At 40.1% G+C, this 71,871-nt stretch overlaps 3 protein-coding genes across 10 annotated transcripts in view; 2 read left to right on the top strand and 1 right to left on the bottom strand.

Annotated features, from left to right (window-relative positions):
- The window catches only part of LOC105053595 (ATP-dependent helicase BRM), a 31,673-nt gene extending 12,492 nt beyond the window's left edge, over positions 1–19,181 (top strand). Inside the window, exons 9-14 of the mRNA XM_010934828.4 lie at positions 1,217–1,420; positions 2,492–2,737; positions 2,817–4,397; positions 4,536–5,060; positions 7,585–7,824; positions 18,250–19,181. Of these exons, the coding sequence (XP_010933130.1) occupies positions 1,217–1,420; positions 2,492–2,737; positions 2,817–4,397; positions 4,536–5,060; positions 7,585–7,824; positions 18,250–18,960 (3,507 nt within the window). The 3' untranslated portion in view covers positions 18,961–19,181. The remainder of the gene's footprint in view (positions 1–1,216; positions 1,421–2,491; positions 2,738–2,816; positions 4,398–4,535; positions 5,061–7,584; positions 7,825–18,249) is intronic.
- Positions 19,182–26,765: 7,584 nt separating this feature from the next.
- Positions 26,766–35,525, top strand: LOC105053593 (uncharacterized). 7 transcript variants are annotated; one of them, XM_073246099.1, is made up of 3 exons: positions 26,766–26,978; positions 28,270–31,346; positions 33,905–34,952. In XM_073246099.1, the coding sequence occupies exons 2-3, from the start codon at positions 28,341–28,343 to the stop codon at positions 33,965–33,967; spliced, it is 3,069 nt and encodes a 1,022-aa protein (XP_073102200.1). In that variant the 5' UTR covers positions 26,766–26,978; positions 28,270–28,340; the 3' UTR covers positions 33,968–34,952. The 7 variants fall into 7 exon arrangements, with proteins under 7 accessions (XP_073102200.1, XP_073102206.1, XP_073102204.1 ...); XM_073246105.1 differs by lacking the exon at positions 33,905–34,952 and adding an exon at positions 35,387–35,525 and having other exon boundaries at positions 26,767–26,978; positions 28,270–31,272; XM_073246103.1 differs by lacking the exon at positions 33,905–34,952 and adding an exon at positions 35,387–35,523 and having other exon boundaries at positions 26,767–26,978.
- On the bottom strand, positions 35,513–46,551 carry LOC105053594 (ubiquitin-conjugating enzyme E2 4). 2 transcript variants are annotated; one of them, XM_010934826.2, is made up of 6 exons: positions 46,336–46,548; positions 46,129–46,208; positions 45,420–45,534; positions 45,220–45,272; positions 44,950–45,078; positions 35,513–35,792 (listed from the first exon to the last, which is right to left on the bottom strand). In XM_010934826.2, the coding sequence occupies exons 1-6, from the start codon at positions 46,377–46,379 to the stop codon at positions 35,662–35,664; spliced, it is 552 nt and encodes a 183-aa protein (XP_010933128.1). In that variant the 5' UTR covers positions 46,380–46,548; the 3' UTR covers positions 35,513–35,661. The 2 variants fall into 2 exon arrangements, with proteins under 2 accessions (XP_010933128.1, XP_073102207.1); XM_073246106.1 differs by lacking the exon at positions 35,513–35,792 and adding an exon at positions 44,634–44,796 and having other exon boundaries at positions 46,336–46,551.
- Between the last annotated feature and the right edge of the window lie 25,320 nt (positions 46,552–71,871).

Here is a 71,871-nt window from a genome sequence, read left to right as displayed (position 1 = left end):
TGTAAATTGAAATTGATATTTGGATATGGATCGGATCTTGGTGTATCTGTATCTGTACCCGCTTTTCTATGATGGATACAGTGTTGTTAAAAGTGTTCACCTAGGTTTAATTTGGCCAGGCTGCCTAGGCCAAGCTTGCTTGAACTCTACCTCTTTAAGGGTTTCTGTTCTTTTTTTTTTTGGTTATTGCATGTGGGTTGATTGATGGCTGCCGACATGTCAACCAACAGTGACAAGTGGGAGCAATGGCTGCAATGACCAGCATTTCATCTGGCCATTCTTCCACTTTTCCCCCTAAATTTTCCTGTTTGTTATTCTACTTTCTATATTCTATTTAGATTGCCTATCCTCTCACTTCTTGCTAGGTGCTGGCTACTTGGCTTGTTTTGTAGCTTGTTGTGTGCTGCAGTGGCAGCAATTCTGTTCCTGTTCTCTTTGTGGATTTTGATCTTTGGATGTTATAAGCATGAAAAATAGATTTACGAATCATTATCCCACATATCATGACAAAAGGGCGTATATAGAATATGTGGACATGCTTATTTGTATATATGATTAAAATATGAATAATAAAATCTTAAGGAGCTTTCCTCCCCAAGTGGCCGCCTAAGCACTAGATGCTTGCCTAGGCCATACAAGGGGTACACCACTTAGCCTTGCTAGGCAATTTGACAACTGTGGATGAATACGAATGCATATACAGATATTAGTCAGATGCCATAATTTGCATCTCTATCTAAATAGATTTGGATACAAAAACGGATTTGGACAGATAGTATTTTACCCATTCCCTACGCCCTATCTACTTCTGTTTCATCATTTGGTCTATAGATGATAAAATGTTAGTGGATAATATTATTTTGATGCATCTAAGATTGAATTTATTGACTAAATGAGGTAGGTAAATGTGTGATATATGATTGGGCTGCTTCTATGGCCCATAACCTTGATATATTCTGGAGGTTATATATTACACATCCCAATTAACATATTTACACATACAGTTAAGAGAACCTACTCACTAGCTCTTGAAAATGCTAGCGTTTCTCTGGTTTATCCTCATGGTATCTTCAAGTACATAACTCAGTGTGTCAAATACCTACTTTAGTTGCCATTTTTAATTACAATTTTTTTTAAAAAAAAAATCTTAGAACATGTTCTAGTTCAATCTATGCTTAATGAGGTTGACATCTAAAAGTTTAGATCTGTTGTCCAGGAGGTTTGTGCCATGAAATTTAATGTGCTGGTTACAACATATGAATTTATCATGTATGACCGCTCAAGGCTGTCAAAAATTGATTGGAAGTATATAATCATTGATGAAGCCCAAAGAATGAAAGACAGGGAGTCAGTTCTAGCTCGTGATCTTGACAGATACCGTTGCCAAAGACGGCTGCTTCTTACCGGGACACCTCTGCAGGTCTGCTTATTTTCTAGAGCATGAAATTTTTCATTTTAATTTCTGGTTACCACAAGCACACATTAACATGGATACCTAGATAAGAATCACAATAATTTGAATTGCATGGTTCTAAGATACTGCCGTAATAATATGCACACAATTTCTCTCCTGATTTCTTTAATTATTCGAATTTTATCAGTAAAGGTAGAAAGCTTGGGCAGGCTAGTAGTGCGAACAATTTTGATCAGTTTTGGTTGAACCTGTAAAGCTTGGATCTAATATTATTAGTGATAACTAATAATATAGAATTGGATATGACTAAATAGAATTAATAGAATTCTATTTTTCTAATAGATATTTCTGATAGGAATATATGACTAATTAGTAGAATTTTCATTCTATCATATTAATTACATTAATGATTATTTATCAAGATTATAATCTTCTTCCAGTCACCAGTTCATCATGATTGCTCAGCTATGCATTTTTAGTCTTCTTATCCTACCAAGGTATCCTCCTATTTGTTTTAGTTAAATAGGTTATGTTAGTAGATAAAACATGTAGGTCCCCACTGTACTTGCAATACCTAAAGAAGTAAATTGAGTTAAAATGACTAAAATGCCGACATCAGTAGGTCCAACAATAGAGCAAAATTTGTAATAGCCTGATGTAGAACTTGATAAATGAGACTTCCTTTTTTTTCCCCCCGATGTGGAGATAAATGGGACTTATAGCAAGGAAGCAAAAGAGAGCTGTTCTTTATGGGCTAATTTTGTCATTTCTGGTGAAACATCCTCTGTTTTCTCTTGATACATTATGCTCGCGAGTTTTTGCTTAACTGATTTAATTGGTTAAAAGTTGTAGGTGAGGTGTCTGATGCAAAGTTCAATGATAGTAAACGAATATATGGCTATCCTAGGTTAGGGGCAATAGCCAGTTTTCTCCCTTTAATATTAACCTTATTTTATAGTTGTTTGTGATTCTGGTGTTATATAATATGTTTCTTGCCATTTAAACCTTAGAATAATATCTAGCTTGCATTGTTATATACCGTATTTACTATTAGATGGTTCATGTTGTTCGCTACAGAATGATTTGAAGGAACTTTGGTCCCTCCTGAATTTGCTTCTACCAGAAGTATTTGATAATCGGAAGGCATTTCATGATTGGTTCTCGAAACCCTTCCAAAGGGATGGTCCTTCACATAGTTCAGAGGAGGATGACTGGCTTGAGACTGAAAAAAAGGTTATTATAATCCACCGGCTTCATCAGATATTGGAGCCCTTTATGCTAAGGCGTCGTGTTGAAGATGTGGAAGGGGCACTTCCTCGGAAGGTGAGTATTTCACCAAGATTTTCTTTAATCTGTTTTCCTGAATCATTAGAAGAAATATTGAGTTAATTCATGATTACAGGACTCCATTGTTTTGAGGTGTAGAATGTCAGCTATCCAGGGTGCCATATATGATTGGATTAAATCCACTGGTACCATTAGGGTTGACCCTGAGGATGAGTTGCGCAGGGCTAAGAAGAATCCATTGTACCAGGTTAAGGTCTATAAGAATCTTAACAATAAATGTATGGAGTTGCGGAAGGCATGCAATCATCCTTTACTAAATTACCCTTATTTTAATGACTACTCCAAAGAATTCATTGTCAGATCTTGTGGTAAACTTTGGATTCTTGATAGGATTCTCATAAAACTCCAGAGAGCAGGCCATCGTGTGCTTCTTTTTAGCACTATGACAAAACTTCTTGATATATTAGAGGAATACTTGCAATGGCGACGGCTTGTCTACAGACGGATTGATGGCACAACCAGTCTAGAAGACCGTGAAGCAGCTATAGTGGATTTCAACAGCCCTGGATCTGATTGTTTCATTTTCTTGCTTAGTATTCGTGCTGCTGGAAGAGGTCTAAATCTCCAGAGTGCAGACACAGTGGTGATATATGATCCAGATCCAAATCCTCAAAATGAGGAGCAAGCAGTGGCCAGGGCTTATCGCATTGGACAGCAGAGAGAGGTGAAAGTCATATATATGGAGGCAGTTGTTGACAAAATCTCAAGCTATCAGAAAGAAGATGATTTGAGAAATGGAGGTACAGGAGATCTGGAGGATGATCTTGCTGGTAAAGATCGGTACATCGGGTCAATAGAGAGCCTCATACGTAACAATATCCAACAATATAAGATTGATATGGCAGACGAAGTTATAAATGCTGGACGGTTTGATCAAATAACAACGCATGAAGAAAGGCGGATGACTTTAGAAACACTATTGCATGATGAAGAGAGATATCAAGAAACTGTTCATGATGTTCCATCCATGCAAGAGGTAAATCGCATGATTGGTCGTAGTGAAGAAGAAATTGAGCTGTTTGATCAAATGGATGAAGATTTTGAGTGGACTGGTGATATGATGAAGCACAATCAGGTTCCCAAGTGGCTTCGTGCTGGTTCTAGAGAAGTAACAGCTATTATTGCTAATTTAACTAAGAAACCGTCAAAGAACATTTTAGCTGAAAATATTGACTTGGAATCAGGTGAAATATATTCTGGTACATCCCCTGGTAAAACTGAGAGACGAAGAGGTCGGCCAAGGGGTCCAACAACTAACAAAAACCATTCTGTTTACATGGAATTGGATGATGAAGATGGTGAGGATTCTGATGCTAGCTCAGAAGAGAGGAATATATACTCATTCCACGAAGAAGAGGGAGAAATAGGAGAATTTGAAGAGGAAGAATCTAATGGTGCTGTTGATGTGCAGCATACTAATAGAAATGAATCGGAGGAACAGGGTTTAGCTTATGATGATATCCCTCAAACAATGGAAGACCGAAGAAATGTTCTTATGTTTGAAGAAGCTGGTTCATCAGGATCTTCTTCTGGAAGCCGAAGATTGCCTCAACCTGCTACTCCTTCTGTATCTTCACAGAAATTTGGATCTCTATCTGCTTTGGATGCCAGGCCGCATCGTCCTTCAGAAAGGATGGTGGGTAGCTAATTCTCCTTCAAATGGTTATGTTATTATATACTTTTAGCTGGTTTTGTTATTTTATACTTTCAGCTGGTTATTTTATATGATATTTTCATGTAATTTTCAACTGTAAAATTGGTTTAAATGGTCCAGCAAGATGAGCTTGAGGAAGGAGAAATTGCGGTATCAGGTGATTCTCAGATGGATCTCCAACAATCAGGAAGTTGGATTAATGAGCGTGAGGATGGTGAGGATGAACAAGTTCTCCAACCAACAATAAAGCGTAAGCGCAGTCTTCGGGTTCGTCCAAGACACACTGTTGATATCCTTGAAGAAAAATCCAGCAATGAGAGAATCTTCTCCCAGTGTAGGTCCCAGCTTCCCTTGCAGGTGGACCATGACTATGATATGCAATTTAAGACCAATTCAGAACTGGAGACATTTAGTGAGCCTGTTTCAGATAGGCATGATGTTAACACTACTATTAAGCAGAGGCGCAATTTACCATCAAGAAAGCCATCAAATATCAGTATGCCAAAATTCAGCACATCAAGATACATGTCTGGATCTGCAGAGGATGCCAATGAACATTCCAGGGAAAGTAGGAATAGCAAGGCCACAAATACTGGTGACCCTAGCTTCATTGGCACAAAAATGTCAGATAGCATGCAGAGGAAGGTAGCTGTCCTTGTCTTGTTTTTCTCTTTATGTTAGTAGCATGCATATATATGCATCTGTGTGTGTGTGTGTGTGTGTGTGTGTGTAAGGACTAGATTTTTCTGACCTGCTTGTACTTAAAAAGAAACTGAGGCTTTATATTTCTAACCTTGTAACTAAGAAAGGATTATATTGTATGAGTTATTAAAATTATTCGTTCTTTGATAATTTGTACCATGGCTTAACTAATAAGCCTTAGCCAAGCTATTTGCATTTGGCTAGTTTCCACATCTTTCAGTTTGCAAGAACTAGCATTTTCTATGATGTAAGTAATGCAGCTGATGTATTTAAGTTACATGTATGAAAGAAACAAAATATGAAGTATGGCTGTTGAGTTCCACATACATTTTGCAAAACAATAAAATCATTTTTCTTCAGAACAATATTTTCCAATTTATGTCATTGTGATACTGAGACGGGTGTGTGAGGCAATAGATATTTCCTGTCATTTATCTTCTCTGACACAATTTAGAACTTGCAAATGATGTTGAAAATAGTTTAGACAGCATTCAAGTTTGAATTGTTATTAAGTTCTAGGGTGCACTGCCTACAATAATTTTCTTTTGTTCTTTCCTTCTCTAATAATTTAATCAGCTGTATCCTACTTATATCATAAGGTTATCATAAATGTTAGCCGTTCATGCATAAAATGATGCAACAACCTCACATTTGCATACATGTCTCCCAAGGTGCATTGCAGGCAAGAAGCAGTTTGAATACAAACTCTTAAGTCTGAGCTTATAGGATGATAAGTGGCACTAGCTGTATGGTGTTAAAATGAGACTCCTTAGTATATGCTTAGACATCAGGTATAATTCTATGTATTTAGTGGTCTGAGTGTTACCTTTTGTTCAAGTTTGTGCATCCCCCTCCCTCCCCACCCACAAAAAGCGGGGTGAAAGGAAAACACGGTAACAATTGATTAGTAGAATACGATACCAAATTTAGGTGTGCATGTTTTTTGCATTAATCTGGGATGCTATTTTATTTTCTTGTATTTTTTTTTCTCAATAGTTCAGCTCCCTCTAAATTCTATTTTGAGTTATAAATATGAATTGTAACTGTTGGGTCCTAGTTATGGTCTTGATTATACACTACCATGACCAAGGTTCAAATCTCATAGTAACTTATATTTGATCAAATTAGATCTTTTTTATGAGTTGGGGGTTGGGCGCGGGGGGGGGGGGGGGGGGGGGTTGTGTGGTGGGGTTTCCAATTGAGTCCAGAATTGACTATGCTGGCAACTCCTCATGCCTAGAAAGCTAAAGCATGGAACAACCATGCATGAAAAAAGAAGGGAATAAACAAGAAGATATGCTGAAGTCTGTTAATCTGATGTAACATCTTTTAATGAGATAGATTCTGAAAACCAATCTTAGTTTTGAATCTCGTGAATCTAATCAATCCGGTTTTAACTGTTAAAACAAGCATGTGGCTAACCTGAATCTCATCGTAGAGGTTTCAACTTTGAATGGACCTAGTGTTTGCCGTATCTGATGCACGGGTGGAGATGAATGGACTTCCTAGCAGAGATTCGCACACCAATTAGTTTGCTTTTAGTATTAGAAAGATGATGTCATCATTAAAATGAGTCCTTTTGGTGCATTTAGCACATCCTAAAGACGTGTCTCATCTAGATGCCTGAAAATCATAGATCATGTAGCTGAAACAGATATCTTAGTTTCAAGTTATGACCCTGGAAAGCAGGGGCAGTAATTGAATACACAAATAGGAAAGGAAATAGGAGAATTTAACTTACAACTGTTTTCAGTTCAAAAGAGGCATAAGCAACGTAAGATTAATTATGTTAATGGAGAATTGGAGATTGTTGCTTGATTGGAAAGTTCTCTTTGAGGTTCAGCTGTAAAATTTCCTTGGAGATTATCTTGTGACATGTCAGCATGTCATAGGAATCTTGGTTGTGGAAGTCAAGAGTCAAAGGCTTCCAAGTTGAACATCTTGTTTGTCGTACTGGGATTGGGTTTCTGATAGCTTTGCTTTTTGAAAATCTTGGGTCGAGGTTTCAAGTATCAATTTCTAACATACTATGTAATTAATATTTTATATTTGTGATGATAATAAATTTGTGCAATCTGATTATTATCATGATGATAACTTGCCCCCACCCCTTTTTTATCTTTATATTTACTTGAAGAAATAGATTGATTTATAGATGAAGTTCTATTTACACTTTATGGAAAAAAAGCAGCTATTTCATTTAGAAAATAAATTCTCACATTGTTAGTCTATATCTGTCAATTAATGAACAGTCAGTTTCCTGATTATAGATAGCAATGAATATGAACATGAATTATGTATTTCCTTCAAACTCTCTTGCAAAATCACTATCTTAATTTATGATATGCATTAATGATCTCAAGCCATTGAATGCACAGTGTTACTGCATCATCATTCCCATGCGTAACAAAAAGGGTAAATTAGTGTATGGGCAACTATCATCATATTTTATTGTTTTATTTTGTAGTGCAAGAATGTTATTAGCAAGCTTCAAAGAAGAATTGATAAAGATGGCTATCAAGTTGTTCCCCTGATTTCTGATTTATGGAAGAAGAATCAGAATGCTACTGTTACAAGTAATGTTCTAGATCTACGAAGAATTGATCAGCGTGTGGACAATTTAGAGTACAATGGGGTGTTGGACTTCATAGCAGATGTGCAGTCGATGTTGCAGAATGTTGTTCACATTTGCAGTTACTCATATGAGGTATGCTCATTTCATTCTCATCTTAATACTTTTTCATAGAAACTAAATTACTGAAATCATGCAAATTATTGGCATGTGTTTATCTAATTATGAAATGTTGGTGAATGATTGAGTATAAGTGTTGTTAATTGAATGTTGCCTGTATAAAGTGAAAGCCTTCATTATGTCTATAATTATTTGAAATTACATATTTATAGTAGTTTTACTAAATCTCTGATAAGAGCTTTTGTATCTCATTTTCCAAAGTCATCATTTTGTTTTAGTTGGTTGGCACGATAACCAGAGTGGGTAGCCCTCATATTGAGGTATCTAGATGTGTTGGAAATAGATTAAAAGAAATTAAGCAAAATATAAGGTAACTAAGAAAAAGTAATTTTACATATAGTTCTGTTTAGAGGTCTCAAACAGGCAAACTATTTTGTAAGTAGCTTGTTTTCTGGGTTCTAGCTTGAAAAGGGCTCACTCAATTAGCATATCAGCTGAGCTTGATATTTGCCCTGCTTGCTGGATGTTAAGGTTCGACTTGATTAAGCTTGAAATGCATATAATATTCAATAAATATACCATACATTATTGTTTCTTGTTATTATTTATAATGTTTAATTGAATTTTATCCATGAAATTTTTGCATAAATAGGAATTCCATATTTGTATATTTACCTGTCAAGAAGTGGATTGTGCATGTATGGCCCATCTAACACTTTAAAATTTGCACCTATTGCCTTTCTGCCATCTTGCTTTTGTTTGTGTCATCTGGGCTCTGCTTAATTGGCTATTTTTCCTAAATAAGGCATATTCCTTTTAAGGTGAGTACCTAATTTTTTTGTGCTAGATGTGTATATGTAGTTTATACTTTTTGATGGTAAATCAAATAATTAAGCACCTTTTGGAGATTATATGTGAAAGAATCCTTGAAAAGATTAAATGATAACAATACTTCTAATTTGAAGGATGTCATTTAACAATGCCAGCATATGTGCAATATTTAGATTTTGGAGTGGCACATGTGCAAGTTTCATGTTTTTGGAGGGATATACATGCACAATTAGGCACTTTTGGAAGTGCATATGTGCAAAAATCCCAATATCTTATATATAAGAAAAGAATTGATTTTTACTTTTAAATCGTAATCTAATGATTGTGATGTTTACTTTCTAGTGACATTCGAAAAAGTTAGTTTGATGTCTAACAGTGGAGAATGGAGATTAGTCCAGCCTATGTATGTGAAAGCCTTGATAGATCTTAAGGTCTTGCCAGCCCCTTGAACAAGCTGATTGCAAATCAGCTTTAGATTGCGCTTAAGTCTGAGTTTGAGATCTGCTTGATCACTAAACAAGTCATGCTTAAGGATGCCTTGACGTTCTTGAGCTTTGTTATAGGTTATACCCCTATGTGATGACCTTATGCAGTTTATAGTACATTAACCAATAAAAATGCCAATTGTTATTATAAATAATGTGGTAGTACTAATAAATCATGAAAAAAATACTTTCCCGTAGTTGAAATTAATGTAACAAGAAAATTGACCAGATAATGCATAAGTAGGGTTTGCTGTACAGGTCCGAATCGGCTGGTACAGGGTGAACCGAGCCAGATCGGCAGCTAGCCAATCCGGTTCGGACTTTTTTTTGGGAAAGTAAGGGGTGTCAGACCGAACCGGTTTGTTTGGTCCAGTACGCTGCCGGAACCGCCCGAACTAGGTGGTTCAGGTTGGTACGGCTCGGATCCGAGCCGTATCGATCGTGGCATGTGGGGGGGTGTGGGGGTGGGGCCATTATGTCGGGAGGGAAGCTTTAGCTTCCCCTTCCTACCTCCTGAGACCTCTGGCTTTCGAGTCAGAGGTTCAGTTCATTGCGGAAATGAAAGAGAAAAAATTTGCGGAACCCATGGACGCGAGAAATTTTGTCATAATCCTGTTGAAAAGGTGACAAAAGTCAACCAAGAGCAAGGTAATCTACCATTCTCTTAATTTTTTTTTTAATTGTTTGATCGAAAAATGACAAAGTACAAAATTAAGAAGAAATCATATCAAAATTTGTGATTTGGATATGATTTCATTATATATTGTAGATCTTTAGATGATCTACATGATGACGTGAAAATCATTAATTTTTTTAATTATTTTTAAAAAAAATTTTAATATATTTTTGAAAAAAAATTAAAAAAATTTTAAAAAATAATTGTAAAATCATATTATTAAATTGTTGTGCTTTGTTAATCTTGTAAAGATGAGTAAAAAGAAAGATATAGAGCGTGGTATTGATTGGGAGCATGGCGAGATGTTCTCGGTTTGGCACCATTGGAGATGCAAATGGTACAACACAGAATTCAAGGGAGGAGGGGTGATTAGATTGAAGCAGTATTTGGCTGGTGGTTACGACGATGTGTTCATGTGTCAGAAATATCCACAGGAGGTATGCCAGTTGATGAAAAAGCACTTTATTGATTTTAAAGCATCAAAGGAAAGGGCAAAGCAGAAAAGGGTAGAGATGGATCGTCGAGCCACAGAGCCACCTTTCTATACTCTAGAGAGTCAGAGGAGATTTTCGCTCCAGATGATGAGGAGGTACAGATTGAGGTTGCCATGCAGGTGAGTCTGGATGATCAGTATCGGTTGGAGATGGTCAGATATAGGGAGCGATTTGGACCATCATGCTATAAATTGGAGTCCGATTTTGCGACTGCTGGGGAATTAGAGTCCAGGAGGACCACCTTAGTTAGAGAGACCGACAGTAAAGGCAGGCACGGTATTTCATCTATGTTGGGGGCTTTTGGTAGTAGATCTTATAGAGACATGTCAGCAGGAGCCACTATTCATGATTTGGATCCACAGATTTTTACCAGCAAGGATTCAAAGCAGCAGAGGATTGACAGCATGTTGAAGAATGATAAGAAGGTTATGTGGCGAGCTATTGGATCATGATTTCATTTCAGTCATATTTCAGCACATGCAGCAGACAATACTTACTATCGGTCTGTCATTTCAGCTATATAGGTTGTCGGTCCGAGTGTGGATCCTCCAACGCCTAAGGACATCTATGGTCAGTTTCTTAACAGTAACAAGGAGGAGCTACAGAGATGGATTGCTTATAAGAATAAGTGGTCCACATACGGATTGACGGTGATGTGTGATGGTGGATCGGTCCTATCAGATGGAGCATCATCAATTGCTTGACATATTATGATGAAAAAATATTTTTTCACAAGTCAATTGATGCTTCATATAAGGTGCACGATGCCGCATATATCTTTGGACTGATGGAGGAGGTGATTGACTCAATGGGAGAGCAGAATGTCGTGTAGGTCATCACAGATAATGGGTTGCGATATAAGGCTGCTGGAGAGTTACTGATGGAGCGACAATCACATATTTATTGGATCTCATGTGCTGCACATTGTATTAATCTTATGTTGATGGATATTCGGAAGCTTCGTAGAGTGCAGCAGACAGTAGACACGGCCCAGACTATTACTAGATTCATTCTGACAAAGGATTGATAAGATAATGAAGGTTATCAAGCCATTATATGAGGTGCTTTGCATCGTGGACAGTGAGAAATACTCTCAGATGGGCTTTTTATATATGATGGAGAGGGTAAAGAAACTGATCAATGAGATAGATCCAAAACATGCTCAGGAATATATCAATATCATCGAGCATTGTTGGGACTACCATATAGGGAGGGATTTGCATCTAGTCAGTAAGCATGAATGAAAAATTTCACTAAAAATTCTTTAGCTTTTGTACTTATGTAAGTGTACTTAGTTATTTGTGGATTTATCTGCAGCTTACTATTTGAATCCGAAGTTTCAGTATGCCACACTTGAGATAGATATGGATAGCGAGCTTCTCACTGCTCTCCGTAATGTGATATATAAGATGGTGTCCGATTCAGAAATCGCATCTATATGCCTGCAAGAGGTATGTTAGGTTACCTAATGTGTGAGCATTTAGCTGAATTCGATCCGTAATCAATAACATATTTATTCATTTAAGAAATATATTTTTCACAAACGAAATAATTTAGAGAGGGGACGAACAGGTTTGGAGTCGCATTGACTGTCGTAAGCAAAAAGAAGATGAATCTAGATAAATTATATATTAATAAAGAGAAGACTTTGTTGGTGTTATATGCCTATTATAAAATATGATATGTAATTTTGCGTAATATTTTTGCACCTGAATGGTGGCTTCATTTTGGACAGTCCGCAGATAATTTGAAAGCTATGGCGATCCGCATTCTTTTTCAGACGGTCTCTTCTAATGGCTGTAAGTGCAATTGGTCGACTTTCGTCCTTATTCACAGCAAACAGAGAAACCGTCTAATACAGAAGTGCCTCAATGATTTTGTATGTGTTCACTATAATTTGAGATTGAGGCTAAAATGTATCCAGAAGGAGATGCACCTGAAGTATGCAGATCCGACATTAGGTGATTATGATGATGAGGGTGACGATCCGATGATTGGATGGCTTGTAGGGTAGCAGCAAGTGCCAGAGCTTGATGAGCCGGAATCTCCTCTACGACCGGCCAGTATGGTAGCTAGGAAGATCAGGGGGATCCAGGGCAATGGGCAGAAAGAAATATTTCACATAAGGTTCCAATTGATCAGCCACAGTTTGAGGGGTCACAGGAGGGACATTTATCACATGACTCGATGTCCGAGACATCCTCGCAGATGTTTGAGCGAAAAATGTTTAGATGAAGTCGGTCAGCAACAAGACATCCATCCTTCCAAGCATAGGAAACTCAGTCACAGAGGGGCACAAGGGGAGGAAAAGGAAAGACAGTTGCACGTGCACCACTCTCGAGAGTGCAGGAGCTATCTGGCTTAGATTTGAAGATCAAAGAGAGTGATGATAGTACTAATAGTTATGAATCTGATGATCAGGGAGGGACTGGAGGACATGAGATTACTATTTATGAGACACAACCGCTGTGGTATTCGATTCACCGGTGAGTCTCAGTTTACACATGCCACACAAGATAGGGATCATGGTGGATGAGTCGGTAGAGACCGTGGAGAGCCGATTTCATATAGACGACAGGTTCCTAGAGGTCGTTCAGCACACGATGCAGCTGTAGACGATCTTGCACGTGGAGTAGGATCCATGGATGTATCTGGATCATTCTCGCATTATGGTTCCTATTACCCGCAGTCACTTTATGATCCATATGGATATGGTGCATCCGAGACATTGTCTTCCAGTGGTTACTACCCTATGCAGTTCGGAGCATCTTACGGATCAGATTGTGCTACCGGTATATTTGGATGGGCTCCTCTACAGTCATACCATCATCCCGAGGATACTCTAAGAGTCAGAGTTTGAGTGAGAGATCTAAGATGTCTTATAATCTAGAGAGGATGCTTTATCAGATAAATATTCAGGAGTACAGTGCTACTTGGTTAGAGGGATGGACTGATGTTCCTTCAGACTATACCGGTGATCCAGATATCTACGAGCGTCACAGACACTCGATGAGATATTAGATAGATGTAGAGTAGACTCGAGGTTAGTATGTCATTCTTTGTGCTTTTTACTTTAAAAGTTTAAATATATTTTAATGCATATTTATACATTTATTTTATTAATTTTAGGATGATAGAGTTGTAATATAATGTAAATATGTATTTGAATCAAGGTTTCCTGTATGGCTGTACTGGTACCGAACTCAAAAATTGAACTCAAATATATAAATAAATATGTAATATAATGTAAATTTGGGAGGATAATCATGATATTAACTTGGAAACGCGTCCCCCTCCCCAAAAAAAAAAGGGAAACAAAATCAAAAAAAAATTATACCGGTACCGAACCGATATGCCGGAGCATATCGTGTGTCGGTACGGTATGGTACCGTACCACACCGGTCTGGTGCCGGTACGGGTACCGGTACTGGTACAGCAATCTTTGTGCATAACAAATATGCAACTGGCAAGAGGTTACTAAAAATTGTGACCGAAGAGTTTGGGAACTAGTTAGTTACTTTTTTGCATGGAAACTCTCTCATTTTTCAATTAGTTGTGGTCATACCACTGCTGATATCCATTGTTATCTTGACAACAGGTAGATCAAAATATAACTCTCAATGCATTTGCTCTTTAGCTTCTATTCTTCTCAGTCTGGATGAGCCCGAAGTCCTTTACTGGCTTCAAACATTTCCAATCATCCTCTCCCATTTTCCTCCACCTTTCCCTCTCCCTCCCTGTCCCTCATCACCTTTTACACTACAAAGCCAGCTCCCTGATTCTCTGGCCTCAATCTGCCTGCTCTTGAATAGGCTTGATATATCAGTAATGTTAGCTCTAGTGTGTTGTAGAATCTCAGCAAACTCTTCTTTTCCTATTCTTCCTCCATTGTTGCTGTGGCAGCCTCACTCTGAATTGGCAATGAGAAGGTAGAAGAGGAAGGAGTTTGATTAGGCTTTCACACCATCAATCCCAAGGACCCAATTCTGACCATTCATGTAGAGCAGACCTGCAGATTTACTATTACGGCAGCGACCTCACCCCTTTCCTTGAAGGGGTGATGAGGCAAAAGAGAGAGTAGGATTTTGAGACTTCCAGCCCATGGCATGTAATGTGGTAGGATTTAAATGATACCAAGTTTTGACTAAGATGATACAATTATGTAATCATATTGCCTCCTTTTTGATTATGTGATTTAAAATAACAGACATCCTTATATGATTAATGAAGATTAATTAAAATCCACATGCAAGAAAGAATAATATGATGGAAGTCGAGGATGTCTTGTTACCTACAGGTTCATGAGGGTCCCGTATTGACGAGGAATGGTGTTGGAATTGGGCCAGGACTGGTCAGGTTTCCATGCAGCTGAGGATTTGCTTGGAGAATTCTTTTAGGCTTCTCAGCCCAAAAGTTTTTAACAAGGTCAGGTCCGAGCCTGACCCAAAATTAAGTTTGGCTCAAAACCCAAACAGACCCGACCAAAACCACAGTACCTTGGAAGTGATATAAGAGGTGGTTGTAGACGTAGTGAGCTTGTTGTGGTTGTCGTAGACCCTGACAAAGGAGCCGATGGGTTTGGACTCGAATCTCCTCTGGTTCTCAAGCACTTGGTTGGCATATGCATGATGCATGGAGAAGTCCCCTCTGCCCCCTGGCGGGGGCTCACCGGCCCGGGTCCTGGTGTGATCGCTGCCCCTCTCAGTGCCTCCACGATCATCACTGTTGCCACCAAGAGGCCTCCAGCATGCAAATAGCAACATCAACAATGGTCTTAGCATCCCATATACCTCATTTAAGCTCGAGCCCCAGCCCTAACCCTAGAAAGAGGGTAGCAGGAAATGCTAACCCTTGATAGAGGGTTTCAATTTCTTGGCATCACGCCAGGGGGGTGGGGGAGTGGGGATGGTGGGGTTCTCGGAGATAGGGATGGCAACAGGTAGTGTACCTGCAAAATTTCTCCTACCCGTATCCGAATCCGTTTAAAATCTTATGACCCGAATTTGTCCCAAACCTGATTACGAAATTAACCAAAAATCCCAAACCCGTCCCATTTAAAATTGGTACCCAAACCCACCTGATTAACCCCCATTCATATTCATATTATCATGTGAATAGAACTATAAATTGAAAATTTTGTAACCAAAGAAGTATCCTTTTGATCAAAAATTCCCAAACCCGACAAAATATCATGCTTCTACCAAGATTAAGGTCTCAAAACCTTGATGGACCAACTCACACCACCACAACTCGCACAAAATCCCATATGCTTGAGAAAAAAGCCCCAACCGAAACCTAAGAAACCCCCCCAATCTCCCTCAGGTGCTGTCCTTCCCCACAGATCTATGAACAAGAGAATGAAATGAAAAGAAAACAAAGCAAAAAGGAAAAAAAATGATCAATGGTCTTACCTTTTAATTTTTCGGTCTTTCTTTTTTTTTTTGTTGATATAATGGAATATCAACCTAATAAACCAAATCGAATTTTTTGGTTCGGTTTCAAGCAATTTTTATAGATGGCTGGTTAAATTCAGTTTGGTTTCAAGTGGTTTTTGTAGATGGTTGGTTCGGTTTCGGTTTTAGAAACCGGTTTAAATTGGTTCGGTTTTGAATTTAGCTTTAAATCGACCCAACCTGACCGTGTGCTCCCCTATCCTTTATCTTGTGTTTGGTTGGGGTTATGAGAGGGTGGATGGATGTGGTTGGAAGGATGGATGGCCTATATCCATTGTTTGGTTCAAAAAACTATAGGAAAGATGGATGAAAAAGAATGGGATATCCATCCACCTTGACCCACCAATTTGCATCCTCTCAATTTGGGAGAATACAAGGAAGAATGGATAGGTATTGATTGATGGATTTTTGTATTGGCAAAATAATCCTTCATTAATTTTTTTGATAAAACTATAATATTTCTTCACTTTTCATTCATATTATTTATATATTTTTATATATACTATTAATCATATATTATTAAATCTTATTACTAATTATTTTAATTTTAGTATGTAATTATGATAATTATAATTAAATAATTAGAATTATCTTCCATTTCTCTATTTTTATTTACTTTTTTTAATTAATATTTGTGTAATATTAATTAACTATTAAATTAAATTATTATTTATTTATTTATTTATATAATTAATTTATAAATTATTTATTAAATTAAATTAAAATTAAAATTAAATATTTATATAATTTTTCATATAATTATAGATTATAATGATTATAAGTTTATATATTGTTTATTTTTAGTATAAATAAGTATTATAAATTGGATAATAGTAATATTTTTTTATTAAAGGGTAGTTTAGTAAAAATATCATATAAATGTCATCTATCTTTCCTTTCATTCCTCGTATATCAAACAAAGGAGAAAATCATTTCTATCCATCCTTCTATGTTTCACCAAACATATAAAAGGATGGATGGATATTCCATCCATCCTCCATCCATCCATCCTTCGTACCAAATAGAGGGTTACTATCTCAGAGTTGAATTTGAAGCTCCTTATAAGAAATGCCAAATGTCCCTATAGACCAAACATCCGAATATAGAAAATAGGGTTCATGTGAAGTTTTCTCAATTACTTTCTTTATTTGGTTCATGTTCATTTCCTTTAAAAGATGGTAATCTCCTTTCTTCCATGCAAATTTTTGGGTTCCTTCATGTTCTTTTTTCTTATTGATGAAGAGGATCTGCCAATAGAGCAGTCTGTCTTCTGATACGAAAGGGCAGAAATGTCCTTTCTCAAAATGGTCTAAGATCTTGCGGTTGTCTCTGCCAGTGGACAACCCAAAAAAAATGTACCAATATTTGCTGTCCATCCACAGATCTGTAGGCTTCTCTATAGGTATGTAGCAAGATAATCCGGTCTAGTAGTTTCGAGGATTCCCAATAGACCTCTACAAATGTTTGTTTCAAACAGAGAAATAGCACCCCACCATTTAGTTTAGTGACCAGGGAGATCCGGTCATTGTTGATATGGTTGGGGCTCACGAACTCTTTTACATGGGCTGTGTTTTATTTCTGATAGTCAGGGCACTAAACTAGGTTCAATACATATCCTATTATCAGCAATGGACAGTGCTGGGGGTTAAGGATATATGTTGATATGCTAATCATAATTTTTTTAGGGATTTTATAGTGATTGGCTGGTGCCTTGGTAAAGCAGTAAAAATGTTTAACCTTGGCTTTTTATCTCCAAGTATGCACCATCATCTTTGAGACCCCACTCACGAATATTTTTTCAATACTTGATCATTTTTCCTATCTATGATATGGGTGGGCTTAAGGTACGACTTACGAGTGTAATAAGCCCTCACCAAAGCATGGGCCTCAGAGAAAATCTGACCCAAAGATCTTAAGATGAAAGAGTTTAGGGAAACTATTCTACTGATATCAAGACTGATTGGAGGTTGAAAATGATTAGACCTAATGTTGGGAGATGTATTGGCAGTGGTGCTCAGTGAGATAGCCAGTGCATGATTCTCTGCACCTTGATGCAACATCTTATTATTGATGTCACTCCTTTGTTGCACTACTCTCAGACTCTATTTGTGCAGCTGAAGATGTGGCAACTTCTATCTCAATTTTGATGAGGCGGCAACTTCAACCCAATTTTATGTAGTTAAACTAGTTATTGTCAAACGGAGTTGTGATAATTATTTCTTTTTGTTCCTGTCAAAAAATTCTCAAATCTACACAGGGAGACTAATGCTTCATTCAGTTTTTTTTTTTTTTTTTTTTGGTATTTGCATACCTCCTCTACTAGCAATGCCAATGGTAAAAAGCCTTAATTTTGCATAAACAAACATGCAGTTGTGATATTAAGGGCAATATTGCTATCTTGAGGATTTTTTTTTTTTTTTTTTGGCCCTTTTTACTTGCTAGAGAGTTTGATATATGATCCTTTAGGTATGGTCTTGTTAATCTTTTAATTCTCTATGCAGGTAAAATATGAAGCACGAAAACTTCATGACATGTTCTTTGATATCATGAAGATTGCATTCCCGGATACAGATTTTCGAGAAGCTAGAAATGCATTCACTTTTTCCTCTCCTGGAGTAACTGGGACTTCCTTGTCTCCGAAACTGGCTGCCTCAAGCCAAAGCAAGCCACATAAGACCGTCACAGAGGTGAAACCAGAGCCAGGTCCTGTCAAGCTTGCTCCTCGTGGCCCTGTGCCTCCGGATGAAGATGGGAGGACCCGAGGCCGCCCTTCCAAGTCCCAGAAGGAATCCAGGCCTGCTGGTGGGAGCGGTGGAGAGCATCCAGCACCTGAGCTCTCGCCTTTGCTGACTCACCCGGGGGATCTGGTCATCTGCAAGAAGAAGAGGAAGGACAGGGACAAGCCTGCTGTGAAGAGAATGGCCCCCATGTCTTTGCCTGGCCCAGGGCCAGTAGGTCCCTTATCTGCGACTAACCCACGTCAGGTGGGTCCCAAGTCCCCGCCCAGTAATACTCGTAGTCCCAGAATCCCGGTCCAGAAGGATTCATACCCAACTCAACAGGCATTGCATCCCAATCAGTGGGCTTATCAGCCAGAACAGCAGGCTGTTGGTGGGATAGGTGGGCCTCCACGCATGGACCAAGTCCAGTGGGCCAAGCCTGTGAAGAAAATGAGGACAGATACTGGCAAAAGGAGGCCAAGCCATCTGTGAGTTATGATGTGTATGTATGTCTTACTTTGTATGCTCTAGCAATCAAGAGGTGATGCATCCCCACCAGCCTTTCTCTGTATGCTGCTTTTTTACATCCCCCGAAACATCATCTCTCATTTGATGGTAGTGGCTGTGATGATAGTGTTTTACAAATTTAAGGAAAGACGAAGGGAAAGAAACAGTTTCTTAGCAATTAATTTGCTTATGTTTCTGTTCTTAAAGTGTCTGTGAGGTATCTTGAATTTCTTGGCATCTTCCAGAATTAATGGTACTTTCTGTTTGACTCCCTGTCATTAGGGGCAGAGCCAGTGAAAGGACCTTGTGTTTTCTTCATCATTAATGTTCTCCCATCATTACTACTGTAGGAACTGGCAGTCCTTGGCTGCTTTGCACTGACAACGCCGGTTATAATGTCTCCTGAGAAATGGGAAGGGAACAGAGCTGACATGTCATCTGGTCTGACACATGGTCTCCACCTGGATGATCACCCAACAGCTGGCATGTCCCATCTTTCTCCTTACAAGGAAAATGTATCAGCTTTGTTTTCAGCACAAAAAAGTAGGTCTTTTTTTTTTTGGGGGATTATGTTTTTTTTATTATTATTTATTCAACCTAGCCAGATGGGAATGACTAGATCGCAATTGGACAGTGTAAACGGTGCTTTTCTCAAGCTGATTGTTTTTGGCAATTTACCATATTAGTGCTATTTAGGCTTTGGAAAAAAACACTAGCATTGCTTGTCCTGAAGTTGAGAAATAAAATAAATAGGGGATATGCAAACCTAGATCCTAAACTTGAATATTGTGGTGTGCGTTATCTTTGTTAATAGGAGATGCAAATTAGTCAGATGCAGAGTTGAAACTTTCATCTGCGGCCTGCTTGCGGTAGAAAGCGGACTTCAAGATCTACGGGTGTTTCATGGTAATATTTAGTGCATCGAAGGGCATGTGATGGTAAGCGCACACATCAAAATCTATTTTGCATTGGAGGTGGTTGCAGTGGATTTTGCCCGTTAGATGTAGCTATTCTTTGTTTATCAGTGCTCGACGGCAGACCCAAGGCTTCAACGGCTGACATGAGTCCGAGGCTTGCGGTCTTGTGAGTGAAGGTGGTCATTAGCTCTTGTGCTGTGGTAAGATCTGAAGTGTCGATGTCTATATACCGTGTTCCGTAGTGCCAGTGCATATGGTTTACTGCATAAAAATATGAAATTAGAAGAATGGAAAATATGTATAAAATTAGATCATGTATTTGGGATATGTTCTAGGTATGCATACTAGCCTGGCACAAATATCATTTTTAGTGATGCTTTGTGATCAAATGATTCTTCTATTCCTCTCAACTAATTACTTGAATGTGTTTAGGCTACCCATACTTCGGCCTCCAAGTAAACTAACTCTTGCATGCTTAAACCTTTTGCGGGTTCAGCAAAATGCAACCAGTGGAAATTACATGGCCAGGGTTGGTTTACAGATAGAGCCATTAATCTCGTTGGATAACTTGTGGTGCTTGCATATGTAATGTGCGTGAATAATTTGGATAATGTTGGAAGGTGCCAAAAGTTGTACTCGAATTTTATGTTTTAAAAAAGTAGAAAAAATATCCATCAAATATTAGTTTATAAATTTTTTAATTATTATTAGAATGAGATTGTTAAGCAATAGCCCACACTACAATGCGTAGCGTTCCCTTGTTGCTCAATATAGAGCAGCCCCTGCCTCCATCCATACCAAGTCCTGTTGACGGTGGGATTTCAACCCAGACCTCTCATACCGACAGACCAAAAGGACAAACTGGTGAATAAGAGACTATAATGATGGATCAATCAAACCTTGAGGCGTATTTTAAAATTTAAAGATCATTGGACCGTTGACCTCCCTCCTTCTCCCTTGCCCCCCTCCTCTCCTTAATGGAGGGATGAGTCGTACGATACCAAACACAATGTTAGGCCGGGAAGGCCTTGGCGTGAATTCAAAAACCATAGAAATAAAATATTGTTGTGGAAAGAAAATCCAAGTTATACGTATGAGGACTCATGCAGACATGTATTTAGTTCTACGTCGGCTATGGATTAAGTAAATCTTGAATATTTATATAAGTCAAAAATTTAAGTAATATATTCTATCTAGTTTTTTAGATGAGATATGCAAATAAAGATTCCTCATCCATGATTTTATATTTCTTGGAGTACACCGGGCTTCAAATTTTTTCAGCTGAAGTTGTCACACAATACGTTCCCTGCGCCAAACCAAAACATTGTCAGATCTCTTACTTTTATCATTAGAACTTCCACCCTCTCTCTTCTCTCAACTCTTAATGAACCAAATAATCTAGCGCAAACCTAAAAAATGGTAGAGTAGACATAAATAAATGGATTTTATCTTTTATTTCTCCTAAGCTTATCGAAAAACAAGAGATTGCTCCATACTCGTTTAGCGGTGCACCACTGACTATCCCATACTACGCCATGCCAAAAGCACGGAGACAACTTCACGTTGAACTATAACAAAGAAAAGACTAACAGACCTTTTCAGTGGGTAGCTAATTATTTGCTTAATTGATTTGATGCTGGCTATGAAAGTATATCCTTGCCTGCAGGCAAAGTTTTAGATAATCCATCGATGTCAAATTATCAATTGTTTTCACAGGAGATGCGTTAAAAGATAGAAGGTTTTTAATAAGAGGTGCCAATAGGTGCTGCTGCTTAAGCTTTGCTCGGATCATTTGAATTTAAAGATAAAGAGGCCGTAATGCTCGTATTCATACAACTAAATCGCTTGGCTACTGCTAATTTGGCCAAGCACAATGAAGATAGTCATGCGCCAAAACAAAACTTTGTTATGGATAAGGCTTACGATCACAGGTGTACACATTAATTGCATCCATCCTGGTTTCCTTCAACTTGCCATAGTCTTCGTCCACAGGTACCATACGATGTGTGAAGCCCAATGACATTTTTTGAACACAATCCAAGTGATGAGATTAAAATATTACAACCCTCACATGCAAGGGTAGCGATGAGGACAAACAGCTTGATAAAATCAAATTTTTACCCTTTATTTGGTATGAAGAAAAGATTGAAGGAAGGATAACAGAGGAAAAAGGATGGATGAGGGAGAAGATGAATGGGTCTTCCATCCATCATTCACTTCTCTATTTGCATCCACCCTTCCTCTATTTGGTACAGCAAAAATGAAAGGAAGGATAGATGAAATTTATATGATATTTTTATTAAACTATATTTGATAAAAAAAAAGAGAGTATGAATATTTTTTTTTGTTAAAAATTAATAAGGATAATTTTGTTAACTTAGAAATCCAATTCATCCTTCCTTCAAATTGATGGGTTAAGGTGGATAGACAATCCTTCTTTTCTCCTCTATTTTTTCTAAGAATTTTTGAATCAAACAGTGGATGAAGATTATCTATCATCCCAACCCCATCCATTCTCTCTCTTATGATAAAATTCCAATATATTTGTTTGCTTAAATAATGATTTTTCTCAATCAAAACTCAATAGACTAATGACTCAACGTATAATCTGATACTGTAAATATAAACACAAATTACCTAAATTCAGATTAAAATTGTTTTCATATCTTTTCTGTCAGTTTCCATATTAAATTTTGTCATGTGCTTGTTATTAGGCTAAAGCATGGATTTGGCTCCCTAATTAATTATATCAATCTCATGTCCAAGTCCATAGAATCTGACCAAATACTTTGACATTTAACTGTATCTTATCACATGGACATGTGCTTTTTGGGTGAGTAGTCCACCTTGGGTCTTTAGGCTCCACCTTTACCGAAAGATGTTCCCTTGTTCTTTTATATTTTCTACTCTGCCAGCAAGCATGCTCCTGAAAAAAACACTTAGGCCTTTTTTTTTTTTTTGGTAGTAAAAAACACTTGGACCTTTGACTCTAACCTAATGCTCTAAACTCAATTAGTTAGCCAAGTTTTGTCAGTAGAAATTGATGTTTCTTAAGAACACCCTGGAAAATTTCTAGAGCTTTGGTTCTCATCATGAGCAGAGGCAGCACAACGTGCTAAGCCCGCCATGGTTGACCACTTTCCACTTCCCAGGCTATCCAGTGTGCTGAGCTCTCCAATATTATAACCTAAACACATTTATTTTGCCTAGTCACCTAGAAACATTACCCATTATGTGACTAAACCTTATTTGCTAACTTTCCCTTTAATGAGGACCTAAAGTTAAGGCATGGGGTCACGAACTTTAAGGTGTTGGCTGGATGGGGATTTTAGAGAAGCATAAGAAGGGATATATTTAATTTACACCATGAGAGGCATATTTGATTTCTAAAGGGCTCATTGGATTCTTTTTCGCCACCTCGGGAAAACTCCTATGGGATTTGTTTATTTAAATATGTTCTGATTATTATTTTATCGAAACTTAACTTGTAATAATTTTTAATGATTCGATTGGTAAATAAATTATAAAAGAAAAAATATATTTTTTTCAAGTGGTCACATGGGAATCTTGTTTAATTGGCCCCAAGTTGAAGACTAGAGAAGCATGTAAAACTTAGGTCGCTTGGGAAGGAACTATTTTTGACCAAGAGAAGGACACTAGCAAGGGCAATAATACTTGTGGTTCCTCATGCACCTCCTACTGTGGTTGGCTGTGATTTTGGTGTCATTAAGCCCAATAAAAAACAGTGACAAATATTTTGTGTGGGGGACTAGTCTCAGGGTGTGGGTTGTCTCCTCACCAAGAGAGAATCTCCCCTCCATCCTTGTGGACAGTGAGACCTACCACTTTTTCCACTTTGGCCCCAAAGCGTTCAAGACAACTAAGCAAACAGAGGGACTGGGCTTAATTTCCACCATAGCCCTTGAACTGTGCCAAGACAACCACCCTCATGTTTCAAAGGCAGCCACATGCAATTTGTACTGGATTAAGATGTCTGTCTTCAGAGAACATACCCTTGTGTGTAGATCTGGTGCAAGGCTCTGTTCATTTAATGTCAACCTTGGTGGTCCAAAGGATGCATCACTTTCCACACATACAAGCATGTTCCCAGACTTCTTGTGGTGACTCCCTCAACTGATTGAGATAGGACTGCTGCCAACTGTCCACTTTCATTAGCAGATCCTGAATCAAAGTTGTGCATGGATAATAGAGAATATACTAAAACCCCTGTATGGTGTCAAAGAGACAAGCTTCTAGTCTTTTTTCCAACAGGTATTGGTTCAGGTTGATGACTTAACATCGCGGTAATCTAAGATCTTTTATCATTTAGAACCTTCTCTTCTTGATGAAGACATGGAGACCTGAATTAATCGCCATTAAGAGGGCATAAACTTAGTAATTTATAGCTAGATTAACCATGTTATTATTGTTAGACTAGTATCTTCTTATAGAACTTAAATTGCTTAGCTTTAAAGATTGGCTAGCTTAGTCATAAGCCCGGTGGGAGGCACAAGCAGCTCTCAAGATTGAATGACAATTTTTATGTTGATTATTATCATATGACAGTTTTGCAGGAATGATTGCTTCAAATAGCTTATAATCTCAGCTTCATGGCATCTCAACTGATAATGTTTTAATATGAAACTGTAGATATCTTAAAGCGTTAATGGGCCACATACCTTTTGGAAACAGCTGCAGGATGAAGTTTTAAACTAGGTGAAACTATGCAACAATCTCATGGATATTTGGGGGTTTGCCCTCGCATCTTTATTGAAAGTATTCAGATCTAAAATTCAAATACTTCTAATTATCTCCATATGGACACGAACCTATAAACCAAGGTTCTATGTGTAGGACTTAAACAGTTAAACAAGATTAAAACTGTAATTTAGAAGGCTACTACCTGGGTAAAGTATACCAAAGATCCCCTGTTTCTCCGACCGGGCAGGATCAAATTGAAAATAGGATGATGGATGACGGATTAAATAGAAATATTCTTTGGAAATATTTTGTTCAATATATCAGGTCATATAGTCTTGCATTTAGTATGAAAATATATCCACTCAAACTTTAGTCTAAAATTAAAACATAAACCAAATCAAATGATCTAGTTTTATGTGTTAAGGCCGGCTAAATGCCGAATAATATTTGAACTGAGCTCATCAATGGATATTTTTGTTTTTAGTCAGTATGTGCCTGATGGTTGTAGCCAACTAGTTGGATTGAATCATTCATCTCTTACACTATCATGAGTCAAGATGACAATGAAACATTGAGAGAATGTACTATTAATCCAACCATTGTTTTCAGTTATCCTTTCCCAAGCAATTATACTTGGCCCTATGGCTATTTAAAAGGGTAGTTTTGCTGCATTTAACATTCTTTGCATCATAAAATTTATGGAAGTAAAAATTGTGATTTCATATTGAAGTATGTCATCCAACTCTTTTCCCAAAGAAAAGTCCTACAATTTCTAGACATTAAAAGTGATTGACATATTCATATGTGTTCTCCATATTTTCTTATAGGTGCTCCAACTAAACAACATATACTGAATATTATACCTACTTCTACAATTAGCGTTAGATGCCTTTGAGTGTTGAAAAAATGTTTTAGACTTTCACAGGTAACTTTAAGAACTTTGAGGGGGTATTTGGTTGAGAGAAGTGGGGGTCTGCAATTGAAATCAGAATGGGTGACTCTCATTTCAATCGTTTGGTTGGGAGGAGTCCCATTCTGATTTCGATTCCGAGGTGGAATAGGAATAGGTCAATCTATATAGAACTCAATTCCTACTCTCCTCTATGGATTCAATTTTTCATTCCAATTTTGATTTCGATTCCGATTCCGGTTACGAACTAAATACTTCGGAGGATTTGACCATTCCGATTTTGATTCTAAATCATTCCGATTTCCATTCTCATTCTGATTCCGACCACGAACCAAACGTCCCCTGATTGTAGTTATTATACTCCTAATGTGAGAAATAGAATGTGCCAAGGAATACATCCATGTTGATAGAGAAGCAACCCAGCCACATTGGCCTACTGTGCTACCTACAAAATTCATTGATGCTTCTTTTTATCCACAATTTGTGCTGAACTCATGCTCTTCATATTTCAAATATGACCTAAATTTAAGTCCCACATTTTTGGAATCTTTTCTTTTTGGTACAAAATGGTGATAAACCCACCTCATATTTCCTTTATTGGAATCTTTCTTTTAAACACAAGTTACATTACAATGACAATTATTAATCATCCACCAAGATATGTTACAATTATATATCATACTTCATGTCATTACAAGATATGAATCATCCCTATCATGAATTGGCATGCCAAAGGCTTAATCTGAAAAAAAAAAAATGAAAATAAAAATAAAGAGATAAATGAAAAGAACTGAGGGTGAAAACTGAGAATGATTCAATACATGGGTATTGCTTACAAAAAAACAAAAAGATATTGACAACACACAGCAGCATCCCACAAGGGACATTCTGCCAAAACTGCTTTTGGATTTGCAAATAACAACTAAATCATAATCAGACAAGTAAAGGGAATGCCATTCCATATATTTGAAGCTATTGAAACTAAATCACAATCAGACAAGAATGATTCAGTTGTCACCTATTAACTTCCAGAACGAAAGACAGCAAAAAAATAACCAACACCATGAAGTGCACTGTAGCTGGTCATTTTTTTTTGCCCTATGGTTACCCACAGATACCTGGTGAAAGAGAAAAGTTATGCTATCTCCACCCTCCAATCATTTCAGCACACTCCTTCTAGCTGGTCTCAGGTCTCTGCCTCTGAGAGTGTTTCTTTATAAACAGAAGGAAAGGAATCGCATGGAATATCATGGCAAAATGGGGTTGGAAGTGGGATCCCAAATAAAGAAGGAAAGAAATGGGAAACCAGTCAAAAGGGGCTTGTCTCACACCCACCTCTATGCTTCTCCTTTGCCCACCATGGAGATATATAAAACTCTTTTACAACAAGTCTGCTTGGCCTGAGAGCAAGTGAAGGGAGGGAAGACTCCTTTGGATTGGGCTGTTTTAAAGAGAAGGAATGGAAGGAAAATAATGTAAGTTCCCCCCATCTTCATCAATCAAACTGTCTTCTTTCTCAATCTATGCGAATATGAGTTGCCTTCAGGTCCCTCTCAAGCCCCTCCTGACCATTTAATCATCAGTTTGTATGCTTCTTTTCTTTTCCCCTGTTTTTAACAAAAAGAACAATCTCACAAAACAGAGCATCTAGACAGGCCCAGTGTTTCTGATAGCCCAATGATAGTTTCCTGCTCCTTTCGAATTCTGAAATCTTTAATCTGTGGTGAGAGGTGTTTAGATCTGGTCGGTGTATAAAGTTCTGATTGTTCTTTCTTTCAAACTCATTCTTTGATTTCTTTTGATATGCCAAAAAAACTGATTTTTGGAATGTTAAAAGTTGTTTTTTTTCAAATGAAATGTTTAAATTTTAGATCTTGAGTCTCTTTTCTGCAGATCTGGACATTAGGAGAGGTTTCTGTATCTTTGCATTGAATACTTAACGGTATAATATTTCCTACATGTGGGATGCGTGAAGAAGCTCCTTTCGTTTTAAGTTATAATAAGTCTTGTTTCTATTGTAGCAACTGGATTCATGGATGTGCATCACGTTTTGTGTACAAATAGAGCGATTTTTTGTAGAGATGTATCATTATGGGCAATTTCTATTTTCCATCATCATGTGTAGGTTGAACTTTTTATCTTTTCTTTTCTTCCAAAACGTTTTATTTTCCCCTCCCTTTTCTTGTTTTAGATGTGCTAGGAGTCATATGTACTATATCCTTTGGAGTTGTTAGATGTTAAAATTTCATATCTAAATTTTAGTTAACTTTTACAGTTTACTGTCTTGATCAAGGTGTGTATCAATGATATTTCAGACGTTTCTTGTTCCATTTAGTAGGTGATGTTACAGGAAACTGGTATTTTCTTCCTCGTGAATTTATAAATTAAGTGTTTTTTTTTTTTTTTCTAAATTTAAGTTTATTTGGATTCTGAAGCTTTTCCCCCTATTTTAGATTCAGGAAACCTTTGATGATGTTTTGCCGAGTGAGACTAGACGATTCTTGTTTATATTCCCTCCCCTGAAACCATGCAGGAAACCTGATGTTTATTTCTCAAAGATTCTTTGACTTTGAAAGTGCAATATTTTTTAACTTCTCTCCAGAGATTCCAGTAAGGTAGTGAAGTATTAATTAAATGCTATATTTTCAATTTTTTTGGCCTTTGTCTTCATCTGAAGTGTTAGTTTTGGTGATTAGAGTTTGTAGAAGTACCTATTCTTCCAACTTAAGATGCCAATTTGTTGAGCTGCTCCATTACTATTTTCAGAGGGGCTTTCATCCTAGAATGATTTGAAGTTCAAACATATAGACAGTGGGATACTGTATGAAGATGGATATATGGAGCTTCAACAAGAAAGGTCCAACCTTGGGGTGTTGTCTGCCACCAACTTGCGGAATCTGTCATCTTCTTCCTCAGCATTTGTCTCTGCATGTCAGTCGCCTTTCTTCTCCCCACGATCACCTGTGCATGGCTGCGAACCAGTTCGACCAGACATCGCAAACGCCTCTAATCGTATTGTTATAAATGATCATCTTGGTTCTAGCACTGTGACTAGGCAACCAGAATCTTTATCTAATGTCAACTTTGTGGCATCTGATGTTTCTCCTGCTCCAAGTTTCTGCACTTCCAGTAATTTTGGAACCCCAGGAAATGTTTACAACAACCCCGGTCTGGTTTCATCCTTCAATGGTATTCGCAATGGCAGTTCATCTAATTATAGTCAAGGAACCAGTAATGGTCACTTCGCTCGCAGAGAGAAGCAGAAGAGATTGGGGAGAAGCCAGGGAAATTTCTCATTTACTCAGCCTTCAACTTCAGTTTCTTCAGCTAGTAGGCTTAGGAGCTGTGATGTGTATGTAGGATTTCATGGACAGAAAGCTTCCTTGCTGAGATTTGCCAATTGGCTTCGTGCAGAGTTGGAAATCCAAGGGATTAGTTGCTTTGCATCTGACAGAGCCCGGTGCAGGAGTTCGCGGAGCTATGATATGGTTGAAAGAATAATGAATGCTTCTACCTATGGAGTGGTGATCCTCACAAAGAAGTCATTTGGGAATCCTTACAGCATAGAGGAGCTTAGAAATTTCTTGGATAGAAAAAATCTGGTTCCGATCTACTTTGACTTGAGTGCTGCCAATTGTCTTGCGAGAGACATCATAGAGAAGAGGGGGGAACTGTGGGAGAAAAATGGTGGTGAGTTGTGGATGTTGTATGGTGGCTTGGAAAGGGAATGGAAAGAAGCTGTTGATGGGCTTTCCCGGGTGTTAGAATGGCAATTGGAGGCATATGATGGTAACTGGAGAGAATGCATACTGCAGGCAGTGGCTCTTTTGGCTACGAGATTGGGAAGGAGAAGTGTGGTGGATAGAATAAATCGGTGGAGAGAAAAGGTGGAGAAAGAGGAGTTCCCTTTTCCTCGGAATGAAGTTTTTGTTGGCCGGAAAAAGGAGCTCTCTGAGTTGGAGCTTATTTTGTTTGGCGATGTCAGAGGGGATGCAGAGAGGGAATACTTCGAACTCAAGACTAGGCACAGGAAAAAAACTTTGTTGATTGGAAGGGCTGAGAAGTGTTGTGAAGACAAAAATGCAAAGGATCAGCAATCAGAAAGCAGCATCAAAGGAAAAGAGCCAGTTCTGTGGAAGGAGTCTGAGAAGGAAATTGAGATGCAAAGGTTGGGTAGTCCACATAGGCAATGCCGCCCTCTAAGGGCCAAAAATGGAGGGAAGTGTGGTAGGAGGAAGAGATCAACAAAGATACTGTATGGGAAGGGTATTGCTTGTGTGTCTGGGGATTCAGGAATTGGTAAAACAGAATTGGTTTTGGAATATGCATACAGATACTCCCAGAGATACAAGATGGTTTTGTGGGTGGGAGGGGAAACCAGATATATTCGGCAGAACTATCTAGCTCTGCGAACTTTTCTGGAAGTTGATCTGAGCATTGAAAACCATTGTCCTGAGAAAGGGAAGATAAAGTGCTTTGAGGAGCAGGAAGAAGAAGCAATTGGCAGAGTAAGGAAAGAGCTAATGCAAGACATCCCATTCTTGGTTGTCATAGATAACTTGGAGAATGAGAAAGACTGGTGGGATCGCAAAGTTATAATGGATCTTCTGCCACGATTTGGTGGAGAAACCCATTTCATAATAACCACACGTCTTCCTCGAGTAATGAACTTGGAGCCCATGAAGCTTTCATACTTATCTGGTGTCGAGGCAATGTCTTTGATGAAGGGGGGTATAAAGGATTATCCAATAGCTGAAATTGATGCTCTCAGAGCCATCGAGGAGAAACTGGGCAGGCTTACACTAGGTCTTGGTATTGTAGGAGCTATCCTTTCTGAGCTGCCTATAACTCCGAGTCGACTGCTTGACACCATAAATAGAATGCCTTTGACAGATTTGGCATGGACTGACAGAGAAGTTCTTGTATTGAGACGACATGCAGTCCTCGTTCAGTTTTTAGATGTCTGTCTTTCGATATTTGACCATGCTGATGGACCGAGGAGTTTGGCAACCAGAATGGTTCAAGTAAGTGGTTGGTTTGCTCCCTCAGCAATTCCGATACCTCTCTTGGCTTTGGCTGCACATAAGGTTCCAGAGAAGCATCATGGTGCTCCCGTCTGGAAGAAGTGCTTGCGTACGCTAACCTGCAGCTTTACAACATCTCATATCAAGAGATCTGAAGCTGAAGCATCATCCATGTTGATGAGGTTTGGGATTGCGAGAAGTAGTAGAAAACCTGATTGCATCCATTTTCATGAGCTTGTCAAGCTATACGCTCGCAAACGGGGGGCCACTCGAGTTGCTCATGCTATGTTTGAAGCAGTTTCCCTTAGAAGCTCTATCTCTCAATCTTCTGACCATCTATGGGCAGCTTGCTTCTTACTTTTTGGATTTGGGACTGATCCTGTTGTTGTGGAGCCAGGACCATCTGACTTGCTATTTTTCATAAAACGTGTAGTTCTGCCTCTAGCCATACATACATTCATCACCTTCTCTCGCTGCAATGCAGCATTAGAACTTCTACGCCTTGCAACTGATGCATTGGAAATTGCTGCTGAGTCCTTGGTTTCGAGAGCTGAGAAATGGTTTGATAAATCGTTCTGTTGCATTGGACCAGCTCAATCTGATTACACATATATTTGGCAGGAACTGGCACTCTTGAGAGCAACTGTTCTAGAGACTCGGGCAAAACTAATGCTTAGGGGTGGCCAATATGACATAGGGGATGACCTTGTTCGAAAAGCTATTTTTATCAGGACTTCAATATGTGGTGAGCATCATCCAGACACAGTAGCTGCTCGAGAAACACTTTGTAAACTTAGAAGACTTCTCACAAACATTCAAGTTAGTTGATCTTTTGTAGTTCCTTCTCATTCACTATATATTCTTTTATGTGATCTTACATTAGAATCACAGAAATGTCTCAGCTTCAAATAACAGGGAAATTGCCTGGAACACCTTTCCTTTTCCACTTTGCTCTAATTCTTATCTTTTCGTTTTGCTCTTGCACAAAGCATAGTTGATAATTTTTAAATTAGTTTCAAAGTCTGAGATTGGTAACCTTTTAATATTATGGATTGCTCTTGGTAACCTTTTAAATCGTTTCATCTTTCTTCGATAAACTCTCTAGTCCACTCAAAAAGATATAGGTTGGTTTATATACTTTTTCTATTAGCTGATTGAGACTATGCTGACTTATACAGAAAAATAATACAAAAATGTTAATTGCACCTACATAGCGCTTGGGACCCTTTCACCAGTTGATATGATGCTAGATCTACAAAACTTGGCACATAACAAAATAACGTTATGGTTTAAAATATTGAAATGAGGAACCAAGTAGCTTATGAAATATTTTCAAAAAGCAGTTTTGCAAGCTAAAAGAATAATCCAAGAATCAACTTATCGAGAGTTTCAAATTTAAATTTTTATAACTATTTACAAGACACAGAATGGAATTAACTAAGTGTAAGTTTGTTGCTCATCAATATTGCTCCCAAGGTTTCTCTGTTATATAGATTCCCTTCTTCAGACATTCTGTATTGATATATTATTGCTGTCAGTGTAAATCATCATTACTATTGTGGAAAAAAACTCTCTAGGCTTTTATTGCATCTTAGTATTATTTACATATTAGTTCACCTAGTTAGTCTTAACTGCCTTAGGAGGAAGAATGTCATTCAGAAACCCCTTTTTCTTACCATATTGTATTTTTCAGTGGATTAAACTATTGGCTAATGTATTCATCTAGTTGTCTATACAAGTAAAAGAATGCTGGTACAGGACGGCCTAAGCATCTCAGATATTCAGAGGTTTGTTCTATAGGGGACTGTTTACATGGAAGTGGACTCGGAAGTCATGAAAGTCACTAACCACTTCTGGATGTTTGGATGCAAGTGAAGAAAGTGGCATACCTTGATTACATATGTATCTGATTTTCACAAAGAAAATTTGGTTAGAAAAGTATCGAATCGAAGTCCGTCATGTAAATTGAATTGTCCTTTTAGATTTTCATCACTGTGTTTGTGCATAGTTTGTCATCAGTGGTTAACATACAGAGCCATGGTCTGCAGTAGTTGATCATGTCAAGTTTGTCACTTCCAAGAGCTTGATCTTATCTTGCAGAAGTTCTTAGAACTAGATCTTACCTTTAATAACATTGCTGCGAATGCCCATCTATCACAATGATTTAGCATTAATCAAGTGGATATCTGCTCAAGATTCTTCTTTGCCTACTCAAGCACTGCCAGTGCCACATTGTGTACCTGGGCATGATATTCTCAGATGGTGCAAACATCATCTGACATACTTGTAACAACTCAAGTACTTGACCCATTGGTAGATGATGTGAAGGATCCATGACTCTTTAGTTTACTGGAGCCTTTGTTAGGGAGTGATAAATGATCTGGTGTTGGTCATTATATTTCTGTACATTGCCATAAGAGTTATGGAGTTTTCTTGTATATTATCAATTTGCAGTTAAGTTTGAAGTCTGAAATTGATTTGCCATTTGAAAATGCTGATGGGTTTTGTTGCCGAGGATATGGTATGGCACATCTGTAGTTTCAAATATTCCATCATTAGATGCTATAGCTGTCAATGTATTGCTCTTATCCATCAGGGTTCCAGTTAGCCATTGCTCTTTTGTTCACCATGTAGCGGTGCGAAGGCATCTCAAAATCACTTGCAAATACTTTGTTGTCCAAATGATTGGTGTTCTACACTCTGAAAATAGTTTTTATTTTTCACATGAGTTGGAATAGGACAGCCTTCAGCAAAATTGACCTATGGTAAGTAGTTTCGGTGAAAACATTGATGGATGCGCTTTTGTTGTCTTACAATATGCATTTATTTTCTCCCAGCATATCACATCCTTTCTCCAGAATAATTGCTCCATCTGGATTGTAAACACTTCTTGTGTTGTATCAAAAAGCTTTGTTCAAATCCTGCCTTGACCAGAGTTTAGGGGTATTTTGACAAAAGCCTGCCACCCAACTGCGCCCGTTACATAGCAAACTGCCTAAAGGGTTCCTGAGAGAGAGAGAGAGAGAGGTTTCAGAAGTAGGAAAGCATGCTTGTTAATTGCGTCCTCTTCTGTTTGGGTGCTTAGAAGAAAACATGTAGGATTTTGCCAATAAATTAACATAACTTGCTGAAAGATGGTTCTGTAAGCCATTGATCTTCCCTGATGCAGCCCATCTTCATATTGGCTGTTCTTCACGAACATTTTTGGGCTACTGCCAGATCATAGAGTTGGCATCTTTGGGATTAATCAATCTTTCTTGACAATCCTTTTATCAAACTTTGTCATTCTTGATGCCATTTCTTTAAGTTCTCGAAAATATTGCTCTTTTATATGCAAAAGGTGCTTGTTTATTAAGCTCATGATGTCTTGTTCCCAGATGTTTTTGGTTCTTAATGCGCATAGGGGTACCGGTATATGTTTTCAGTTATTTCTGATTTAGTTCTCAAGTGGGGGAACTGCTTCATCATGGCTCTGGGGACACCAGCATATGCAAAAGCATAGTCTGGAATGGCAAATCAATACACATTGTGGCGGCTCATTCTACCAGCTACTGAATGTTTTTCCCTTTCAACTTCGGATTGATCTTATTAACTTATCATATGTATGATTGATGCATAGCTAGCATCAGATATGCTAAGATGCCACCAATTTTGTCAATAATATAGAGAATCAAAGTTAGCAGTATACTTTTGACGAAGCTTTTGGAAAATGGAACATGTCCTGTATACTTTACTGGTTGAACAGTTCAATCACCAAACATTTATAGATAACATTAACATCAGTAAGCTTATTTACAATGACACAGGAAGCTGACAGAGCATTCAGTTTAATTTGTTCACCATGTAGCGATGCGAAGGCATCTCAAAATCACTTCCATGTACTTTGTTGTCCAAATGATTGGTGTTCTATGCTCTGAAAATGGTTTTTAACTTTCACAGAGTCGGAATATGATAGCCTTCAGCAATATTGAGCTACGGTAAGTAGTTTGGGTGACAACATTGATGGCTGCACTTTTGTTGTCTTATGATATGCATTTATTTTCTCTCAGCATGTTACTGCCTTTCTCCAGAACAATTGCTCCATCTGGATTGTAGAGTCTCCTTGTGTTGTACCAAAAAGCTATATTCAAATCCTGCCTCGGCCAGGGTATAGGGGTATTCTGACAGAAGCCTACCATCCACTCGCGCCCGATATGCAGTAAACTGCCTAAAACTTGAAGGCTTCTTACACACACACACACACACAGGTTTCAGAAAAGTTTCAGAAAGAGAGAGAGAGAGAGAAGTTTCATAAAAGTTTGAGAAATAGGAAAGCATGCTTGGCAATTGCGTCATCTTCTGTTTGGATGCTCAGAAGAATATGATTTTGCCAATAAATTAACATAACTTGCAGAGAAATGGTTCAGTAAGCCATTGATCTTCCCTCATGCAGCCCCTCTTCATATTGGCTGTTCTTCATGAACATTTCTTAGCTACTGCCATATCATAGAGTTGGCATCTTTGGTATGGATCTATCTTTCTTGGCCATCAAAGTACCAAACTTTTGTCATTCTTGATGCCATGTCTAAGTTCTCGAAAATATTACCGTTATGCAAAAAGGTGCTTGTTTATTGAGCTCATGATGTCTTGATCCTAGATGTTCTTGGTTCCTTTTGCATGCGTACATCGGTATATGTTTTCCATTATTTCTGGCTTAGTTCTCAAGTGGGGAAACTGCTTTATCATGTCTCTGTGTACACAAGCATATACAAAAGCATAGTCTGGAATGGCAAATCAATACATATTGTGGGAAGCTCAATTCTACCAGCTACTGAATGTTTTTCCCTTTCATCTTCTGATTGATCTTATTATACTTACAGGTGTATAGCTAGCATCAGATATGCCGAGATGCCACCAATTCTGTCACTAATATAGAGAATCAAAGTTAGCAGTATACTTTTGATGAAGCTTTTGTAAAATGAAACATTTCTTGTATACTTCACTGGTTGAACAGTTCAATCACCCAATATTTATAAATAACATTAACATCAGTAAACTTATTTACAATGACACAGGAAGCTGACAGAGAATTCAGTTTAATTTGTGAGAAACTGAAACATGTACAAGGGGATCAGGCAACCAAATAAGCTTGCTGCTACGGATCTGGATTGCCAACTACCGCCTCGTCACTGGAGTCATATTCATCTTCGGTCAGCTCTTCATCACTTGATTTGTCTTCCGGTGGAGCACCGATGTCCTCAGGCTTCGCATACCTTTGACAATATTCTGGATAATGATGACAAGAAAACTATGAAGAATAGCAAAACAAACACTTGGATTCCACAATATATCAACACATGCTTCCCTACCCGCAGAGTAGGGAAGCATGTATTGGTGGACACATACGTAAGTGCAATTAGATGTTCTCTATGGCAGAGAGAAATATGTTGCTAGAAATTGTCCAAGCACGAGCCTCCACTATCAAAGGCAGAAGAATAACAAGAATCTCAAGGGGTTGGGAAAAAACCCTACAAGGTAGCTAAGGTTCAAAATATTACAATACAGTAGACCACAAAGGTCTAGTTACTTCAAATAAATAGATTGTTGGCAACAGCGCAATGTCTTTATCTATAAAGGTCTATCACATTCTTCTAGTAAGATCCTAATTCTAAAATACCATGATTGAAGAATGAGAGAATGCCTATCTTTGATGATGAATGGAAACAAATCAATCTAAAGATGCCAAAAGAATTCAGAGAAACAAGGAGAAGCACCACAGAAGTCAACTATTCAAAATTCATATCCATAAGCCTTCCCAGGTTTCAGTTATTCAAGATGAAAAGAAAGCTGAATTTACTGGTATCCTCATCACTGGGAAGTAGAAACAAAAGTCCGAGTATGACAAGGAAATTCCCGCTTTGCTCATGACAAGTAGGAATTGCAATCTTTTCAAACTAATCTAAATGCATCCTAATACTTAACAGCAGAAGCTTATCAATTGCTGTTGCACGGTACCACTCTGTTTGGTCATTTGGTAATACAAAGACAAGTACTTTCTTTGAGAAGAAGGTCTATAGGCTAACAAGGTCCCAAGAAGATCCGAGCATGAATTTTGCAACAACATATCCAGGCAAGGACTATTGGCCCAAAAAACTTCAACTCGGTTACGAAGACAACCAATGGTTTTCACTCCATTATAATAGCTGAATGCCCTTTAGAAATGGAACTCACCAGCAATTATCATGATTTTCATGTGATGCATTAGTCATTAGACTTAATCATTATCAGAATGTACTGAAAGAAAACTTACCAAAGATTTTGCAGAAATCAACTTGGATAATGCATGAGATATCAGGACAGAAATCTATTAAAAGCCAAATTCTCCAAGCTGGATGGCTGATTGAGGCTGGAACTCAAATAGTCCAAGAAACCATCTCCCACGGGCATCCAAAGATCACTCAAAGACCAATGGATGACCATAGACACCAAAATTGCAGCTAAAAGACAATCTTAAAGGTAAGCGCACCATTATAACATCCAGATATCCATGATCATATTCTTAGGTAACCAAGTCTTAGTAAGTTTGAAGCCTATAACCCTGTGATGTGGCAGGTCCAATGCAATCCTTCAAAAGTTGATCTATAATCTCCAGGTGAGTTGCCATCGAGTTCAATGCAAAAAACACTATGTATTTGATTAGGATATAAGACATAAACTTATAGAATTTGACTATTTCCTACAGAAAGTAAGCCTACATATTTAACCTACGTTAGCTATGATTTTTTGTGTTCTTGTTTAGGCATATAACACAGACATTCCCTTCTCTTCATTGCTACCTTCTGAACATTTAAAGTGATGTGTGTCCTTCAACTCTATGAGATATATAGCATAGATCTCACACACAAGCTTAATTAGAAAATCTAGTGGGAGGTTCAATTATGGTTGGCTGAAAGTAAGCAAGATAGGAGATTTTTCAACAAAAGTGGTTAGCTGGGGTGCAATCTAATATGAGATCAACTTTAATAGTAATGGACTTAAAATCTTCCCCTTATGGCTCAAGATCCAACCTAGAAAAGCTGTCATGGTTAACATCAATTCTACCAAGGATCTGATAATGTACTCCTCATTTTACAGGATTGAGAAGGAAAACGGCATGGAAGTGAACAATAAATTGAAGCAGGAAAAAGTTGAACTAGGGAAGGGGTCTTCGCCAACATGGTCCAAACACATCTACTTTTTGTAGTTTTGGCTACGTCAGTCATAACCAAGGATTTATGTGCTGATGCCTATATGGGAATGCCAGCCACCAACGAATGTGCCATCCTTTGTGAAATACAAAAAGTTGAAAAAAATAATCCTATTAAAAATATTCAATAATGATTTGCTCAGTGCTTGTCAACCCATGCTGGGTGTCAAACTGGTCTAGCATGGATTAGCAGAGGCCAACACTTGAAACCTTGGTCATGACCAGCGGACTATTATAATCTCATTATGTAGTCACCACTTCTAAATTACACCACCACATCTATCTAGTAAGTCTAAAACTGATGTCAATGTCCTATTAAAACACCCAACACATTTCAAGCATGAACACCTGAACCTGATTAAAAACATGATAAACATTATTGGAGCTTATAAATCTTCAGAAAATATAAGAGAAATTTATACCAAACGGAATGATTAGGAAAAGAGATAAAAAATTTCTAAACAGTAATTAATTTGTATTGGTGTGCTAAAACTTTCAGGTTTGAATGAGAAAAATTTGGACATTCAAAGCCTGATGTGGTTCCTCTTGCAAACCATGTTACATTGTAGACAAAATGCTTAAAAAACACAAGATACAAAATTTCACAAATCGTCAACAATGTTCAGAAATGATACCTGGGAACTATAAAGAGTAGCTTGGAAGTTAGAAATTTTGACTTAGAAGAAATAGAGCATCAATAAAAGGGAAAAAATGATTAACTTACAAGGTTCATTTCCAAGACCATTAAAGCTTAGAATGACCTAAAAGCCAAAAAGTTGGGGAAGAAGTCACTTAAACAAGCTTAGCTTGATGCAGCTTCTCTAAGAAACAAAGATGCAGGTGCGAAGTGGGGGAAAAAGTTCCCAATGTTGGACAAAAACAGGAACCACATTGAGCATATCCTATGTGCTGATGGATCTTGGTCTTTGTATCCCTCTCTACTTCAGAATGAGTTTCTTAACTTCTATCAAGATCTAATAGAATAGTAATTATCTGATTTTTGAGGGTGAGAATGGCCAATACCACCCACCTCCTCAGACCCTTCATGGCATGAGATGTTAGTCAGACTCTATAGTACCAATCAAGAAAATAAGGAAAATATTTAGGCAATGCCTAGCATGAAAGCTGCAATGCTTATGGTTTCTAAGAGGACCTTTATACAAAATATTCGGATACTGTCAGGTCCAACCTCTGTAATTCCATAAAATCAGTTTTCTTGAACCTCAGTGGAGCACAACTTACATTGAAATTATTCCCAAGAAGGAAAGACCTTTCAAAAAATCCAAGATTTTAGGCCCATACATTATGTTACCAGGACCATTTAATCTAGCATATAGTACCCACATCTAACACTTGAACATGGATTCTGGTATGACACTTGGACATGACTCTGTAAGAACAAATAATCAAGTATGGAACAGGTTCAATGCTGAGACATGCATCTGCACCATAGACTGTAACCACAGTCCATGCAACATCATCCATATCTTATGTAATATGTGTCACAGAACTCTAGCTAAATTCACAGCCAACAAGCTGAAGTTGGTCATTGGCAAATTTTGTGGTTTAGAAAAGGGAATCTTTACCTAAGAACAAACTGATAGCTCAACAAATTATTCCCAGTTTACAATTGGAACTGATATGCAAATAGCTTATGATAGAACTTATTGGGACGTGGAAGACTGTACTTTAGGTTCTTAGTTGGATGAACCTTCTTGCCATATGGATATAATGGATCTTTTAATGTATTTCCACCAAATTCTTTGCCATTTTGATTAATGGTATCCCAACTAGATGGTTCAGCACTAAGAGAGGTATCAACAAAGATGACCCACCATCACTATACCTTCTTATCTTTCACTCGTAAATTCTTTCTAGGATTCTTAACGAGAGAATGTATCTAAACCACATTTTGAGTTTCCTATCCAGCAGAAGTCTCCATGTTTTCATCATTATGCTAAAAATGTTATCATAGTTGCTAACCACCTATGCAGGCCAAGGTGCCCCAGCAAGGGCCACTTAGGCATTAGTTTGTTAAAAGATGTAACGCTTATTTGCTACTTCCTTGCTTTACATGATTTTCAATCCTGTGAAAATAACATAATTTATGTCATCATGTCCCTCATCTCATCCGCCCCCTTATCAACCATAGAGACACCTCTCTCACACAACATCATGGCAAGGAGGAAACATCCATAGCCAAGTGCACAACTATTTACCCATGTGCCTCCAACCAGAGGCCCTTTCGCAGCCCTCTAGTAGCCATCTGACCATCAACAGCCTCCTGTACTCAGTAACTGTCTAATCGCTCCAAGTTCCTGAGGTCCATACTTCCATCTCTTTCTTTTTTTTTCCCTTCATTTCCCCACCTTTTTTCATTTTCTTATTCCTCTTCTTCTCTTTCGAAAGATCCATGTTTCTTCTTCTTCTACATCTTCTTTCTCTGCTTATCTAAAAAAATCATTTTACTTATCCTGTCCCTCATTTCTTCTTCTTTCTCATTAACTTTTCCCCCTTCTTTTCTTTTCTTTCCCTTTTTTTTTATTTTTTATGTTCCCCTTATTGCAATCTTTAGGACGATATGAAAATTTCAATTGACCCTTGTGTGTGTGTGGAGACTTGTCAAATTTGTGCTTTTGAGCTTCAACGTCTAACAACTTGCATTTGTCACTTGCCACACTTAAATTGTGTTGGTGTATTGATATGTGATGCAACAAGCCTAGGTTTTGACTAATCCATGCTCCTACATTTTTTACTGGTTTGTTTGGTTATATATATTTATTTACATATTGGGAAAAAAGAGATTATACGTGTTATTTTTGTCTTCTATGTATTTCTTTGCATTATCTAAAAATGGACTTACTATATCACAAAATAATCCCCCTAGGTGCCAAGGCAGTGCCTAGATGATTAGGGGTCCCTACCAACTAAGAATGGACTGGTTAAGGAGTCCAATGTCATACCAATATCCCTGTTAATGGACTGGTTTAGGGGTCCAATGTCATACCAATGTCCATGTTTAAGTGTTGGGTACAACCGTACAAGAACCTTAGGCTAAGTTAAAGGGTCCAAGTAAGCTAGGAGTCTCAAACCATTTGAATTAGGTGGTCCTATTTACCACTAGCCTGGTGCAATTCAAAATAAGATGATCCCTACCATCCTTAATCTCCAATGGTTGGGTTTAGTATGGTATTTGCTCATTATGGAGACTACCTCATTGTTGTTGCTAATGCAATCCCTATGGCAAGTCCTTCGGCTCCAGTGGCATGGGCCATTTAAAAACCTAGAGGCCTATGAAAGTTGCATTTTCACTTAAGAAAGATGTTGCCTTCACAAGGATGTCTTCAGAAAACCAAAACAGACATTTAGTCTAGTCTTTTCAAATGATCAACCACAATGGGACTACGATAAGGACTGGACTCCACAAGGGGTAGTAGTGGGAAATCTTGGACGATGGGCAAAGGCCCAATCAAGCAATATCACATGAGTGAAGTAGGGCAATGCCACCTACTAGACTTTGATAAAGGAAAGAAATGCTACCCAACTGATACAGGATAGGAAGATTTAATTCTAAAGGAATCGATATTTGTGGGCCAATTGCTTGCTTATCTATTAATAGCTTTGCCTTCCTTTCACTCTTTTTCTCTTTAGCAGGGTGGGAAAGGACTCAATTACAGCTGGGTCCTTCATTCGATACAATCTAAGAGTAATTGCCTCCATATCCAGTTCAAGATCAACCTCCTTTCTCAAATCAAAAACTTGTTTGAGCTCAGTTGATGGACCAATGGCTCATGGAGCCCAACAACCCAATTAACCAGGTGGGGCACTCAACGAAAGTGGGTACACCAAGCAAGTATGAGAAATTGGCCTTGCTCTACTTTCTTAAATAAAAGCAAGGACCACTATGGGAGGTCGAACCAAGGAGCTATAGAAGTCTTGGCTCATCTCTGGTGAGTATTGGATCAAACAATAGGGAAGTCTCCTTTATTCCAACACCATTAGAGGATGAGGTTTTGCCACATCTATCGTTAAGCAAAGTCCACAAAGGATCAAGTTGTGAATCCAGCATCGGTTGTGGCAAAAATTACAGATGAGTTGACAATCCTCTAGGGAGTTGCTTCAACTGCTAGCCGACAATCCTCAGCACCTTGTGCTTGCACATCTTGTAGGATTGTACTTGCCAATCTTTACTTCCAAAGAAAAAAGACAAATGAAGAGTAGTATGACGAGATATTTATGAAGCGAGGGAAGAGCCAAGGAAAATTTGGAATAGCAATGTACATGGTAACATGGAATGCTAAGAACAAGGCAGATGAAAACGAATTGGAATAAGAATTTTCCATTTCTTTGGTCTCCAAGAAAATGTTCGGATTTAGTTGGGTAACAATGATACTACAATAGAGAAGGGCTAGCACGAGTCAGATAACAGTGGGCCAAACTGATGGTTGGTTTTTGTTCTCATGCTGCAAGTGAATAGAGGGGAAAAGGCAGGAAAAGACATACTAGGTTCTAATTAATTAAATGACAAACTAGCATACTTAAGATGACATGTATAAGTGTTGAAATGAAGCATGGATAACAAGAAAAGAGAAGAATTTGCTAAACATACTAAGATAAATACTAATTTTGTTGAAGGTAACAAGAAGAAAAAATATATGATAATTTTGCAAGAACTGCAAACACTAACATCTAGAACATGATTATAGTTAATAAGACAAAAATAATTAGAAAAAAGAGGTTTAGAGTAAATTTGATTAGTCATTTGAAAAATGTATTTTTGACGGAAATGTGTATCAAAGAATGAGGGTTTAATCATAACAGAAATAGATGATTATGGGTAGAAGCACATAAATAACTTTTATGAACAAATCAAGAGTGTAGTATTATTTAAAATGGGGAAAGGCCCCTATATTTTTTTCTCCATGGAATTCCACAAAACCATAATCATAATCATAAAGCCCTGTCCTAACCATAAGAGGCCAGCTTTTTGAATCCTCATTCATCAATATTTTCTATTAAGGGCTACCTTTGCAGTTATCATGAAATCCAAATACTTTCTCACAAATTCCATCCACATTACCTTATATTTCCATTCTCTTCCCAAATCCATTGACAATATCCATGTACATCACCTTATTGGAGCTTTCCTTTAGTATGTTATATATGCCTATATTATCGCAATCAACTCTCCATCATTGTGTCCCACATTGGCACAAATCTTATAGCTCTTTTAATGTATGTTCCTCACAAGTGACTCCAACATACAGTAAGAGCAACAGTGATACAAATACTCCGGGAACCTATCCTAACAAACATGTCTTTCTTTTTCTTAAAGGACCTTGGCAAGTAATATTACTAATGCTTTATTCGTTGCTATCATCTCTACGGGGAGGCCACAAGGGCCAAATAGACAACCATTCGACCAAAATGGAAAGCTAAACAATATGAATAAGCATATTGAAAAGTATTAGAAGGTTAAAGATGCAGTTGATCATGACATGATCAAAATGGACCCAATTCATAAACAGTTAAAATTAGGAGTTCAAGCTTTACAAAACTGGATTCCAGTTTAAGAGGTCCACTCCATATGGTTGGCAAAGCCTAGATGTTTCATTCAGCTGCAAACTAATTTCTTGTGCCAAAACATAAAATTCTTGCATCTCCAAAAGAACATTCAAAGTGACTTTAGCAAAATAGAACGTTGAACAAGGGCCAAATAGAAAATCATTTGACCAAAATGTAAAGCTAAACAATATGAGCAAGCATATTGAAAAGTATTACAAGGGTAAAGATCCAATTAATCATGACATGGTCAAAATGGACCCAATTCATAAATGGTTAGGAGTTCAAGCTTTACAAAATTGGATTCCAGTTTAATAGGTCAACTCCATATGGTTGGTAAAAGCTAGATGTTTCAATTCAGCTGCAAACTAATTTTCTTTGTGCCAGAACATAAAACTCTTGCATCTCCGGAAGAACATTCAAAGTGACTTTAGCAAAATGAGACATTGAAGTTGATAAAGAAACAAACCATCCATAGTGGTAGCTGCAGTCATAGGCAAACATAAGAAAAAGAGATAGAGGGCACATATGATGATGAGTAAATTTTGTCGAGAGGCATTATTCATGAATGCAAGATTGGAGAGTCAAAGACATCCCTCGTCACATTTTCTTAGATGAATGTCTTCGATTTTATTGAATCTTGAGACTTTGTTTTAACAAATTTGAAGACTTTGGAATTTAAACCCTCTATCTTTCAAGATTTTGCTGCCTGTTATTACTTCATTTTGTCTATAAACCTTAAATTTTCTACCTCCACTGATGCTTCTCCCCAAAGAAACAAATCTTCACTGTATATGGCTTGCATGAAAACTTCAACGAAATCACCTTTTCAACTATCAGACAAAACCTTGTTTCAAACCTTCAAATTTCGTTGGACGCAAAAATATCACATTTACAGAAGCGCGATAGATGTTGAACTGATGTTTTCTTGCTTCAATTAATGAAGACTTGAGTTTTTATTTCAGTTATGGAATACAATATTAAAAATTAAGAATGAATTAGCAGGTCATTTATTGCCTTGGAAACCCAGCACACAAGAAGGATTTTACATTCCAGAGGGAAATCATAGGTACAGTCCAGTGCCATTTGCATCAAACTAGATAAGAGATCTTTTGTGAGTTGAATAGGTTGTCTTTGAATAAGAAATTGAGTTCATCACAAAAGAAAACTACAAATAAATAAATATATATGTTACAACATCCACACAAAAAAAGGTCTCATCCATGAGACTTTTTTCAGTTAAGGATGACAAACGGGAGTGCATGGGGGGTTGGTTTATGGTGATAGCTTCAAGGACTAAAATAATGTAACACATAATATAAGCTGTTTAAGAAAGTATGGATAGAGGAATAACAAGCTTCTGCTCCTTACATTACAAATTAAATAAGTAAATGAATACAATGTCTCTTAAAACAAATATAAAACCTGCTTGCATATTAGGAGTTTAGGACAATGTACTGCATATTGTTATTCAATGACCATCTGCATCACACAATTTAACCCAGAGGTGTAAAATAGCAAGCATCCACATGTAAGTCTATGTCACCATTACCACAATTATTAGCAAAATTATCGAAATAAAGATATTAGAGAAGAATCTATCACAGAGAGATAAATCCAGGATGAATATGTCACCTTTTACTTTTTGTTCATATGCAGGTCGATCACGCATCATCAATGCTGCAGCCTCCCCATTCAATGGGTCAGAAGGATTAGGATACAATAGAAGTTGTGGAAGGAATACTTCGAAAACATTAACAAGATCTGGTAAGAAAGACATACGATGATCAGTGTAACTCATGATGACCAGAAGCAGCTACTAACCGTATACTACCAACAAATACTGAATTCTATGTCAACCATGGCATTAATGCATGATGATGAGAAAAAGATGAGCTCTATTACCAAACATGGGACTCCAGGTCTGGTTGATGACGTCCAAACAGACTGAACCAGACCTGTAGATAAAGGAAAAACAATTGTAAGATCTAGGCTGCAAAGTATTTTGTAAGTTTGATCTTCTACCAATTTAATCTACCATAGACAATAGTGAGGGCAGAAGAGTTTCTACCATAAAGCCATAATTTTAGGATCCAAAGACTCACATTTCATCAACATTTGGATGATACATCTTATTAACGAAACCAATTGATGGCGATTTGTAAGGATAAGCATCAGGCAATTCCACCCTGACCCTCCACACGCCCCCTTGATAAAGACCTGACACATCCCACAATTTAATCTCAGAAAGCTCTCTTAAACCACCAGTACTCACAACACGAAGAATTCAGGACATCACAAACTTCTCAGAGATCAAAGTGGTTTAAGACTAGATCATGCAATCAATAATCATAACAAAGAAATTTATCAGAACATCAGAGGGCTACAAAGCGCTACAATACAATTTCCAGACACTCGTAAACAGAAAAAACAGAAACCAATAAAAATGAAAACTTTATATCAAGTTCTAAACCACATTATTGCAGACAAAAGGAGAGCATATTCGAGGAAACACCCAAGACAACACGAACAAAAAAAAAAAAAACTCGGGAAGAAATCTTTGGTTCATAAATCAATAAAAGAATAATCTTTAGGGAAGCAAAGAAGATTAAAAGAAAAATAAACAAATAAAACAGAAGTCGGAGACAATTTTGCTCCGCTCTTTTCAACCACATCAGGGACTTGGATCAGAAGACAAAGCAACAGCCCGGAACCAATAAAAATACCCAAAAAAAACCATGAGATAATTTTTCCACGATTCATAAAAAACAAGAAAACAAAATAAAAACAAGAGAAGTAGTTCCGATGCTATACTGTCATTCGGGCCATGGAAATCGACATAGAATTCTTGCATCCCATCGTTCACCATCTCCACCTTGTAATCACTCATCATCCTACACAACATCAAAAAAAAAAAAATCCAAAAAAAAAAATCAGGACAAAGGGGAAGAAAGGAAGAAAAAAAAAAAAGAAAGAGAGAAATCCATCCATCAGAGGGTCAATAGGGATCCGGAGATTCACAGTTTCATCAGGTCCATCTCGCGGCGCTTGCTCGGAGAAGACATCTTCTCTTCGTTTCTTCGAGATGGGACGAATAGATGGCTTCCTCCTCTATCTCTTCCGGGAGGCTCACAAGAGAAGAAGAGAGGAAGGAAAGGAAGCTTGGGTCTTTAGAATTCTTTTTCTCCTTTCTAAGGTACAGGGGATGATGAGAAAAGGAGATGGGAAATGGACAAAAGCGCTGAAAGGGCCGGTCCGGACACCTTATTTTATTATTATTATTATATAATGTAAATAAATCTCTACACGCTTGGTGGCGGTGCCCTTTTCTTAGAGATGAAATCATGGAATGATGCATCCAATAAAATGAGGAAACAAAATATCCCTTGGGTTCTGTTCTGATGTTTTTATAGAATTAAACTAAATATTCTGTAGAAATCAAATTTGATCTATTCAATCCAACTCACATTACCGGGATCTCTTTCAATCCATTCATGAAAAAAAAAAAAAAAAAAATCTTGTGAGATTATTTTTCTGCCTATAATATTCAGCTCAGCCAATTTCAAAAATTTATTTGAATACTATGAAATAGATTTTGTGCAGGATTATTCCAAAGAGGGCTTGGTTTGTCCACCATGTTTCCTTTTTCATTCCACTAGGCCCCTCTTGGGCCCAGAAAGGTTTCAATCAATGAGCTGTGCGAGGCGCACACATGTTGTAGGTCTCAAGTGGTATTATGTGACAATAATTTAGAATTTTGTTCTTTTAATAAAAATAGGACGTTTATTTATAATGATCTTCTTTTTGTTGCCGTATGAGTCGCAGAGATTACTTGCGGTGGCATCCAATAGATTTAATATTACCATACGTATAGACAGAATTAGATATGTTAGGAGAGTAGACAATGGTGGAAGTGTCGTACAAAGTGGGACGCGTAAAAGTAATCGTCTGTTTCGTTCACCTCTTTAATACTTTGTGCAACTGGAAGCATCGCCAACGCGCAAGGATGCGGTTAGCTTTTAAATTTCAAAATTTAGCTGTTTAATAATTTTTAATATCTACTTATTTTAGTCGTTTGGTGAGCAGCCAAGAGGGAAGCTAGCTCGTGTTTTATTCTTTAAAAAAAAATAAGAAACATAAAATATTAATGTATCTGTATCTAAATTTATTTTATTTAATAAATATAAATATGGATGATAGTGGGAAATAAAAATTTATATTTATATTTATTTTAAATACATACAGATATATATCGGATATTAAAAATATGAATAGATCATTTATATTTCTTAAAAATTAATGAATGCTATACAAAATTAAATAAGATCGTAAATGGAATCGGATATAGATACGGATATTAGTCGGATACTTAAATTTTTATCCACATCTGTATAGATTTGAATATAATAATAGATTCGAACCGAGATCATTTGATCCACTTTCATTCCTACTTTATTTTTCTAGGGTGAATAATTAATGCATTCTTTTGTTCCACATTATACGATGAAGATTAGAGAGGGTGCATTTGGCAACTAGGGATTACTGCTTCTTGTAGCAAAATAACCATTGAATCATATAATTGAGCTTGGATTTGATTAAGCGTAACTTAAAATTAATTTTGAGCTGGTACTTCAAAATCAAGTTTAATCTATTTAATATTATTTTGAGCTCGATTTGGATTTAATTTCAAATTGAGCTGAATATGAGTCCACTTGATCAATTTGATGATTCTAATAAACTTGAAATTGATTCAATATTAAATTAATCTTGATTGAGATTTCAATGGAAGCTCATTTAATAATATCAAGTCTTGGGTCATGAAAAGAAATATAAATTTGAGATCTAATGTAAAAAAATGATTACAACTCAACAGGGTTACGAACGGGTAGCATCAAGTTGGGGCATACTCAACCTTGACCTGACCCGACTATATAGTTGGGCCAAAATCGTGGACCTAGGCTTAGCCCAGCAACCAATCAAATTGGATCCTTGATGGAAAGGATGTTAGACCTAGTAGGTCATCTAAGTCATATTGGGGTTAAGTATGATCTGAACCTAACTGGAAATATTCAAATTTATATTAGGCTGAATTTATAGTTTGAGTCAAATTTCTAGCTATTCTTTTATAGCTAAAATATAATAATTGATAATTAAATATAAAATCACTAAAAAACTCAATAAATCAAAAAAGATTGAACTTACACTCAAATTTTCACCAAAAAATTTTTAATTTCATTAAAGTAATTGATCATTTTTTAGTTTACAAATAATGATTTTTAAGATACATACATATATATACACTTAGAAAATTATAAACAAGAATCCACAAAAACAAATAATGAAATATGGATGTTTAAATATAATTGAGTGGAAATAGCTGAAAGGAGATCTAGTTGTTCTGATGCAAAAAGAGGAATTAGTTTAAATAAAAATTTATTTAATAAATTTGAAAAGACATTTAAAGTGAGAAAAAGATTATATGTGTTGTGGAGGTAACCAACTGCCTGAATCTTCTTCTCTCGAGGATCCAACTGAGTGTTCACTAGTGATTTAGCGAGACTGCACCAAATATTGGGGAGAGCAGAGAAACCAAGATGGATCAACTCTCGTCATCAACCTCCAACTGATTCTCGGCTCGGCCTCAATTGAGCCCGTGGTCGGAACCTTACCGACCCTCGGCCCAGACACCAACCAAGCCCATGGTTGAAACATCACCGACTCTATGATCAGATGTCATCAAAGATGGAAGATGAAGCCCTACATTCGATGATGGACAATGTCCTTGAGCCTCGAATGCAATCATTAGCATAAGGCCTTGGCCTGACTTTGGATCGCCAACTCATTTGCCCATATGGACAAAATCTACAACGACCTAATAACTTTGATTCACAGACAAGTAGAAGATTCTCCATCCTAACAACCTATCAAAATGTGGCCTAGTGGCCTAAAGGACAAGACCTAACAGTCTATGGACTCTGACTAATAGCCTATGGCTCCACCTCAATATAAAAAAGTACCAAAGGGATCCTTGGATAAGCCGAATCTGGACAGAGAATACTACACCTCCAACTCTCAGACTCATTATTCTTCCTCTTTTCTCTACTATTCTTAAGCTCTGACTAACTTAATCGTTAGAGGGTCCTCCACTAAAGAAACCTTAGCATGAGCGGACTTTTTTTGTAGGTTCCCTCTTGACACCTCCATCCCTGATCGGCTTCATTCTCAGCCACATTCGCCTTGGACCAGAGTCTTGCAGCAATAAATTAGTGCTAGAAAAAGGGTTACATATGATACAAAGAGAAAAAAGTATGGTGCGGATGAGAGCATGCAACTACACCACCTCTTATGGACATCTATCTGCTATAGCTAGAGTAGCACCATCCGAGAGTCCATCGCAATGCAACCACTTGTCATGACAAATCCACCACCATTGGAGGCTTTGACTGGCGCTGCGCAATGGCTCTAGTAGGTAGTGGAGTAGCAATAGTATCCAAAGCCGATTCCTCGAGCGGCTTCCTCCTAGTGTAGCTGACGATCTCACTTACAGAGTTCGGAGCTTGTCTCCAACGGTACCTCCACTTTGCTCCTGCTTCTGCACCCCAATCATCCTCCCATTAGAGTCTGAGGGAGGATCAATAATGGCCCTCTTCCTCCTATGAAGGTTCAACTCTAGGCTACTCCCCTAGGCCTGAAAAATTATGTCAGGAGGAAGAGCTCGAAAAGAAAATTTGAGAAATCAAGTGCCAACTCGGCGAGGTCTAGAGTAGGGCTCCCTGAAGGAATGACGGTCTCAACTTCAACTCCCAGCCTCTCTTCTCCTAGGCTTTTCTAAGAGAATCAATTTTGAGTTGGTTCAAAATGCTTGAGGTGGAGGAATATGATGGCTCCTTGGATCCCCTTGATCATCTAGAGAGTTATATGATCCTCGTGATGCTGTAGGATGCCTCGAACACCCTCCTCTACCTCGTCTTCTTGGCCACTCTCAAAAGTTGGTATGGATGTGGTATTTAGGACTCCAATCATAGTCTATTTGTTCCTTTGAAGAGCTCAGAAGGCTGTTTGTCACTCACTTTGACAGCAATTGAGCTTAGTCAAAGAATATCGATAGCCTCTTCTCCATCTAGTAAGAAGAGGGGAGTCACTATACAGTTACATGGCATGCTTTAATGCTGCCATGTTGGAGGTGCACAATCTCGACGAGTCAGTAGCAATGTTGATGCTCAAGTGAGGATTGTAAAATGAGCACCTTATTTTTTCTCTCAACAAGACTTTTATGAGGGATTATGCCAACTTGCTAGCCCAAGCCCGAAAATACATTCAGATGGAAGAAGCCTGGGTGGCGTGGAAGCAAGCAGAAGAAAAAAAGACCACCAACAAGAAGCGGGATCGAGAGGATTCTCGGATGACTCGAGCAAAAGGAGAATCCTCCCCACCATCGAAGAGCCATCAGTCGAGGAGCTCACTTCGATAGTTCAATAGTTATACCCCTCTGTCTGCTCCTCGAGCCTGGATTCTGATGGAGATTGAACATCAAAAGTATCTTTGATGGCCTGAGCCAATGAAGGGCCCTCCAGATAGGAAGAGTAAGAAGAAGTACTATCATTTGCATCGTGACCATAGTCATGATATCGAGGAATGCCTCCAGCTTAAAGATGAGATCGAGATCTTGATCCGAAGAGACTACCTCGGTAAATATGTTTGGAAGAAGTGGAATCGAGCATTTGAAGAGCCACAATAGCACCAGCCCAATGAGAAAAATAATACCAACTGACCCATGGTTGGTGTCATCAACGTGATTTCTGGCCTCTCCGACGATAAGGGGTAGGATATTAGGCTGAGGGGGTGAAGAGATAGCATATGAGGGATGTTATTTCTTTTTTTGATGATGACTTTCGAGAGATGCAAATTTCTCATGATCATGTTGTTGTCGTGTCAATGATGATAGCGAACTATGATGTAAAAAAAATTTTTGATTGATGATGAAAATTCGACTGATGTCTTATTTTATCATGCTTTTCAAAGAATAAGATTGCCTACTGATCGACTAAGAAAAGTCAATACTTCACTAGTTGGATTCTCTGAGGACTCCATCATAGTGGAGGGCGAGATAAACCTCCCAGTGATTGTTGGGCAGGAGCCATAGAGTAGGACCGTACAACTAACCTTCTTAGTTGTTTGGGTCCCCTTTGCTTGTGGACAACCTAGACTAAATACCTTGTGGGCCATCATCTCCGCAAACCATTTACTTGTAAAGTTCCCGACCAAGAATGGGGTTGGGGAGGTATAAGGAGATCAAGTGCTGACTCATCAGTGCTTTTTGGCAACAATAAAAAAGAAATATCTAGTGGAAGCTCTACTAGTTGAAGACCACAGGGAGTTAAGGGAAGCTCGAGGTAAGCCAACTGAGCAATTTGTTGCGGTTTCACTTAATGATGACATGAGCAAGATTGTTTAGCTTGGAGCTTAATTCACCCCAGACCTCAGAGATCAATTGATGATGTTGCTATGCACCCATGAGGATGTCTTTACTTGGTTAGCATTAGATATACTTGGTATACCTTCTAATGTCATTGTTAACAGGTTGAATGTGGACTGAACCACCATCTTGTTGGTTAGAAAAATAGTAGCTTCACCTCGAAGTGGCAAGATTCATCCAAGAAGTCCATTATCTAGAGTGGATCGCTAATGTCATCATAGTGAAGAAGGCAAATGGCAAATGATGAATTTATATCGACTATACTGATTTCAATAAAGCTTACTCAAAGGATGGCTTCCCTTTTCGAGGATTAACTAACCTGTAGACACTGCCTCAAGACATCAACTCTTAAGCTTCATAGATATCTTTTCTGACTACAACCAAATTTAGATGGCCTCCGAAAATAAGAAAAAACAACATTCATAATCGATAAAGGTCTATATTATTACAAAATGATGCCTTTTGGATTGAAAAATATGGGAGCTATATATCAGCGCCTCATTAACAAAGTATTCAAGCACCAGATTGGGTGCAATATGAAAGTTTATATCGATGACAAATTGATCAAAATTGTTGAAGCTAATTGGCATGTCACTGATCCGAAAGAGGCATTCATGGAGCCGAGGTCAAACCAAATGAAGCTCAACCCCAGCAAATGTGTTTTCAATGTGACCTTAGAAAAGTTTCTGGTGTTCATAGTGACTCAACGAGGAATTGAGATGAATTCAGAGATCATCCAAGCATTGCTAGAAATGAAGTACCCAAGGAAGAAAAAAGATGTGCAGCAGCTGATGAGCTGGGTGGCCGCCTTCAGTCGATTCATCTTGAGATCGATCGAAAAGTGCCTTCTATTCTTCAAGACCCTAGGCAAAGGAAGAATTTTGAATGCTCGGAGGAATGTCAAATCAACTTCATAAAACTCAAGCAATACCTTAGATCCCCTCCAATGCTCTCTAAACCGATGATAGGTGAGGATTTGTACTTATACTTATTGGTCTCACTTGTTGCTGTCAACTCTATGTCGGTCCAAGAAGATGCAAAGAACTAAAGGCTCATATACTATACTGCAAGCTCCTCCAAGATGTGGAAATAAGGTACTCAAAGGCTAAGAACATGATCTATGCTCTGGTCACCACCGCAAGATGACTCCGAATATATTTTCAAGCCCATTCGGTGATTGTCCTGATTGACCAATCCTTGAAAGCCATTCTTCAAAAGCTTGACACCTTAGGATGGATGGTAAAATGGGTGATAAAGCTCAAAAAATGTAATATCCACTACCATCCTCGACTGGCAATGAAGGCTCCTAACTAATTTTCTTATAGAATGTACCATATTAGATGAGGAATCAACATCAGAACTATCCAAAAACATAAAGATCCCATGTTGGGTTCTTCATGTGAACGAAGCCTCAAATTCCCAATGATGTGGGGCTGGATTGATCCTCACAAGTTCAGAAAGAGCCGTAATAGAATATGTGCTCCAGTTCGGTTTTAGTGCCTCTAATAATGAGGCTGAATATAAAGCATGGCTCATAGGCCTCGGTATTGCCAAAGAACATGGGGTAAGGAACCTAAGGGTCTTTACTGAATGGTAATTTACTACAAGAAAAATGAGTACTAGCGATGGCTATTAGCGACGGCAGATCAGCCATCGCTAAAAAATAGTTTTATCGACGGTAATTAGCGATGGTGATTTTGTCGTTGCTAATAAAAAAATTTTTTTCTTATTTTTTACTAATTATTAATGACAGATTCTTAATTATTAGCAATGGTATTTCCTCGTCACTAATAAAAAATATTTTTTTAACATTATTAGTCATTAGAAAATTTTTTTATTTATTAAAATTATTAGCGACGGTAGAAAAAATATTAGCAATGGTAAGTACCATTCGCTAATAATTATTAGCGATGGCACTATTAATAATGACATGTCCATTATAAAAAATAAAAAAATATATATTATAATTATTAGCGACAGCGTGAAAAGTATTAAAGATGGCAAATACTATCGCTAATAATTATTAGCGATGGAACGTCCGTCGTAAAAATTTTTTTTTAACTTTTTTTAAATATGATATAATTTTAAAATTTAAAATTTATCTTTATTATTCATTATCTAAATAATTATCGTTAGAGTATCATCACAAAAGATCACCTCGATCCACTGATCCTAGATTTGTCGATCATTAAAATTTGATTTCAATGGTTACGAACAATCGCATGATGATCTGATAGATAGAAGGATCCAAAAATTTGTAACGATAATCTTGATGATATTTGTAGTATACTATTAAAATTTTACTTCAATTGAATAGTATTATCATGGTCAATTTAACATGGAATGATTTGGACCATTAAATGAAAATCGAATGATCAAAAGGCCAAACGATGTTCGATTATATTATGATTTTTTAGATAAATGATCTTTACTACTATTTTGATTGTTTATATGGTAGTGATCATAAAATTCAAATTATGCATATATGAACAATCCAAAACTATATGTCTTTTGATACTCATTCTTAAAGTCCTTAAGTAATTATACTTGTACTTTTGTAAGATCTGCTTAACGTAGATGGTTCATATGTACATTGTTTGAATTTTATGATCATCACCATAAAAATATTAAAATAATAGTAAAAATTATTTATCTTAAAAATCATCTTAATGGGACGTCGATCACTTATTTTTTATTTAACGGTTGAAATCATCCTATACTAAATTGACCATAATAATGATGTCTGATTCAAGTAAAATTTTGATAGTGTACTATAACTATCATTGAGATCATTGTTGTAAATTTTTGGATCCATCGGTAATCTTTATCTATCAGATCATCATGCGATTTTTCGTGACCATCGAAATCAAATTTTATTGATCGACATAGCTAGGATTATCGGATCGAGGTAATTTTTTATAATGATACTCTAACAATAATTATTTAGATAATGAATGATAAAGATGAACTTTAAATTTTAAAATTATACTATATTCAGACAGTTTTTTAGGGATGAAGTCATGATTATTAGTGATGGAAAATATGTCGTCGCTAATATCTTTGCCGACGGCATATTTGCCGTCGCTAATAGTCTACCATATAAACCATCATGGGAGAAAATTTTTCGCTCACCCACTCATTCTCTTCCATTTTTGCCCCTCATCCTCCTCTCGCCGGCACCCTCACCCCCCCAACCCCCCTTTCCTCTTATCTCTCCAGTGTCCCGTAGCTGCTCCGACACTGTCGGCCCCATCCCTGCATCGGCCCAACCCCGAGTCGGCCCCTCACCCTTGGCCCGACTGACCCCATGGCCCTTGCCCCGGCCTGACCCTGAGTCAGCCTCGTCGGCCCTTACCCCGACCCCATGGCCCCTACCCCATTGCCCCCCGCCTGCAGCCCCACCCCATCGGCCCTCGAGCCCCTGCCGTAGCCCCGACATCCCAGCACGATCCTACGGTCACCCAGAGCCTCCGTCTGTCGGATCTCGAGCCCCTCGATCGCCTCCTACCTCCCCGAGTCCTAATCACTTCCCTGAGCCCTCAGCCCACCTCTCCTTGGCTGCCTCCAGTCCCTTTTTTCCCTACCACTAAATCCGACCTCCCCGAGCCACCGACTGCCTCCCTGAGCCCCAAGCCCCCGGTCGCCTCCTCGAGTCCCCGACCCCCCTCCCCCCAGCCACCTCCTCAAGCCCTCATTCGTCGGATCCCGAGCCCCTTTGCTGCCTCCCACCTTCCCGAGTCTTGGCCGCCTCCCCGAGCCCCCAGCCCACCTCCCTCCGATCGGATCGTCGATTATCAGTAAGTGATGGTTTAATCTTTTAGATCTTTATTTTTGGTGGTTTCTTAATATTTTGTTTGGTGGTTTATTGCTGTCCAGGTATTAACATACAGAGTAGAGAATTATAGTGATAACATGGTTGGATTGCAGTCAAAGAAGTTATTGGATAATTCCATACTGCCCATTCATATATCATGATTCTGAAAATCTGATGTAGTGTTTTATTTTTAAACTTTTATTATTCACATGTGTATGCTTTAATATTTTATTTTTTTTATCCATTAGTTAGTTTCGCGTGCACACTGTCTTCTTTATGTTATCAGACCTTATTTTGTATCTAAGGGCTTAGTTTAATGTTTGTTTGCCTATGATTCTAAAAATAATTCTCATGCTTGTAGATTAATCGAGTTGAGTATGTGCATTCAAAAGCCTGGTTGTAGGTTAACCGAGTTGAGTACATGCATTTAAAAGTCTGATCGTAAAGCAAATCAAGTACATTATTATACTACAAATGGCTCTACTTTCTTAATGTTTAAGAATATGAATTGCATTTGTTGATCAGATGCTGCAGCAGAACTTATATTCTTCTATGAATAAGTTAGTGTCAAAATTTTAATTTATCCTACTTGATCATAGATTGATATTGTTAAACAATAAATTTTTACTTGTTATGTATTGATGTCTTTTACTTCCTAAACCCAAATATCTTGATATTAGTTTTTGCAAATCCAATTTGATTGATTCGCTAATATCAATCAATGTTAGTTGCACCTTGGACTGCTGATTATGTATGATGACCAGAATAAGAAACAATCTTGGATTGCTTGAAATAATTTGTGAATGCAATAATGAAAATTCTTGTATAGTCAAATTTTTGAAGGAAAATTTTTGCATCTCCAAAGAAAATTTACTTTTATAGGATTTACTTTTTGATAATGAGCCCATAATTTTATTTGACATTTTCTTGCCTTGACCTCAAATAACTTAAATAAAAAAAAATGAAGAAATATAGATAGTCAAAAATATGATGTATCTGTCCTTGTAAGATTAGATCTATTTTAGAGTTTTTCTTGATAAAGAATGATAGTTTTGATCATTTAAAATAAGAAAGTATTGAAATTATGTCCAAAAGCCAATCGTTTGATGATTGTACTAATTATAAATGTATATAAATTATTCATTAATAAAGATTATTTGGCTTATTCATCACAAGGTTACATCTTCTAATGAACTCCTGTATTGTGATGAAGTCCTTAAGACTACTTTGATGGATAAAAGAGGATTTATCACGTAGTCCTTAAATTTTTTGTGATCAAATGATATACTATTACTAGGATGATAGCGATTATCAAGTATAGGTTGTTGTGTGCCATATGTATTGATTATCCTCGTAACCAAATGGTGTGAAGATACTGGTATGGTATGCAGGTGAGATGTAAGAGTACATCATCACAGAACATGATCAATTGCGGAGTACTTTACTATCAAGAGTAGCTTACGAAGGGTATGGGTATAAGTGTCTCTTCGATCTGAGATCACTATGGTGACTTGCAAGTAACTCACTGTGCTTTGGTATCGGACTATCTAAATTTTTAATTCAATGATAAAAGATTTTTAGGCATAGTTAAGTACTTGTTAAGTTGGTGTGTGAGTCAAGAAGGGATTGATCCCTCCAAATAAGTAGGAGTTAATGCATCAGTATATTTTAATTTAGTAAAGTCTAGATCCGAATAATCCATATGATGGATTTGAAAGATTGAAATATAATATAAATGATATTCCATGGTTGATAGTTAAAGCCTAGGTCATCTTGAGCATTAGGATCAAAAGGATGAATTATACGGTAACCATACGTCAGTAGATTCTTGAATGTTGTTTTACAATCATTCGACTTATCCAGCTGTCGGATCCCATTGCTAGATGGTTATATTGATTAGTTTAAAAATTTATTCCTATGCTACCTACTTAGGTTTGAACCTATGGAGTCACACTCAAATAAAATTCTGACTGATCATATGGTTGATCAACGAGTGAGAATCATTCAAGAGTTTAATCATCAATTTGATTGATGGTTAACTTTATGCAAAAATTATAATAAATTTATTTGTTAAGTATTAATAATTAATAGAAGATTAATTAGCAACTAGATTACTGATTAGCTCAATTTAATTGAGCAATGAGGTTTAGATCAACTCTAATTAAATTTGATTCAATTAGGTTTTATCTGATTAGGTTATGAGATGACCTAATTGCTAAGAGAGATTAGTTTCTGATTTAATCAAAACTTTGGTTCAATTAATTTTTAATTTGATTGAGATTTGATTAAGAAATTATGAGCCTAATTTGGTTGGATTTCATTTTTCCTTTGGGTCAAACCAAATTTGATTTGGTTTGGGACCAAAATAAAAAAGAAGAGAGAGCTCAAGTTAACTGGGACTCTCTCTGTCCCTTGGCCGCCCCAAACATCACGCCACACTCTTTTTGCATGAAATAATTCACACCAACAACATCTCATGCACCCTTTGTTTTTTCCTTCTTCCCAATGCCCTATATGGATAGTGGTTAGTTGGTTTCTTTTGAATCCTTATATGATAAGGATTGGATATGATTTAAAAGGTAAGACCTTATCCCATCCAACTACCTGCACACCTTACCATATGGGATTTCTTTTGTGTGACAAAAAGGGGGATTTCACCATGGAAAATCAGATGAGATCTAGTTTTGCCATGAGAAACTTTTTTTTGGGATGTGTAATAATGTGGAGAGCGACAGCTTGAGAAGGGAGCATGTCTAATGTTTGGCAGCAACTCTAGCAAGAGTCTAATGTTCGTTGGACTCTTCAAACCCTAAACTATTCTCCTATTTAAAGGGGGTTTTATGGGGCACCTTAATTTTCAGATGTGATCAGAAAATTAAGAGGTCTCCTTGGGTTATTGGCATGAGATATTGAGGAGAGGGGTCTCCTCTCTTGGGGTGGTGGTTCCTAGGTTTCTTTCCTAGGGTTTAAGGAAGAGAGAAAATAAAAGAAGGGTTTCTTGTGTTCTTCTTCTTCCACATCCTTTTATTCCTTCTTAGATGTCCTTCTTCAACCTCTCGAAAGGTTCAAGAGATTTGAAAGAAGGATCCAGATCAGCCAGCAAGATGGTCTTCATGTGAGCTAGTACTTTCGAAAAGATGGATCAGATTGGAGCTTTGAATAGATCATTCGTAGAGGCCAGACATGCTGTACAGCTATAAGCAACCAGTGAGAATCTTCTTTATCATATTTATTAGTAGTGATGATCGTCGATCTATGCTCAGGTATCGAATTTAGAACTCGGATTAAATGTAGATTTGATCTACTGCTCACATCTGTGCATGTAGATTTTATTTTCAGATTTTTAGATTTTATATACCACATATCATGTCATAGATCCTAGAGTAGATTAATTTATTGATAAGATCATATGTATGTTAAATTTATAAAATTAATCTAGTTATTTTCTGCTATGATTTATTTCAAAAATTTTTGAAATACATGAAATCGTCTACGTTTTTCAACAGTGATATCAGAGCCAGGTTCTTTATGACATGTTATATGTGCATATTAGATCTAAAATTTAATTTTATTTAGATTTGATATGTGATATCTTAGATCTAAATTTAATTATTGATTGATCATACAAACTAAAATAAGATTATCTTGTTATAGGGTTTATCCCTTACAGTGAAAAGGTTGTCCTAGTTTGTGTTGATCTTTGATAAAATCTGATTTTATATGATGCATGTGATATTTTTGATCTGATTTGATATGATCTAATATTGAAATCAAATCTGATATGATTTAAATTTATCTAAATTTTCTTATATGTGATGTGATTTTATTAGATGCCTAGTAGTCAAGTAATCGGATTGGGTATTCTTGGCCTTCCGATCATAGGAGAAAGCAGGATTTTAAGATCCTCTCTTCCCATTCTATGGAGATCTCTTATGGCATGTAGGGGTGCTGTTTATTTAAGAAGATGAACCATGAAAGGAAGAAATTTTATTTTTTTGTAAAATCCTAGAATTGAAACCCAAGGATTGTTGTATGTGATACAAGTTGTACGAAAAGTAGTAACATCTCATCTTAGTAATTAAAATTATTTTAATCATAAAAAATAAAATATAGAATCATAAATAAATTTAAATGAGATCTAAAATTAATTTATGATTAATTTTATTCCTATTTATGTAAAATTGTTTAGATCTAAAAATTATATAAAGTGTTGTTGTTTCTACATATTGAGTCAACTCAGTTTTGATTTGAGTCGACTCAGTGCCTTGGTTGGTCAGCTCAGCTTCCTGCTAAGCTGACCCAGTTTACAAAGGTAGAAAGTAAATATTATTATTTATCTCAATGAGCTGACTAAGTTTAGAACTTAATCGACCCATTGTTATGAGCCAGTTCAATCCAGAGGTGAGCTGACTCAATTTTCAGAACTAAATATTTATGCATAAAATTAATATAAAGAAGTTTACAAATTGTAATGGAGTTTATAAATTAAAATGGTTTCAGTTAAAAATCTTAACCCGTGTTAATGCTACACTTAATTGAGAATTAAGAGATGAATCCTTATATCTAGAATTATGAATCAAAGATCTAATGATATTGCATAAAATATGGGGTATGGGTTAGCTCAGATCAGGTCCTTTTAAGTGGATTAGACCAAAGTTAGAATCAAAGATTTAATGGACTAAAAGAGTAGTTGATCAAATCTAATCAAAAGTTGATTTAGATTAGGTCAAGAAAACTCTAGATCAAATGCAATAGTTGTAGTTAGTCAAGTCTATATTTTTGATTAGACCAAATGGATCTTGATTTTAACTCAATGGTCAAATTCAAGTCTGTTGGTGCAAAAATCCGCTTGCGCCGGAGAAGCTGGAGTTGGAAAAGTCGCGGTCACCGCCGGGACCTGCAAAGAAAGTCTAAACCGGAGGTGGGGTTGCTCCGGCAAGACCCTCCGACGCTCAAGTCAGTTCTCTGTCTCAACAAGAATGGAGCGCTCGAACGGAGAATTTAGCAGAATTTTTAGATAGAAAGATGAGAGCTTAGAGAATAACGTATCTGGGTCCCCCTTTTTATAGGCGGAGGAGGTAACGGATTGATGGCGACGTTTGTAACCGTCTGGTAGTGGGCCGCCCATAGTCAGGGAGAATTTATTGCGAAGGGTAGTGGAGCGAAATCGTGGCTATCGCCGTAGCTCGCCACGTGGAATCAGTTGTGAGGAGTGGAGCAGCATCCGTTGTCGTGACTTGCCAGCGGATGGGAGAATCACCCGGTATCCGTCGCAGGAGGTGGAGCAGGATCGTGGCCGTTATTGTGGCCTGCCAGGGGGTAGTGGAGCTGTGCGGAATCTGCCACAGGAAGTGGAGCAGAGCTGCGACGGTTACTGCGGCCTGTCAGGGAGTGATGGAGCTGCGCGGAATCCGTCATAGGAAGTGGAGCAGGATCTGGCCGTTAATACAGCCTGTCAGGAGGTAGTGGAGCTGTGCGGAATCCGCCACAGGAAGTGGAGCAGTGTTGCCCGTTACCGTGGTCTGCTCGGGAGTGCAGATCTGTCGGCTGAAGTTCGGCAGTGGTCGGAGCTGATGGCGGAGCCCGGCTCCCGTAGGGATCCGGGCGGAGTCTCCTGCAACTAAAGTCAGGTGGAAAGTCCGGCTCCCGTGGGAGTCCGGACGGATCTTACCGGCAATCGAAGTTACCGACGGAGTCCGGCTCTTGTGGGAGTCCGGGCGGAGTCTCCCTCGCGGTTGAAGTTGTCGTCGGAGTCCGGCTCCCGTAGGAGTCCGGACGAAGTCTGTCTGCAGCCGTTGGAGTCGAGGACGAAGCCCGGCTCCGTAGGAGTCCGGGCGGAGTCTACTTGAGGTCGAAGTTGTCGGTGGAGTCCGGCTCCCGTAGGAGTCCGGACGTAGTCTGTTTGCAGCCGTTGGAGTCTAGGGCGAAGCCCGGCTCCCGTAGGAGTCCGGGCGGAGTCTTCCTATAATTAAAGTTAAAGGCGAAGTCCGGCTCCCGTAGGAGTCCGGACGGGGCTTACCAACAGTCGACGTTGAGGATGGAGCCCGGCTCCCGTAGGAGTCCGGGCGGAGTCTACTTGAGGTCGAAGTTGTCGGTGGAGTCCGGCTCCCGTAGGAGTCCGGACGAAGTCTGTCTGCAGCCGTTGGAGTCGAGGGCGAAGCCCAGCTCCCGTAGGAGTCCGGGCGGAGTCTTCCTGTAATTAAAGTTAAAGGCGAAGTCCGCTCCCGTAGGAGTTTGGATGGGGCTTATCAGCAGTCGACGTTGAGGACAGAGCCCGGCTCCCGTAGGAGTCCGGGCGGAGTCTACTTGAGGTCGAAGTTGTCGGCGGAGTCCGGCTCCCGTAGGAGTCCGGACGAAGTCTGTCTGTAGCCGTTGGAGTCGAGGGCGAAGCCCGGCTCCCGTAGGAGTCCGGGCGGAGTCTTCCTGCAATTAAAGTTAAAGGCGTCCGGCTCCCGTAGGAGTCTGGATGGGGCTTACCAGCAGTCGATGTTGAGGACGGAGCCCGGCTCCCGTAGGAGTCCGGTGGAGTCTACTTGAGGTCGAAGTTGTCGGCGGAGTCCGGCTCCCGTAGGAGTCCGGACGAAGTCTGTCTGCAGCCGTTGGAGTCAAGGGCGAAGCCCGGCTCCCGTAGGAGTCCGGACGCAGTCTTCCTGCAATTAAAGTTAAAGGCGAAGTCTGGCTCCCGTAGGAGTCCGGACGGGGCTTACCAGCAGTCGACGTTGAGGACGGAGTCCGACTCCCGTAGGAGTCCGGGTGGAGTCTACTTGAGGTCGAAGTTGTCGGCGGAGTCCGGCTCCCGTAGGAGTCCGGACGAAGTCTGTCTGCAGCCGTTGGAGTCGAGGGCGAAGCCCGGCTCCCGTAGGAGTCCGGGCGGAGTCTTCCTGCAATTAAAGTTAAAGGCGAAGTCCGGCTCCCATAGGAGTCCGGACGGGGCTTACCAGCAGTCGACGTTGAGGACGGAGCCCGGCTCCCTAGGAGTCCGGGCGAAGTCTACTTGAGGTCGAAGTTGTCGGTGGAGTCCGGCTCCCGTAGGAGTCCGGACGAAGTCTCTCTGCAGCCGTTGGAGTCGAGGGCGTAGCCCGGCTCCCCTAGGAGTCCGAACGGAGTCTTCCTGTAATTAAAGTTAAAGGCGAAGTCGGCTCCCGTAGGAGTCCGGACGGGGCTTACCAGCAGTCGACGTTGAGGATGGAGCCCGGCTCCCGTAGGAGTCCGGGTGGAGTCTACTTGAGGTCGAAGTTGTCGGCGGAGTCGGCTCCCGTAGGAGTCCGGATGAAGTCTGTCTGCAGCCGTTGGAGTCGAGGGCGAAGCCCGGCTCTCGTAGGAGTCCGGGCGCAGTCTTCCTGCAATTAAAGTTAAAGGCGAAGTCCGGCTCCCGTAGGAGTCCGGACGGGGCTTACCAGCAGTCGACGTTGAGGACGGAGTCTGGCTCCCGTAGGAGTCCGGATGGGGCTTACCAGCAGTCGACGTTGAGGACGGAGCCGGCTCCCGTAGGAGTCCGGGCGGAGTCTACTTGAGGTCGAAGTTGTCGGTGGAGTCCGGCTCCCGTAGGAGTCCGGCTCCCGTAGGAGTTCGAACGAAGTCTGTCTGCAGCCGTTGGAGTCGAGGGCGAAGCCCGGCTCCCGTAGGAGTCCGGGCGGAGTCTTCCTGCAATTAAAGTTAAAGGCGAAGTCCGGCTCCCGTAGGAGACCGGACGGGGCTTATCAGCAGTCGATGTTGAGGACGGAGCTCGGCTCCCGTAGGAGTCCGGACGGAGTCTACTTGAGGTCGAAGTTGTCGGGGAGTCTGACTCCCGTAGGAGTCCGGACGAAGTCTGTCTGCAGCCGTTGGAGTCGAGGGCGAAGCCCGGCTCCCGTAGGAGTTCGGGCGGAGTCTTCCTGCAATTAAAGTTAAAGGCGAAGTCCGGCTCCCGTAGTAGTCTGGACGGGGCTTACCAGCAGTCGACGTTGAGGACGGAGCCCGGTTCCCGTAGGAGTCCGGGCGGAGTCTACTTGAGGTCGAAGTTGTCGGCGGAGTCTGGCTCCCGTAGGAGTCCGGACGAAGTCTCTCTGCAGCCGTTGGAGTCGAGGGTGAAGCCCGGCTCCCGTAGGAGTCCGGGCGGAGTCTTCCTGCAATTAAAGTTAAAGGCGAAGTTCGGCTCCCGTAGGAGTTCGGACGGGGCTTACCAGCAGTCGACGTTGAGGACGGAGCCCGGCTCCCGTAGGAGTCCGGGCGGAGTCTACTTGAGGTCGAAGTTGTCGACGGAGTCCGGCTCCCGTAGGAGTCCGGACGAAGTCTGTCTGCAGTCGTTGGAGTCGAGGGCGAAGGCCGGCTCCCGTAGGAGTCCGGGCGGAGTCTTCCTGCAATTAAAGTTAAAGGCGAAGTCCGGCTCCCGTAGGAGTCCGGACGGGGCTTATCAGCAGTCGACGTTGAGGACGGAGCCCGGCTCCCGTAGGAGTCCGGGCGGAGTCTACTTGAGGTCGAAGTTGTCGGCAGAGTCCGGCTCCCGTAGGAGTCCGGACGAAGTCTGTCTGCAGCCGTTGGAGTCGAAGGCGAAGCCCGGCTCCCGTAGGAGTCCGGGCGGAGTCTTCCTGCAATTAAAGTTAAAGGCGAAGTCCGGCTCCCGTAGGAGTCCGGATGGGGCTTACCAGCAGTCGACGTTGAGGACGGAGCCCGGCTCCCGTAGGAGTCCGGGTGGAGTCTACTTGAGGTCGAAGTTGTCGGCGGAGTCTGGCTCCCGTAGGAGTCCGGACGAAGTCTGTCTGCAGCCATTGGAGTCGAGGGCGAAGCCCGGCTCCCGTAGGAGTCCGGGTAGAGTCTTCCTGCAATTAAAGTTAAAGGCGATGTCCGGCTCCCGTAGGAGTCCGGACGGGGCTTACCAGCAGTCGACGTTGAGGACGGAGCCCGGCTCCCGTAGGAGTCCGGGCGGAGTCTACTTGAGGTCGAAGTTGTCCGTGGAGTCCGGCTCCCGTAGGAGTCCGGACGAAGTCTGTCTGCAGCCGTTGGAGTCGAGGGCGAAGCCCGGCTCCCGTAGGAGTCCGGGCGGAGTCTTCCTGCAATTAAAGTTAAAGGCGAAGTCCGGCTCCCGTAGGAGTCCGGACAAGGCTTACCGGCAGCTGCTGTTGTCGGCGGAGTCTGGCTCCCGTAAGAGTCCGGACGAAGCTTACCGGCAGTCGAGGTTGGCGATGAAGCCCGGCTCCCGTAGGAGTCCGAGCGGAGCTGTCCTGTAGTCAAAGTCGGTGACAGAGCCCGGCTCCTGTAGGAGTCCGGGCGGAGCTGTCCTGTAGTCGAAGTCGGTGACGGAGCCCGACTCCCGTAGGAGTCCGGGCGGAGCTGTCCTGTAGTCGAAGTCGGTGACGGAGCCCGGCTCCCGTAGGAGTCTGGGCGGAGCTGTCCTGTAGTCGAAGTCGGTGACGGAGCCCGGCTCCCGTAGGAGTCCGGGCTGGGTTTACCACCGATCGAAGTTGCTTAAGCTAGGATAAGGTTTTCCTCCTGGGGGGCGCATATGGGCGTTGCAGGGCCTCTCCCCCTATCCGGTCTAAAAGAATCGGGCCTTTAACTTCGTTCATGTCAGGATGAGGTCCTCCTCCTGTTCCTGACATGGCTGTGGGGGCACATATGGGCGTTGCAAGGCCTCTCCCCCCATCCGGTCTAAATGAAATCGGGCCTTCGACTTTGCTCAAGTTAGGGCGAGGTTCTCCTTCTGTCCCTAACAGGGCTGTGGGGGCACATATGGGCGTTGTAAGGCCTCTCCCCCCATCCGGTCTAAATGAAACCGGGCCTTCGACTTTGCTCAAGTTAGGACGAGGTTCTCCTCCTGTCCCTAACAGGGCTGTGGGGGCACATATGGGCGTTGTAAGGCCTCTCCCCCCATCCGGTCTAAATGGAACCGGGCCTTCGACTTTGCTCAAGTTAGGACGAGGTTCTCCTCCTGTCCCTAACAGGGCTGTGGGGGCACATATGGGCGTTGTAAGGCCTCTCCCCCCATCCGGTCTAAATGGAACCGGGCCTTCGACTTTGCTCAAGTTAGGGCGAGGTTCTCCTCCTGTCCCTAACAGGGCTGTGGGGGCACATATGGGCGTTGTAAGGCCTCTCCCCCCATCCGGTCTAAATGGAACCGGGCCTTCGACTTTATGAGGTTGCGCTTTTATTTTTGATACAGTTTGTTTGAATTGTCCAAAGACCTATGGGTACGCGATTATTGATTAAAATGAAGTTACTGGTAGTACATCCGCAAGTTTTTTGAGCTCCACGGTCGCGGGAGGTCGGCTCCTCCGAGCTCCTTAAGAAATCCTCTCGACTTCGAGTCTCGAGGGTCCTCTGGCAGAACGGGGGCAGGGATCTTTCAGGGGTGGAGTCGTGGTCCGATTGAGGGCTCTCTACCCTCGGGTTTGTTTTCCCAGGAAGGACGGGGCGGCTGGCCCAGGTGGCCCGCCCCGCCGTCGGGTTCTGGCATTCCGAGGATGCCCTTTCCGGGTGCGCCGACGCCTGCGGCTGCTGCTGCCGCATTGCTTGCACAGCTTCGATGAGGCCTCTGACCTGTTGTGCCAGCAAGTCAAACTGCTCCGTGCCGACCGCCGCCGCCGGAGGAGGAGGAGGAGGAGGTTGAGAAACAGGAGGGGAGGCTGGAGCCTGAGATCTGGCCGCGGAGGCCGTGGACCGTCGCGTGGACGCCTTGCGTGGAGGGGAGGCTGGACCCTCCGACGCTCAAGTCAGTTCTCTGCCTCAACAAGAATGGAGCGCTCGAACGGAGAATTTAGCAGAGTTTTTAGATAGAAAGATGAGAGCTTAGAGAATAACGTATCTGGGTCCCCCTTTTTATAGGCGGAGGAGGTAACGGATTGATGGCGACATTTGTAACCGTCTGGTAGTGGGCCGCCCATAGTCAGGAGGAATTTATTGCGAAGGGTAGTGGAGCGGAATCATGGCTATCGCCGTAGCTCACCACGTGGAATCAGTTGCAAGGAGTGGAGCAGCGTCCGTTGTCGTGACTTGCCAGCGGATGGGAGAATCGCCCGGTATCCGTCGCAGGAGGTGGAGCAGGATCGTGGCCATTATTGTGGCCTGCCAGGGGGTAGTGGAGCTGTGCAGAATCCGCCACAGGAAGTGGAGCAGAGCTGCGACGGTTACTGCGGCCTGTCACGGAGTGATGGAGCTGCCGGAATCCGCCACAGGAAGTGGAGCAGGATCGTGGCCATTAATACATCCTGTCAGGGGGTAGTGGAGCTGTGCGGAATCCGCCACAGGAAGTGGAGCAGTGTTGCCCGTTACCGTGGTCTGCTCGGGAGTGCAGATCTGTCGGCTGAAGTTCGACAGTGGTCGGAGCTGATGGCGGAGCCCGGCTCCCGTAGGGATCCGGGCGGAGTCCCCTGTAACTAAAGTCAGGTGGAAAGTCCGGCTCTCGTGGGAGTCCGGACGGATCTTACCGGCAATCAAAGTTACCGACGGAGTTCGACTCTCGTGGGAGTCCGGGCGGAGTCCCCCTCGCGGTTGAAGTTGTCGTCGGAGTCCGGCTCCCGTAGGAGTCCGGACGAAGTCTGTCTGCAGCCGTTGGAGTCGAGGACGAAGCCCGGCTCCCGTAGGAGTCCGGGCGGAGTCTTCCTGCAATTAAAGTTAAAGGCGAAGTCCGACTCCCGTAGGAGTCCGGACGGGGCTTACCAGCAGTTGACGTTAAGGACGGAGCCCGGCTCCCATAGGAGTCCGGGCGGAGTCTACTTGAGGTCGAAGTTGTCGGCGGAGTCCGGCTCCTGTAGGAGTCCGGACGAAGTCCGTTTGCAGCCGTTGGAGTCGAGGACGAAGCCCGGCTCCCGTAGGAGTCCGGGCGGAGTCTCCCTTTGAGGTCGGCATCGTGGGCGGAGTCGTTGATTCTGTTGAGGACTTCGGCTTGGAGTATTTTATACCCAACAAGGTCTATAAGCTGATCGAATTAAAACTAATTAACCTGTTGCTATCTAAGGTAAGTTTGGTAGTCTTGATCGGTGGTCATTAATGTTAGAAATTATGTTTCAAAGTCAATCGTCAGCCTGTTGATGGTTGTGCTTATTGATGTAATTATTTATGAATTAATTATTAATAAAATATTTATTTCATAATTTTTATCATAAGCTTATACATCTTATATATCAAAGTTCTATATTATGCTGAAAGTCCTTAGAACTATTTTAAATCGATAAAGGAGGATTTATCATTTAGTCTTTAAATGAGTTCGCGATCAAATGATATGCTATTACTAGGATGATAGTTATATCAAGTGCAGGTCGTTGTGTGCCATATAAGTTGGTTGTCCACTTAACCAAAGAGTGTGGAGACGCTGGTATAGCATGCGTGTGAAATATAGGAGTACATTTCACTAAATGTGACCAACTCTAGAGCACTCTGCTGTCAAGAGTTACTCCGAAGAGATATAAGAATAAGTATCCCTCCGACCTAAGATCACCATGGTAACTTGCAAGCAACTCACTGTGCTTTGGTACCAGACTATCTGAATTTTTAATTCAGAATCGAAAGATTTCTGGGCATAGTCAAATACTTATGAAGTCGATGCATGAGTCAAGATAGAATTGACCACTCCAAGGGAGTGGAGAGAATGCTTTGTGTTTCAATTTAGTAAGATCTTGGCTAGGGTAGTCTTTATGAGGAGTCATAGGATTTATTAGATCGAGATATATAATGGATGCACCATTAGGAGTTGACAGTTTAAATTCTAAATCATTCTTGCATCAAGGGTCAAAGGGATTGTTAGTGCAGAATTCCACTAACGCCGGAGAAGTGGAGTCGAAGAGATCGCATCCGTCATCGGGACCTGCAAGGAAAGTCTAAACCAGAGTTGGGGGTGCTCCGACAAGCCCCTCCGACGCTCAAATCAGTACTTTGCCTCAACAGAAATGGAGCACTCGAATGGAATTTTAGCAGAGTTTCGAGATAGAGTTTAGAGCTTAGAGAAGAACGTATCTGGGGGTCTCCTTTTTATAGATGGAGAGCGTAATTGATTGACAGTGATGTCTGTAACCACCTGGTAGTGGACCGTTCGGAGCCACGCGGAGTTTGTTACGGAGAGTAGTGGCGTCAGGGGGCCGTTCGGGGCCACATGGAGTTTGTTATGGAGAGTGGAGTGGTGTCTATTGTCGCGACTTGCCAGAGAGTAGTGGGGCCGCGTGGAATCCATTACAGAGAGTGGAGTGGGGTAGTGGCCATTATCGCGACTTGCCAGAGAGTTCGGACCTGACGGCTGAAGCTCGGCTGGGACATCTGATGGAGCAAAATGGCTCTCTGTCTCATCAGTCTAAGAGAGGCTCGGATGTTTCTGAGGTTGCTGACGAGTCCACTGTTGTCGGGTGTCTTGGATGCTGATGCTGCAGGCAGAAGTCATCTGCTGTAGAAGCTCGGACAGAGACTTTCTGTTGGAGAAGTTCGGCAGGAGTCTGATTGCTCTGCATTTTGCCTGATGTAGAAGCTCGTCTGAGGACTGTCCGTCAGAGAGGTCTGGTTTCATGAGGAATCTGACAGAGGGTCGACCGACAGTGGAGTTCGGATGGCGTTGTGGAGGTTTGTCCGTTAGAGGAGTCTTGAGGACACTGTTGAAGGTCGAATGTTGGAGGAGTCCGGGATTCAATTCTGTTGTAGAAGTTCGGACGGAGTCCGACTCTCGTAGGAGTCTGGATGAAGTCCGCTTATTGTAGAAGCTCAACTGAAGATCAGTTATCGTGAAAGCTCGGATGGAGACTTCTTATTGTAGAAGTCCCGCAGCTGGAGAAGCTCGATCATTGATGAGGTCTGGAAGAAGTTTGGAGTAGAGATCCGACTGGTGGAGCCTGTCCCATTGTAGAAGTTCGTCTGTGATCCATCCACTATAGAAGTTCGGCTGGGATCCGACTCTTGTAGGATCTCGGATGAAATCCGAAAGGCGATCGATCGTCGTAGAAACTTGGATGGAGTTTGGTCACTGTAGAAGTCCTGCTGTTAGAGAAGCTTGGACATTGACGAAGTCTGAAAGAAGTTCAGAGTAAAGTCGTTCATGGTCAGAAGAAGTCTGGAAGAGATTCGGAGAGTAGTCGATCATTGTAAAAAATTGGTTGATAGTGAAGCTCAGAAAGCGTTTGGAGCAGCCCAGTAGATGAATGGAGGAGCTAATTATCGAAGAAGTCCGGATGGTATTATGGAAGCTCAGATGGTAGGGGAAGTTCAGAAAGACGCTACACAAGGTCGGAAGCCGGAAGAGCCCTAGAAGGGTCAGCCTTTTACGAACTTCGGCTGGGGTTAATTTATATCCAACACCAGTCCCCCTACTTTCGAGTTCAGGTTTCGAATGAAAGAAGTACAAAAAAATTTTCACAACCGAAGTTGCCTTCCTCGATTTTCGTATTCGATTGTTTCCAGATATTTTGGCATTTGGCATGCTGGTGCTGGAGCCTTTTCAAATCGAGACAATTTGAAAAGATTTTTTCAGAATTTCTGCTGGAGCATTGCTCTAGGTATGATGCAATAATGGTTCTGTCAGTTGCCAGCCACTTTTAGCCACCTGCCATGGTGAGTGGGACACGTGGCGGTTGTAGATCGGCTAAAGGAGATCTGCAATCATTATCGCGCCAGACCTCGTCGCTTATTTAAACCCGCCTTCCTCCTTCAGGGGTCTCACTTTGCCTAGAAGTTTCTTCGGTCCCTCCTTCTTCCTGAGAGTTTCGTTCTTCCCCAGCATCCTTCTCGGCCTTAGGCGTTCTTCGAGTCGTCCCCATCTCTGTATCTCTGCATCCTTCGGACTAGCCTAGGTTAGTTCCAGAACTCTCTCCCTATATATATATATATTTTTTTTCTTGCTGTTCTTCTTCCATTTTTTCTCCTTTACATTCCGCCTGTTTGATTTTCCACGAGCGTTCTGTTTCTTATTTTTTCCAATTTCTCTGAGATTTTTAGGATTTTCACTTGATTCAAAATGTCCTCCAACGCTTCCTCCTCTAGCAGTTCTAGGAGTCCGTCCATTCTAGCCCCCCAAAATCTCAGTTCTGTAGATGAACCTCATTCGGTCTTTGTACCAGACACCATCTCCAGCTCTCTGACTCCGGAGGAACTCTCACTGATTAGGATTCAGTACGGGGTTCCTTCAGAGTACGAACTGGAGCTTTCCGAGCCAACTGGCCGGGCTAGCGCTCCTCCTCTCGACTGCTTCTATTTATACCAAAAAGCTTTTCGTGTCGGGCTTCGACTTCTGCTTCCACCTTTTGTTATTGCTTTTTTTCGCTTCTTAAATATTTTTTTAGTTTTTGTAGCGTCAAACTCCTTTAGATTTTTGATAGGATTTTTTTCCCTTGGTAGTTTAGCTGAAGTTCGGCCAACCCTTTCTTTATTTAGAAATTTTTATACCTTCAAGCATCATCCCTCGATAAAGGATCGGTGGTACTTCTCCCCTCAGTTCGGTAGAAAGGAGTTGCTGAAAGGTGCCCCCTCTTCTATCCACAACTGGAAGGAGAGGTACTTCTACGTCCGATGCCCGACCTTGAAGTTGGGGTTGCCTCCCTGGGGCTCCCTGAGGGATTTCGTCCGTCGGGCTTCTAGCCTGGGATAGGATGACCTTGAAGCCTCCAATAAACTCGAGGCTTATCCAGCTCCTTTTTTCTCCAACCTCCTGAAGGAACAACTCTTGTTTAACGTCGGCCTAAGCCCTCTCAACCCTGCTGGTATTGTTATATATATATATATATTTTCATCCGCTGCTTCTCCTTTCTTCTTGTTCTTTTGTTAAGCTGTGTCAATCCTCATTCACTGCAGATATGGACACCGACACAGCTCAAATGCTAGCCCAGGGTCTCAAGACCCACAAAAGGAAAGGCGCAGCATCCTCAGGGGTGGCGAAGAGGGCAGGGGCAGAAGAGACCAGCTCGGCCACGCCTGTCCAGGCGGCCATTGCCGTCGACTCTCCCTCCAACGTCGAGCTCACAGTCCCTCGGGCCTCTTCAAGGAGCCCCCCAATCGAGGTTCCCACTCCAGAGGCCCGGCCTGAAGAGGCATTGAGGGCCGAACGGAGAAGGAGAAAGAAGACATTGGCCCGCAAGAGCCACAGCAGCAGGGCTGCCATCGAGGGGGCCGATGGCTTCGAAGAAGATCCGGGAGAAAATTCCTTCAACAATAGGGATCTAATAAAGAGATTGGTCGACGGGTGCATCCTGCCCGAGGTCATCCACAGGATCATTCACGTCGATCCTGAGCAATGGGTCTGGGACTCTCTGGGGTCCTTTCTCGAGGTAGGTCAATTTACTCCTTCTTCTCGCCTCTTTACTTTGCTTATTCCTCGACTTTT

Source organism: Elaeis guineensis, chromosome 11, assembly GCF_000442705.2.
Source record: "Elaeis guineensis isolate ETL-2024a chromosome 11, EG11, whole genome shotgun sequence".
NCBI lineage: Eukaryota > Viridiplantae > Streptophyta > Magnoliopsida > Arecales > Arecaceae > Elaeis > Elaeis guineensis.
Note: the sequence above shows the minus strand (reverse complement) of the source record. Positions and strands in the feature narration are given on the sequence as shown.

Bases quoted from the DNA above. Each gene is read 5' to 3' on its own strand.
- LOC105053593 (XM_073246100.1), top strand. From the start codon at position 28,341: ATGGAGCTTCAACAAGAAAGGTCCAACCTTGGGGTGTTGTCTGCCACC. The intron at 31,347-33,904 runs GTTAGTTGATCT...TCTTGTTCCCAG, and splicing joins GACTTCTCACAAACATTCAA to ATGTTTTTGGTTCTTAATGC.
- LOC105053594 (XM_010934826.2), bottom strand. From the start codon at position 46,379: ATGTCTTCTCCGAGCAAGCGCCGCGAGATGGACCTGATGAAACT. The intron at 46,209-46,335 runs GTGAATCTCCGG...GATGTTGTGTAG, and splicing joins GAGATGGACCTGATGAAACT to GATGATGAGTGATTACAAGG. The intron at 45,079-45,219 runs GTAATAGAGCTC...CTTTCTTACCAG, and splicing joins GACCTGGAGTCCCATGTTTG to ATCTTGTTAATGTTTTCGAA.